Here is a 64,767-nt window from a genome sequence, read left to right on the forward strand (position 1 = left end):
CACGTCTTGAACCAGGTGATATAAGCTATAGTAGCGGACAACACACCGGTCAGTCAGTCGCGGTTTTTTTATTTTTATATTTTTTATTTCCTTTTTTATAAAAATATATTTTCGATTTGGAAATTTACAGAAATATACCCCGGCTGCTGGACGGCAGTGGCTTACCTGCAAAAAAAAGACGAAAAAAATTTGCAGACCGGTCTCTAGGGACCGGTCGCCCTGCAGCCGGGCGGCCGGCCTCCCAGGCGGCGGCGGGGCGGCCAGCCCCCCGCCCCTATATAAGGGTGTTGGCTGCCCCTCCCCCCTCATTTGCCTTACTAAAAATCCAGAAAAAAAAAGAGAGGGAGGGAGGGAGAGGAGGGGTGAGGAAGCGGCGAAGCCCTGTCGGATTTTCAAGCCAGCGACTTTAGGTAACTAAAATTTTCCACATTTTATAAATAGATTATATTGTAATTATTTTTTTGAAACAGTAGATTAGCAATCAGTTCAATTATTGTTAGGAGTGATTAGTGGTACATTTAGGTGCATTTACTTATAGTAATTAGCGTTGATATAGTACATTAAGTGTTAGATTTAGTATTAGAAAATACTAGAAAATTGTTAGAGAAGTATTAGAAAATAAAAAAATGCAAGATAATATTAGAAAATTGTAGAAAATGTTAGAAAATTGTAGAGAATGTTAGAAAAATTTTTAGAAAATGTTAGAAAATTGTAGAGAATATTAGAAAATTGTAGAAAATGTTAGAAAATTATAAAAAATTATAGAAACTATTTTGTTGAAACAGTAGATTAGCAATCATTTTAATTATTATTAGGACTGATTAGTGGTACATTTAGGTGTAGTTACTCGTAGTGATTAGCGTTGATATAGTACATTAGCAATCTAATTAATAAATCTTAGAAATTGCAAGATAATATTAGAAAATTTCTAAAATGTTACAAAAAAATTAGAAATTATTATTAATGGTTAGAAAATCTTATAAATATTTTAGGAAATATTAGAAATATTTAGATGTGTGTGATTGTATTGTATTGTTTTGATCTTACGTGGTAGGTATGGCCGGGGTTACTCCTGCGTTGCTGGACCCAACAATAGACTCGGGTCACCGGTCCTTCCTTGCGAAGGTTCAGCACCAAGAACTAAACGTGCTGCGTCCACGTCCACCTGCAGAGTTGGTTGCTGTAGAGCCACGATGGGTGCCCAGGTGATATGTCGTATATTTTCTGTTTTTATATGTTATACATTTCGTTATATAATGTATTAACATTTGAGCATTGTATGATGCAGGCTGAGCGAGGCAGGTCTTCTCACTGTGGCTCGTCTTGCTGAGAGTGCTTTGGTGAAGCAAGACAGGTCTCTACTTTCAGCTCTCGTTGACAGATGGAGACCTGAGACACACACGTTCCACCTCCCTTGTGGGGAGATGGCACCGACCCTGCAGGACGTTGTGATGCTGCTTGGTCTTCCTATCACCGGAGACGCTGTCGGGCTCCGCGTGGTACCTTCTACGTGGCTGGAGGATCTTGAGGAACGTTTTGCAGGTGTTGCCACCACGATTGATCCTGAAGATTTCAATGAGCACCCACAGTCGAAAGGCCCTTCAAAGTCATGGCTCCTACAGTTTAAGGTACAATTTCGTACAAAACAATGTGTTGATGTATTTTATGGCTTTGAAATAACTCATGTGTTTCTTATTCTCAATGTTCGTACTTTATTGCAGCCGGATCTGTTGGCAGCCCATGCTAATGACTACAGCATGACTAGATCACTCGAGGCATACCTGCTGTGGTTATTTGGGTACATCCTGTTCAACAACTCACAAGGGCACTGTGTGGATAGGGTGCTTCTGCCCTACACACAGGAGATCGCCGATGCAGATGAGGATGCCATACCCTTATATAGTTGGGGTTCAGCGGCTCTTGCATGCACATATCGTGGACTCTGCAAGGCATCACGGCAGAATGGTAGGAATGCTGTCCTAACGGGGTGCCCAATTCTGCTACAGCTTTGGTCTTACGAGAGGATTGCTATCGGTCGTCCCATGATTGACCAGTCACCGTACACGCCGGATATGTACGGTGACATGGAGGACGACAGACCCACCATGGGGACTCTCTGGTACTCTCGACAGGTATGGACCCGATAAAAATTTACATTCTATGCGTACTATGGTCATACATTGTTCCCTCAATATCTTTCTTATGGACACATAATTTTTATTTTTGCAGAAAACATGGGCACATGTACAGACCCGGCGGTCTTACCCTGAGTTTGTTGCCGAATTTGATCGATTGACCCCAGAAGACATTGTGTGGGAGCCATACAGTCCTTCGGCTAGAGCCGCACATGCACCGCTTGGGATATCTTCGGTGTGCACACAGGACCAGGTCCTATGGATGACTACTGCAGCTTTGGTGTACGACGTTGCAGTTGAGGCCCACTGCCCGGATAGAGTCATGAGGCAGTTCGGTCGACGCCAGTCTTTCCCTGTGTCTTCAGCGTTGGATCGTGTTCAGCGCCACGATCATAGGTAACAAAAATGTATGAGCACACATGTACTAATAACGTGAAACTAATTTCTATTTAACGTGTAGTTTATCAAGGGCTGGACATCCTTTCTCGACAATGTGGGTCACTAGATTACAACCATGGGTGGCTACGTGGGATGATGCAGACGAGCAGTTGGCTGAGGATACCGGTCCACACACTGAGCCTTCGTTTCGGGCGTACCTGACCTGGTATGAACCGAAGACTCGTTGCCGTTTGACGTATATTGACATGCAGCCACAGCCGCATGTTGCGACTTCGCAGGATCGCTATGCACGACACAGGGATGAGGCATTAGCTGGGGCGGTGAGTAAATGTTGACGACATTTTCGATCTTTTAATATTTGTATACTAAGTTTTTTTGGTTGCTCTTCGAGGCATGTAGGCTGCTTGAATTAGATTGCTCACTGAATGTGATGAGGATTCATGGCGGGTCTACGATGAGCGTGCCAGCACAACTCGATGCCTGGACCACTCAACGTGATAGAGCCCAAGGTATGCTTCAGGCCTTTGGTACGCGGACGGAGTACGAGGATTCCTACGGATCGTCGCAAGCATCGACATCGGTTCCTTGTGGTCCCGCATGGCAGCAGCCTCCCTTATACAACCGACAGGCAGAAGGTATGGTGTGATATTTACCGATCCGTATGTTTATATGCATTATTTAAATATGACTCCACACAGGGTACGGGTACCCCGGTTCTCAGCCCTATGGAGGGCCAGGTGCCTCGCAAGGGGCTCCATTTCATGGAATCCAGTTTACCTCTATGCCACATGCTGGAGGGACTTTAGGTAAATATGTGGTGCATAATTTTATTTGCTTAAGTTTTATGGTCGAAGGCTCATACGTTATTAATATTACTCAGGATCACAACAGTTCACCGGAGCGGGGCCATCTTCGTATCACCCTATGCCGTCACCAGGAGGATATGAAGGAGCTTCTTCCTATCCACCACCACCACCTCCTCCAACATAGGGTACGTACAATAATTTGTATGGAATTGCATGCACCTTTTGAATGTTGCTTAAAAAAAATTGTGATCTGTAGGGTGGTCTGAAGAAAACGACGCGGCCTCCTTGGACAAGTTTACACGGTTGTTTGCTACGCCTGCCCAGGACGATGATCCCAGCTTGCATACACCTCTGGCTCAGTTACGTCGTCCTGCCAGAAACATGGGGCCACCGGAACGTCATAGCTACCCTACAGATCACGTACACGCACAACGTAAGAGAGGTCGGAATGGTAGGGGTGGTTAGTTGTTTGCACTTGTTTCTCCGGCGGCATTATGGACTGTTTTGACTGTTCGGATTATGGTTGCTTATGATTGTGGTAGTTTACTTGTCATTTGTTTCTATAGATATTATTGATGTGAACTTGTTATGTTTGTGGGTTCCATAATGCTAGTGAAATAAGGGAAGCTCTTGCGAATTTTTTCCGTGATTTAATGAAGGACAAGTTAGTTGCGGGAGGAGTTAGCGGCCGAGATCCCGCCGACAATGATGACGACTACCGCATACAGAGTAAACTTCGTGACACGCTCGTATAGCTCAAAATAGGGACCATAGTGTATCTAGCTGCGAGTACGAGATCACAGGTTGCCACTGCTCAGCACGGCGATCACGGGTTTCGCATATGTCACATTGTTTGCCCACACAAACGTGACAAAAGACGACAGCCCAATAGTAGTGCCCTTTCACCATTTCAAAAAGATGTGACAACACGGCAACCACACCAGCTCACATTCAAAGCAGTCTCTCGGGCGAGGACGATGGAACTGTCATTCTACAGCGGAGCTCTGTGGCGTGTAGTGGGGAAGGCGGCATCTAGGCACGATCGACCGAGCGGCAGCGATGCAGTGCTGTGAGTCTGCATGCACTTAGATGCTCTGCATGCACAGAGATGCATCGAGTAGTCAGTTCGATAATTGAATCTAGCATTTTCAGTGTTCGGTCAGCTAGCCTCTTCACTGTGTTGTCATGTAGGCTTTTCAGGTCCATTTACACTCCACACTCCGGGTATCAGACCTTTGTGCGCCTATAAATACTCCGAAGTTTGTGAACTCCCAGCAGCACTCAAACAACAAATCTCATTGTATACCCAATGTCTGGAGGTGGGTCTAGCGGGAAGAATTACTACGGTTTTGGGAATGGAAAAGGGGAAGAAAGGGAGACCCCATAATATGTGAGGGGCCTCTTGGACCTGATTCCTTTCCGGAACCAGTGTTTGAGTTTCCGCCACAGCACAAGAGTGGATTTACCAATGAAACTCCTCTACGACAATACGATAACCGTAGAGAACTGTGGCTAAAATACAGACATGGTGAGGACTGCTTAGTACAGATGTGCACCGACGGGATGGATGGCGGTCAGCATTTCTTCAAATGCCCACATGCATGGGTAATACTCGGTTGTTTTATTTCTTTATCTTCGTTGAGATACCTTACATGAAATTTATTTTGCAGTCTTCAGATGCTCCAGAAAACTGTGGTTTTACCAGGTGGGTCGATCCTGTAACAATTGATTCAGTTCAGGAGTTCATCGAGTACCTCCAGATAAAGATCTTTGATCTGGAATGCAAGGTAAACCATTACGAGGAAGTGAGCGAGGGTAACAAAGAAGACGAAGATGATGATACCAGCAATGCTGCCGCTTCACAGGATGAACCATGCACTATTCCTTACTGCAACTGCCCTTGTCACAAGAAGAAGGGCCCTGCCCCTCCGGCACCACCGCCTGCACCACCTGCAATGGGTGGATACTGCGGAGAAGGCTCAACGCAGTTTGCTACGTGGGGGTACGGCTACTAGGACTAACTAGTGCTAGTCACATACTGCATCGTTGTGTTTGTTGTGTTTTTCTAAATTACCTAAGACATTTTAGCTTAGTTCAGAATCTGTTTACCGTAGTTGCAACGGGTTCTGCCATGTCACTGCATGTCTGATGTGTGTTTCATTAACGTTGTATTATGATGTAATTCCTATGATTTATATTGTGTAATGCAGTTTTTAGTTCTTAATTCTTACCGTTATATTTGATGTGTGGTTCACAGTATTCTAGTCTCCTGAAAATGTCCGAAAATATTAAAGGCAAGTTCGAAGATTCACTAGATTGCTTGTGCGTGCGTGGCACCTCGGCGCCATGATCTGTGGCGCCAAGACGTGTTATCTCGGCGCCACATATTACAACACCGACTCCAGGGTCTATTTCTGCAAAAAGTTACAAAAAAAACACATATGTGAAATTATTTCGCGAAAAAGACTAAATTGCAAAAAAAAAAGGCCGGCCGCCCAGCTGCCGGGCAACCGGTCCCCAGGGACCGGTCTGCAAATTTTTTTCGTCTTTTTTTCAGGTAAGCCCCTGCCGCCCGGCAGCGGGCGGCCGGAGTATATTTCTGTAAATTTCCAAATTGAAAATATATTTTTATAAAAAACGGAAATAAAAAATAAAAAAACCGCCAGTCAGTCTGGCCGTGTGGGCCGGGCCCCCGTTCGTTTCTGAATCTCTGTCTGAAACGGCCACGCGATTTCGTGCCCTGAAACCCGCGATTACGGCAACGATTAGAAATTAATACAGGTTTTGATATTACAAGCCAACATGGTGCCTGTTTTGCTTCGTCACTCTCCGTCCACTCCATCCCAGCATCAGAAGAGATTCTCGGAGGGCGAGGGCATCCTCATCTGAACATCTGATCTGCTCGCAACGGAGAAGCCAGGAAGGTCAGTGTCCATTCGTCCCCTTTGATTTCACACGCCGCCTGCCCGCAAATTAGGATTAGGGCGCAAATCCAAGGGGCGCGTCGATTAGGGCGCAGGAGCATGTGATTTCTCCATGATCGCTGGATCACGAGTCGCTGATCCAATGAGCTCCCTGAACATGAGTGCTGCAGTCTTTAGGAAACGATTCGCCTCCCTCGGTTTGGGTACTCTTTCAGGTTACAACTGATGGTACCAGGCCGCAACTGGTCATACTCATACCGCAAATAGTTATATACGTCGTCCACAAGTAGCAAGCTTCGAACTTGACAAGATCACCACTGGCGATACATGTCCTGCCAGATTGACAGTACGTTTTGGTTTTCTTTTCTCCACTTGGATGAATCATGTGGATTATCCCTACCCCTGTAGCGCAGTGGAGGTCATGGGCTGTGTTTAGTTCGTGAAAAAGTTTAGTTTTTGGTCATGTAGCATATTTCATTGTTATTTGACAATTAATATCCAATCATAGAGTAATTAGGCTCAAAAAATTCATCTCGTATGAAACAGTTAAACTGTCTAATTAGTTATTTTTCAACTACATTTAATATTTCATACATGTGTTCGAAGATTTAATATGACGGGTACTGTTTGAAATTTTTTGGGAACTAAACCTGTCCTTAGTTGCTTTCCGGGAAAGCTATCGTTATGGCCTTCTCTTCACCTTTTGGCTGCACACTCATTTACAATCACTGGTAATCCATTCTCCATTCGGACTCATAATCATTGTTCCTGCATTGTAAATTTCTCTGCATCAACTTACTGTCAGAACTTGTAGACCGATTTCCGCGTAGCGCAGGACGCATCTCATTTACTATTATTTTTCGCAGACACGCGAACGGCGTCACGTTTGTTGTTTACTCATTTGCCATAAGTGGTAATCATAAACCATACCCAATTGCCGTTAGCAGGATAATCTCTTTGATCCATTCGCATTAGTTTAATTAGTTCTAATTGGTTAGTTTTGGCAAGGTACATTCCAAAACAAGCAATGTGCTTCGGTTCATTATAGCCGTTTACTAGTCTGCTTGGGCAGCACGAGTTCTCAAAGGGGAAAATTCTAGCCTGAAAGTATAATACACATCGAAGAGAGATCTTGTGGGGATGCTAATTATAATACTGAATCCTTCTGACTCCCTCGGTGCATTGTGAATGCCGCATGCTTCTGCTTTTTTCGGTATGTTCTCCCAATATAAAGACTTGGAGCCATGCAGGTGTCACAAGATCAGTGCATCCAGGGCTTCCTACTAAGGTAAGCCCTAGCTCCTCCCCTCCCCTCTCTCTGGAGTGCTAATCTTCAGGGTACCTTCATCAGCCTGCTACTGTACTCTCTCTTTGCCCTTATCTGCTCCTCCACTTTGTTTGTCTTTTGTTTCCTTGTGTCTAGCACCCAAGATATTATCGTTAAATCGTTTGAACAATATATGTTTTGTATTTTATTTATTATAGGCTTGAAAAGTTTCAGTGATCAGTGACGCATAAATGAAGGTACTCGGGGTAGTTCCTTTTAGCTTCCCGCAGTCCATTTTAACATGGGAAAGCAGACTCTTCTCACATGAAACAAACTTCTGAAATCATACTGTGTCTACAGACAATTAGTCAAGCTTTTTTTATTCAATAATTGCCATTGGTGTCTACTCGTTGTTTTCTAGTGGATTGTCCAGACTAACGAATGCGAATCATGAAACAGCGAAGAGTTTATAATGCAGGTAGGACTTTGATATCACATTTAGTAGACGGTAAAGAACCTGCCCCCCCCCCCCCAACCAAATATCAACTATAAATAGACAGTGGCAGGGTGATCTTTTTCTCATCACTACTTTCTCACTGATCCGGTTCTGTTTTATCGCTCAGCGCATTGCCAACCCTGATTTGAGCAGTCCTCATGGAGCATTTCAGGAGAGGGGTGGAGCTTGGGATGGCCTCCTTCCAGAGATGCCATCCGCTGTCATGTCAAATGGTTGGTGATCATGCAAAACCTTTGCTTTACAATTCTCAGTTATAATAGAATCTGGCCATAGAGTGTCGGCTAAGGCTACTATAATCTGACTAGTTCAATGTTTTCAGCACTGTTTACATCTTTGGCGTTGTGACAAATTCAGAGAAAGACTAAACTGTTGTTCCGATCAGTTCCTAGTGCCTGCATATATATGTTTTGCATCATGCTGCTGCATATCTCTCTTTTAGCTAGCTTTGTTTTGGTACCCTTTCATATAGCCGTCGCTGAATGTTCAAACAGGCAGAGAGCGCACCATTCGATGCTCAGAAGGCGGCTATCCGCTGTAAAGAGAAGTCACGGCGTTCTAAGTGCGGCCACCCCGAAGAGATGCCGGTCATCCCTGAGCAGGCCATGGAGTACCTCTCTCGTACATGGAGCCCCTCCTCCTCGGATCTCTTCCAAATACTCTCCCCCAGCGTATGTTTATGTCCATGGACCACAGCTTCAGTTTCTTTTCAGTTTTCACCAACAGATTGTCGACATCTGCTCGCAAGTGGCTCCATTTTTTTTTACAATCCACATACATGCAAAGTAATGCTCGCACAATCTCAGTACGCCTTTTAGATTATGACAAGCTCAGAACACAGTACTGCACTTCATGTTTTTCTATTAGGTGTATACATCTTCCACTGAAAAGTACCCCTTTTCCCCCACTTTCTCATTGTAAAGATGTTCTGATTACCATGCAACTGTATCTTTTGTGCTAATCAAGAGCCTAGGATCGTCACCGGAGGACTCTGAGCGAGATGAAGCAGGAGGAGACAGAGGCGAAGACGAAGAGAAGCATCTTGACACGGTTCATTCCAACGGAGGAACAAGCCAACTGTTCAATCAGACTTGGGTAAGCCAGCCATTGAGGTCACGCCACAGCAAGTAACTACAGGAACTTTGTCTCATTGTGAATGAACACTTACTTCTTTGCCTGACAGAGAGTTGTAACCAGTGGCAAGCCTAGCTCCAGACAGCGCCGGCAGAAGCTAGTCCAGCCTGCCTGGGTAAGCAAGGACAGAGCACAAAATACTCATCAAATTGTGAGGTTTCCTTTGGAACCCAGGAATTTTCCGCATCCGAAACTGATCGACATAGCTCAGAGTAGCAGACTGAAATAGTATAGCTCATTGTAACTTGCAACTGCAGTAACAGAATAGTCTAGCACAGTTAGTTTTTTGTCGGAATTGGTACAGTGATTGCTTTGTTTGGTCCCCCTGGCTCTAAATAATTTGCAGCTCAACGTTGGGAACATGAAGGCGATGCTGCGAGGGTTCCTTCTGGACAGCGTGCCGGTCACCGGAAGCCGGCGGAGGAGGCGGAGGGACGAGCTGCGGCTGCACTCGGCGCAGGCACACGCGGCCGTTTCGGTGGCGCAGCTCGCTGCGGCGGTGGCAGGCATCGTGTCGGTGAGCGACCTGAGGCCGGCCGCGACGGCCAGCGCCGGCGACAGGAGGCTGGGCACGGTGCTCGCGTCCGCGGCGGCGCTGGTGGCCACCGTGTGCGCGGAGGCCGCGGAGACCGCCGGCGCCAACCGCGGCCGCGTCACGTCCGCCGTGAGGAACGGCCTCGAGAGCCGCTCCTCCGCGGAGCTACTCACCCTCACGGCCACCGCTGCCACATGTAGTGATTGCAGACCACTGCCAGAGCAAAACAGCAAGAATTCAACATGAAACTTCAGAACTCACCTGTGCTAATTGCACGCTCTTGTCTTGATGCTTCCGTCAGGTCTGAGGGGAGCTGCAGCGCTGAAGCAGAGGGTAGCCGACCTCAGGGGAATCGGCACCAGCAGCAACGACATGGCCATGAGCATCAGCGCTGGCATCCAGAAGGGCACGACCCTCAGAGTCTGCCTGCCTTGTGGTGAGGGACATCGATCGATCGTGTAGCACCTGCAGAATCCATCGTTGCGCCGTGCAGCTCGACACTGCAACTGATGATTGCTTTGCTTGCATACATGCAGGGAGGGTGCGGGTGAGGACGGTGTCCGTCTTCCCTCAGCGCGGCGGCGGCGTGGTGGCGCTGAGGCTGGGGAAGAAGCGCCTCCACGGCGCGTTCGCCACCTACAAGGACTGTAAGTACCAGCTCATCCTGCGTGCACGCACAGTCACAACGCTATTCCTCCGCTGCGTCGTCGTCGTCGCGCGCGCGCCCTGTTTGTCGCGTCGCCGGCCGGGGAAGACGACGAGGCGCCCGGCCGTACCGCGGCGGCACTGCACCGTAACACCTGAGCCAGTGAGCCCTTTGGCCACCCCCGGCCGACACGCTTGTCTCTGACGACGACCCAATGATCGATCAGGGCATGCCGACCCTGCCGGATCGGAGGGCCGGTCCAGTCCCATCGCATCGTTCTCCACCTTGTACCTTCGTACTGACGTCGCTGCTGCGCTTTGGATCCAAGCTGCTTAGCCGCACGCTGTGTGGAGATCGACCATCTTCATCGACCAGCTGACCGATCTGCCGTCTGTGGTGGCTGATTTTTCAGATGCGGTCTCGGCGGTCGGGGAGGGCGGCGGCGAGGCGGTGGTGGAGGGGCGGCCGGCGTTCCCGGTGGCGCTGGTCACGGAGGCGGAAGGGGCGACGGTGCAGCTGCTGTTCGAGCACCAGACGCCCTGCAAGATCTGGAAGGCCGCCATCGAGGGGATGCTAGCCGAGCAGAAGCTCAAGCGCGGCAGCAACTGAACTGACCGCGGACTGTTTGTGTTTGGGCGCGCGTACAATAATCCAGCACGCATCTGTACTTGCTGTGCCGATCTTCCTACACTTCTACTTGATCGAGTAGATTTTTTTTTTAGAGGAGAATTGCTGTTCTTTCTCTATGTGTAGTCTTGCGTGCCTTGCGTCTTGTATCTGTGTAGTATAATGTATGGGCGTGAGTCCAAGCTGCTGTAGAATTTTGAAGAGGATGATTATCTACTGTTACGGCTTAGCATTTACTTGAGATTTTATCAACTATCAAGCACTTCGTCTCGGGCAAAAAGATCATGTCGTTTACGGAAAGAGAAACTTTTTTTTTTTGAAACGGAGATAGAGAATGAAACTTAGCAAATACTAGGATTGTAAACATTTATTTTTACGAGCAAAGCACAAGTTTTTTTTTCTTTTTGACAATAGCACAAGCAATATTTGAACACACGCACACAGAACGATGTTGGTGGAAGTAGGAAAAAAGAGAAAAAAGTCATATTTATCTCACTGAACTATGAGCCGAGTTTACGTTTCAACTTTGAACTCGAAAATAGGGTATTTTTTTCTTCTTGAACTCGCAAAACCGGATCTATTACCTCTTTGGATTGTTTTTCATAGTGGTTTTTCTTTTTTCTTTTATATTTATTTTGAATGAATCTTTAAAAAATCATAGTAAATCACAAAAAAATCATAAAATAAAAAATTAAACTTTGTTGGACTCCACAAGAATAGATCTATGCATTGAACATATTCTATGATATAATTTAATAAAAATTATATTTTTAGATTTAAATATATAATTTGTTGTAATTAATTCACATATACATCTCCCTTGGTCCAATTATGTTAAAAATTTTAGGGTTAGTTAATAATTATATTCTTAAGTTGCTGTAAAAATTTCATGGTTTTCGGTACCTCTGGACTAGGGTACTCCCTCTTGCTGTGTCTAGGCGAGAGCCTCGTAGTTATCCTTGACTACGCCCTGACGGCCTGAGCAGCAAGACCCCCGCGGTCCGAAGCCCTTCTCACCCGGTCAGCGGCCCCAGACCCATTCCTTGCTAGGGAAGGGTCCGGTGACGCCGCATGTCCCGGAGAAGGAAGCGCTCAGCCAAAACAGCCGGAGGCCCCGGACCTCCCGCCGGGTCCCGGGCCCCCATATACTATCCGGACCCCTCAGCGGGGAGGGAACAGACACCCCGCCTGGGGCAGGTCCGGAGCCGCCACGTGTCCGCAGGCGCAGGCACGCGCGCGGCCGCAAAGCTTCCTCGGGAAGACTCGCCCACCTACCGCATTCAATACGGGAGACGTAAGTGCGCTCTGCCACAGCAGAGCCCGAGCCGACTTTTGTCAGGCTGTACTGTTGATCGCGCGTTACCAAGGCACACAGTGCAGCCACTGGCGCTGCCCACGCTACGCATGTCAGTCTGCTACGCTAGTTGGACACGACGGCTCGCCTTCGCCCATCATGACGCCTACGCGGTAGACCCAACAGTCTACGCTACAACCTACACTACCTCAACGGGCGCCTCGCTGACGGGACAGGTGAATCCACTCCTCGGTCAGAGAGTCCACAGGGCGATGAAGCGTATCCGGGGAGAGATTCTCAACCACTGTAGCACCATTAATATCTTCTGCGCAGTATACTATACATCCGCGTTGGACCCACCTGTCGGGGTCTCAGCGCCTGTGTACGCGTCCCTTAGGCTATAAAAGAGAGACGCCCGTTAGAGAAGGGGAAAAGAAAGAAGTCCCGGCAGGGGCCAGTACCCAACCTGGGCAGGGGATAGATTCATTCATATGCAAGAGCAATACAACTCATAGTGGATGTAGGGTATTACGTTCCGGTGGCCCGAACCACTCTAAATCCTCGAGTATTCTTGTGTTCTTGCTCCTGAAGTAGACCTGCCGAATCGCTTAGCGCTTCCCTGAGTACACACCCTCTGGGATTAGGCGGGTGCACTACGCGCACCCGGCTGTGGGTCTCCACAAACCACAACATTTGGCGCCGTCTGTGGGGATACGCACAGGCATAGGCCAGATCTCCGCTCACCTCTAGGCTTCTGAGGTTGAGCTCATCCTCTTCAACGACGACAAAAAGATGAAGAAAGGCATGGCGTCACCTACGCCGCATGCCCCGGCACCGAGGCGGCAATGCCCTCGGTGCGGCGGCGCACGGCAGCAGCGACTGTTGTGCGTCGCCACTACGACACTTCAGAGCCGGCGCGGTGGCGCGCAGCGGCGACCCCTGCTGTGCGTTACCCTACGACACCCCAGCGTCGGCTCAAGGTTTTCTCTCAAGCAACCACCGGGGTTCCCCTGCGGCGGCACGGCGTCGGCTCAAGGTTTCCTCTCAAGATGGAGCCTGGAGCTGACGGCTGTGACTCGGGAAAGATGACAGTCGCCTTCTCCCTCACCTGGCTCAAGCATCTCTCGGTGCTGCTGCAGACAGGCCTCGACCTCTGCCACGAGGTGTGGGGGCCCTGTGTCAGCGCCGGGGGGAAGCCGACGAACGATCGCCCTTCTCCACGCTCCGTGCTCATCCAAACGAGCACCCGTCCTTCCGCTGCGCCAGGGTGTCATGCCGGCTTCAGCTCACTGTGAGCGGCCACCAGGCTGGCTTCCGACGACAGCCGGCGACGGCTGGGCCACTCCCATTCAAAGCCAAAGAATTTGTTCCCATGCTATCTAAGCATGGGACAGTTCTTGTGCTGGGATGAGCCCTGCAAGCTCCCGAGGTGATGCTGGATGATGCTGTACAGGCACGTCCAGGTCGTCTTTGCCTCCGACGACTGAGAGGAACCCCCAAGGTGGCGATTCCACTCCGGACAGGATCGTACATGCCTTACGGGACGGCGGCTGTAGGTTGCCCCTAGATAAGATTAAGAGTGCTCCTCCTTTGTAATGACGTGGTGCCTACGTGCGGTCCAGAGCGGTAAAGGTCCGCCCTTGTAAACCCGACCTCTGGCTTCGTTGCGCAAACAGGCAACATCAGGGAGTGGTCCAGAGCGGTAGAGGTCCGCCCTCGTAATCCCGACCTCTGATGTACACCACGCTAACCATATGAATCAAGTAATAAAGGAGATTTGCTTTCTCAGTCTTATCTTTACATTAGCTTAATTGCACTCATCCGTTTCGGCTTGACTGTTTCCTTTTCGGCTTGACTGTTTCCTTCTCTCATGCGGAGTCTTTCCTTTGTTGCTAACGATCCACATTGAGTTGCTGGCTTGTGGTCAGGCTGGGATACCCCTTCTAGCTAGAAGGCGGCCCGAACTCCTAGGGACCTGCTCCGGGGAAGTGGTGCTTGTATCCTGGGGTGGAGAAGTTCTGCGTAGCCGCTTAGCCTGGTAATGTACCCTAAGCCTACGCACTTCACTGCCCTGTTACGAGTCCCCTAGTATCCGAGGCTGCCGTGGCTAGAGGTCCGGACTCCTTTCTAGTATAAGGCGTGGTTTCCTATGCCCTACCACAAGGTCCGGTGACGTATCTTGTTGGATCAATGGTGACAGCTCAAGTCCACTCCGGTGGCCCGCTCCGGCGGAGACCGCTCGCCACGGTCGCTCAAGTCCACTCCGGTGGCCCTCTCCGACGGAGACCGCTCGCCACGGTCGCCCAAGTCCACTCCGGTGGCCCGCTCCGGCGGAGACCGCTCGCTACGGTCACCAGGAGCCGTGTCCAGGGAAGTGGTGCTCGCTCCCTGGGCGATCCGACGTCCGTGTAGCTGCTTAGCTTGGTTCCGTACCCTAAGCCTACACCTTCACCGCCCTGTGGAGAGTGCTCTAGTACCTGAACCTGGTAACAGGTGCTCTGGCCTCCAGTGGGTCCGGAGCACCCGCTCTCGACATGAGCACGCCAACACAATCAGGTTGCGTCGGAACACGTCACACAACCAGTTAGGCGGGTGCATTACGCCAACGCAACCAGTGGTCATTGCATCATTTATTATTGACAAACTGAAGAGTCTGGTATAGCTTGGAATTAAACTCCTGAATTTATAACTCAAGCATACGTGATTCAATGAGTATGAAATTTTTTCTACAGTTTGATCATTTAATTATTAGACCATCATAAAAGTTTTACCATAATTGGACCACGAAAAAAGTAGATATGAATTAATTATTGAATATATATATAATTAAGAATACAATTTTTACTAATTATATCATATCATATATTTACTGCATAGATCTACTCATGTGGAGTCTAACAAAATTTGATTTTTCATTTTATGATTTTTTTTGTGATTTACTATAATTTTCAAAATTTATCCAAAATAAATATAAAAGAAAAAAAGGAAACCCACTAAGAAAAACCATCCAAGGAGGTCATATATCCGGTTTCGCGAGTTCGAGGAGGGAAAATATCCGATTTTCCAGTTTAAGGTGGAAACGTAGACTTGATCTATAGTTTAGAGTTTAGGGAGGTAAATAGGATTTTTTTCAAAAAGAAAAAGCTACATTGGGCCGGGCATTTATCGAAAAGCGGCGTGTTTCCTTTAGGCCCAAAATTTGGCCTACTTGTCAGCTGAGGGTGGCCCACCGTCCACTAACAAAAGGTTTGAAATCCGGGCGATAAGTTTTGAAACACATTTCGAAGCGACCGTTCTGTCTCTGTCCATCCGCTGTGCAAGGCCCACCGGCCACCGCCCTTCCTTATCCGCCCGCCCGCTGCTCACTCTCAACTTCCGATTCCTAAACTATCCTTGCGACTTCTAGCGCCGCTGAGACCTCCCAACTCGTTTAAACGCAAACGCAACTCCGATTGCATCTACCTCTATTCAGCGGATCTGCTATCAGTTTATTGTCTCTAACAGAATAATCAGCCGATATCAGATGATTTTTTGCCAACCGAAATCTCATGTGTATACGCTCATTTTCTTTATTTTCTTATCAGGTAGGTAAACTGATACGAGACTAACTACCCACATCTCTCAAAAATCACCTTGCTTAATGATAGAATATTAGGGGGCGCCCACCAAACGTACAAAATAAATTTAATCTAAAAAAGAGCACAAAATAAATTTAGAAATTGTAATACTAAAATCATCTTATGACACAACATTTTATTGATTATTCCATACTATATTAAGCCAGTATGGAGGATACAAAAAGCCAAAACACAGTGTTGATATTTCAGCATATCAGTAGAATAAATAGTACAAGCCCATGTTTACGGCTTTCTTTTAGGGAAATACGTTGATCATGTTTCATTATAAAGTTTGATAAAAGAAAAAAAATTATAACTTTTATGGAGCAGAAAAACTCTAAATTACATAACTAGGATGGGGAGTGTCTATTGGTCACTTGAGTGAAATATAGTCTCTCCTCACTCAAATTTATGAGCCACTAGATATAAAATGAATGGTTAAGATTCACTCATCTCTTTCCCACCTTATCTCTCCCAACTTCTTTTTCATCCTTCCCTTCCCCACCTTCTTCCTCTTCCCTGCACCCAGCCCTGCCGCCACTCCTCCTTCGCAGCCCGAGCCTACTTGCACCGATCCAACCCGCCACCACCTCTCGCCACCTTCGTCCCAGCCCCAACCCCTCCCGACTGCCTTCCTCCACCGCGCCACCGGCCTCGCCGCCCCCATGCCTACCACCACCGTCAGATCGGCCTGCCGCCGCCGGCCCTCCTTCTAAGGTTGGCGGTGAGTAGTAGTCCCCTTACAGCAATTTCGAACCCTAACTTGAACCCTACCTTCACCGGAGCTGCTCGCCGACTCGCCGAAGTTGGAGAAGAAAATTTGAGTGTGAAAAAATTTCTAAATCACTCGGAAGAGGCATAGCTTCTTTTTTTTAAAAAAAACAAACAGCTACTCCTATAATTCTATACTGCTATTAGGTGGCATAAAAATGAGTTATATTTTTCAATGGCATTTGAAAAATTTACTCCATACTTTCGGTAAAGTTCCCGCCCGAGAACTCAAAAGAAAAGGAGGGGGCAAAATCGGAAGACAAATCGAAAAAAGGGTGGCAGACTGGCAGTTACCACCAGTCCGCCACAGCAGTGACGCCTCTATCTCCTCGCACACCACAGCAGAGACAGGAGCGCTCTTCCCCCTCGATCCTTCCCTTTCTTCTAGAACCTTCCGCGGCCCTCCGTCGCAGCACAGCGCTTCCTCCTGCTCATCCCACCCCGAGATGGCGACCATGGAGAACGTGATCGTGCTCGTCAACCGCATTCAGCGCGCCTGCACCGTCCTCGGTGACCACGGCGGCGGGGACGGCGCCGCCTCCCTCCCCACCCTGTGGGAAGCGCTCCCGTCCGTCGCTGTCGTTGGTGGCCAGGTCTGCCTCTTCCTATCACTTCTAGGCTCCAGGTTCTAGGCAGTTGCGCACCAGATTTTGGTTCCACCGCTTAATTACGAGGACGCTTAATTTCGCGGTGACGCACAGAGTTCGGGGAAATCATCGGTGCTGGAGAGCATCGTGGGGCGAGACTTCCTGCCCCGAGGATCAGGTAGGCACTGAATTCTGGGTTTGTCGCTGAATTTTTAGTTTCTGTTGCTGGATTGTTTTATAATTTTGTGTTTTGGGCGAAAGGGATCGTGACGCGGAGGCCGCTGGTGCTGCAGCTTCACAAGACACAGGATGGGGCGCAAGAGTACGCCGAGTTCCTGCACCTGCCCAAACGCCGGTTCACTGATTTCTGTGAGCACCCTTTGTCGTCTTCAGTGATATGCAGTTATTGGGGGGTTATTCTGGGCCACTAGAATGCTATAATAGAATGCATGGTTGCCCATTTTTACTGGCATTAGCTGCGCCGGTTCGAGGAACAGTGAAATGATTGTCCATTTTTTCCTGCCTGCAGAAGCTGTGCCTGTGCGTACTGATTAAGTTCCGTTTCACTTAAGTTCTGTTAGCGATGTGCGCAGTTGAATTGCTTACTGATTAAGTTCTCATCTAATTTCTACTCCACGAGGATAACGCTTGATTGCCTTACTCGATGCGTTCCCTACTTGCTATCTTGCATTTGCCATTGCCACCATCTATAGGGGTCTTAATGGATTGAAATGTTTTTTATTTAACAGCAGTAGAAATGGCATGATCAACTTTCGGTTCCCCAGATGCTATGTGCTTTTAATCAGACTTTACAACATGTATCCAAGAGTAGCATAGAAGAAGTTAACAATTACTACAAAACCTTTTAATCCGAATCACCTTCACCTTGGTCAAACCCAACAAGAGTCAAGAACGAAGAGGGCAAAATAACAGCATACACAACATTATTGGATTTGTCACAAGTGATTGAAAACAGATCTTGTATTTTTTTTTCAGCACATGGAATTGATTGAAAGTGAACATATATACTTATAACAAATGCCAACAATGATTATTTCCTGCAGCTCTTGTGCGGAAGGAAATTGAAGATGAGACTGACAGGTTGACAGGAAAGACAAAGCAGATATCTCCTGTTCCAATTCACCTCAGCATATATTCTCCACATGGTATTTAGGCCCTGGGCACATCCTACTGTTGTTTTCCTTCTTTTAATTTTATTGTTCAAGGGGAATAATGCTGTTACTTTTAATTGATATTAATCTAGATGTCAGTTCCGTGCTATGTTTATGGCACTATACCATTTCTGTTCAACAAAAGTAGCGTTGCATTTTATATATTCTTTTATTTTCATAGCCATGTTTTGATAATTGATATCGATATTGATGCTAGCAGACGCTTCTTGTTGACCACTAGTTTATAGGGCAGTTGATCTTTGTACAAAAAACATATTTGTAGCACCTGAATCTTTGTACCAAATATTTACTCAGTTGAGTTGATTATTGCAGTGGTCAACTTGACATTGATTGATCTGCCGGGTCTAACAAAAGTTGCTATAGGTATGTAAATGCCTATATCGGTTCATGTTCTAAAGTTCAGGTAATTTTTGTCCAGAATGTTTCACTGACCATGTTGTCTTTTCAGAGGGGCAGCCTGAAAGCATTGTCCAGGATATAGAAAATATGGTGCGCTCATATGTTGACAAGGTATGGTTGATGCAGACATCTATAGAAGTAACTATGACTTTGACATATTGTGCATGATGTAAATGAGGCAATACTTACAGCATTGGTAACAGCACCTAGGTCCTAGGGTCATCTTTACAATAATGTTCAAATGCTTCTGCTATAACACCTAAGTTCTATGGTTTTCAATTAATTAGATATCTAGTCTCTATAACTTAGTAGCACTTAGTGCTGATAGAGCTATGAACAGATTTAAAAGCACGTCTGTTTACCTTGTATTTAGTTGATAATATTCACCAATTGCCTCTGTCTATTCTACAACATCTAGTTACAGCACTTGAGCTCACGGGAAAATCTACTCAGACTTAGTGTAACGCGGGGGTCTTGCTACTTCTTTAATCCCATGTCGTTGCATGTTTAGGGAATACTTTATGTTTTTCATCTCCTTCGATTTTTCCCTTCAAATCCTCTAGTTTTAAACAAAAATCCTCTAGCATTACGTACTCTAAGCTACAGAAACAAGGTATCCAAATTGACTTTTACTTTATGTGGTTTTATTTCTGTAATTTCTACTATAGCCGAATTGTATTATACTGGCTATATCTCCTGCCAACCAAGATATAGCAACATCGGATGCCATCAAGCTTGCTCGGGATGTTGATCCAACTGGTACGAATCAAGATTTTACACTTAGTTTCCTCCGATATATTATTGCTGTTAGGTGTTCATACCTGCAGTTTTCCCTGATATATTATTGCTGTTAGCTGTTCATACCTGCTTCAATTGCAAGGTTGAATACTTCTTTTTAGCATATGCCTAGCAAAAATCATTTGCTTCAAACTTCTCTACATCATCTATGGCAACTGTGATTGCATGCACCTTTTCGCGGAGAGACCACATTTGCATTTCTGTGTGTTGGGTGGAACCTGAAGTGCATTTGTTCTGAGCATTTCCCTAGGAGACTTTTGTACCTTACTAACTGATTTTAGACTTACCTTCCTCCTAGCAGTTTCTAAGTGAATATTATCCTGCTCCCTACCATTTGTACAATAGAAAAAATGGGAGAGCTTGCCAACCCCATTTGCTGCATAATTGTTGTCTTCTTGTCTACAAATCCAGAACATTCAGTGTTTTGTTCAGGCCACCTGATAGTTCGTTTATAATTGATAAATATGGCATGCTCGGCAAGAAACATAAAAAAAAACAAAAGTACCATTAGAATAAGAGAATGGCAACTCAAATTTCAGCTACCAGATCAGCTTTGGATGGTGTGATGAATATCAGTGTATAATGCTAAGTTGGGACTTTGGTAGATGGTAGGACATCAGAGTAGAGAAGAATAATTCAGGAGCTCCTTCGGAATGTCAGTGACCTTGTAGTTGATCTCACTATGCCAGCCATCAGCCTTGTTGATTGGTATTTTCGATTAAATCTATTTTTTATTTGACATGTTCCCCATACTGACACAATTCCACTTCTATTAACCTATTCCTTACCTGAGGGATCATCTTAAATTTATTCAGGTGAAAGGACATTTGGCGTGTTGACTAAGCTTGATTTGATGGACAAGGGAACAAATGCACTTGATGTATGTGTCTGTTGGTCTCTTGTTATCTGTGGATTTTGGAGGAAGCCAGAAACTTTAGCCTTTGGACTCTGTAACCATCAGTGCTTCTTTCTTCTCATTTAGGTTCTTGAAGGAAGAGCTTACAGACTGCAGCATCCCTGGGTTGGAATTGTTAACCGTTCACAAGCAGATATTAACAGGAATGTTGACATGATTATTGCTAGGAGAAAAGAGCAAGAGTTTTTTGCTTCTAGCCCTGACTATGCACATCTAGCCAGCAGGATGGGTTCAGAATATCTTGCTAAACTTCTTTCACAGGTTCAATACATTCTTCAATTGTTTTCATTCCTATTGTTTGTGTGCCAAAAATGATGGAGTGATGCAGTGCTGTATCCAACTTTCAGCAATTAGAGGCTGTGATCAGAGCACGCATTCCAAGCATAACATCTTTGATAAACAAAACAATTGACGAGCTTGAATCCGAGATGGATCATCTTGGTAGACCTATTGCCTCTGATGCTGGGGTAATCTTATGAACGTTTCAGAAGATTGCATTAAATTCGATTGAACAAAATGAACACCATGTCTTTACTTTTGCAGGCTCAATTGTACCTCATCTTGGAGCTTTGCCGTGCATTTGACAAAATATTTAAGGAACATCTTGATGGAGGGTAATTGCGTATAAGTCATCTCTACACCATACTCTATTGGTTGTTCAAGACTGTCTTGACATCTGAGATGTGAATGTAAAATTTGCAGACGACCTGGTGGTGATCGAATTTATGGGGTTTTCGATAATCAACTCCCTTCTGCTCTGCAAAAGCTTCCATTTGACCGTCACCTCTCTGTGCAAAATGTTAAACGGGTTGTATCACAAGCAGACGGTTATCAGCCTCATTTAATTGCTCCTGAGCAAGGGTACCGTCGGCTGATTGAATCTGCTCTCAATTATTTTAGAGGACCAGCTGAAGCTTCTGTAGATGCTGTACGAAATCTTCCTCCTGTGCTGATTGCATTAGTACTTTCTTTCATCAACTGAAGAGTCGCTTACCATCGCTGCAGGTGCATTTTGTTTTGAAAGAGTTGGTGAGGATATCCATTGGGGAGACTCAGGTTGGTCCTTTGTTTCTTAGATACCAAAGTATCAGTTACACCCTTTCCCCCCTGTACTTTAGCTACAAAAGTTACTGCATCTTTAGGAATTGAAAAGATTTCCAACTCTTCAAGCGGAGCTTGCTGCTGCATGCTATGAGGCCCTTGAGAGATTCCGTGAAGATGGCCGGAAAACTACTCTACGGTTGGTTGATATGGAGTCAGCATATTTGACGGTGGAGTTCTTCCGCAAGCTTCCACAGGAAATTGAAAAGACTGGAACTGGAAATCCTAGAGCTGCAAACCCTCCCCCTCCTTCAGATGATCGTTACACTGATGCACACTTCAGGAGGATTGCTTCTAATGTGTCCTCATACATTGGCATGGTATCTGAAACGCTGAAGACTACTATCCCCAAGTCTGTTGTTCACTGTCAAGTCCGTGAAGCCAAGCGGTCCCTGCTTAACCATTTCTATACTCAAGTGGGCAGTAAAGATGTGAGTAACCTTATTCTTACTTTGTTCATTGCTCATCTTATCAAACATTCCGATGATAAATTTTGTTTTTTCAGGCTAAGCAGCTTGCAGTACTCCTTGATGAGGATCCGGCCCTCATGGAGCGCAGGCTGCAGTGCTTCAAAAGGCTTGAGCTGTACAAGTCTGCACGTGATGAGATTGATGCCGTGGCATGGACACGATGAAAGGTAACATTTGACATGCTCGTTAGTCACCTTCCTAATTATTAGATGTGTTGTGATACGAAAAATGCAGAATTAACTGCCAGCTATTCTGCACTTTGTTGTGAAATCTTAGTAAACTTATAACTTGTCTTGTATATTAATTAGCCTGTTAATATCAGTTGTGTGCTTGTGTCATATCTAGTATGTCTCAGCTCTCAACCATGCTTAGGAAGTTAGAACACAAATCTGATAGTCTTTGGTAACCCATGTGCAGACTTGTATGCACGAATGGGAATGAAGTTTGTCTGTAAAATCTTGATTCTGTAGGATGCACATGTTGATTCTTACCCCCCTAGTCTTTCCATTAAGTGGTAGGTGTAGACTGCAGAATTTGGACTTTCAGAATAACTGCACTTTGGTGCGGGTTCAATATTGTTTTGTGCAACTCGCCGCCAGTCAAACTTAAACAACAGATCTGCACTGTTGGCTGCGAGCACTACCATGCAACTGAATCAGGGTCGGTCCACCGGAACCGGAACATATACTAGTAAGGAATTCGGTAAAGAACCGTCCGATAAACAACAGCGCACTTGCGTCTGAACATCCTTGGCTTGCTCGACCTGCCAGACCCGTCTGCCGTCTATTTGTTAGTATTGCTGACGTCTTCCACTTCCGGGATGCATGACGCGTCAGGAGCAGAACCATCCGAAACAGGGATCACAGGTCAGTCAGCTCCCGCGCAAGCCTTCGTAGATTTCTCGATGGTTCCCCGCCTCGTCCCTTTCTGCAAATTCGACTATTTCACCCGCACTCTTTCAGTTTCAGCAGCATACAAATCAGTCGCGTGTTCTTTTCTGGTCAGTTTGTGCAGCTCCCTTGACCTGACCTGAATTTCCCGCCTGTTGGCGATGGATCCACGCTTTCTAGACGGCGTTTTTTCGTGCCGTGTGGTCTCCCATAAGTTCCCCGCATATGCAGTCATGCAGATCAACAGAACAGGTCATCTGGAACAGAAACGCAGAATGCGTGACGTGTCGTCCGGGTTTTGACAAGTTCACGCACCTTGGGCTGACCGGAAATAGTCATGCCCGCTAAGAACAGCAAACTGTGAGCCATACACGTCATATGCTAGAATTTCCAGTCGAGTTTTCGCCTTGCTAGTCAGAAGAAATGTGCTCCTTTCGATCAACCCTTGAGCGTTACTGATCAGCTCCTCCACGTAGCTAGGCTTTTAGCCCATCATCATCAAGAGCAGGTCGCCATAGCTGTCCGCATTTTGTACAGGTACCCAATCAACCGGCATCGCTGCCGATCCGTAGTACCCGTGCGTCGCAGTAGCAGCACAAGTTTTTTTCCGACCAATATTGACTGATGGCGTAACTATAACCAATTGCTTAGTATGCTATCTGTCTGTCACAGTCGTAATGGTAATGCCTGAACAAAATCCAAGGCCGCACCTTGGACTTTATTTATCAGAACCGTAAATAAGAACAGCAGCAGGTGCAGGCCGGTAGGTTTCTTTTCCTTCTCTTCCTTCTGTTTAAGGTGAATCACAGGCCGGTTGTTGTTGGCCATTACTCCTCAGCAATGGATGGTCATGCCGCCGTGGTCGCTACGAGTGGGATACACAATGGCAGCAGCGCCTGTTATTATTCTCGTGCAGGCCTTCCTCTCTCGGGCTGTGTCTTGTGCCGCCGCTGCACTTGCCCTGCCCGGACGTGGGCGACGAGAGCGCCTTAAACTAGAGTTGATTGCACATGTAATCGCGTGGGGCTCCTGCCCTGCCCGCCACATGCCGGGCACGGGCGGCGCCCACGCACGCGCCGCGCTCCTCCCCACCCCGGCGGGGTGGCGATCGCGGCATGATTGCGACGGCGATGCCCCCGATGGGCAGCAATGATATGACCTGCCCCCGCCGCGGGCGTCGTTGTTCGCATGTCGTGTCCGCGGCGGGGTGGTGATGTGTCGGCGTCCCACGGTCATCTGCCGGCTGCCGCTGCTCCTCGATCGGAATACTATTGGAATGCTCCTCCCCGTCGTCAGCTCCTGTTGTTGTCTGCCGACTACCGTCAGGCTTGGACAAGTGTTTTGTTCCTGTAGACACGCAGACCCTGAGGCAGTATAGTATAGGAGGACGCTTCTGTGTGTCACGTCCGTCGGCCCAGCTCCTAAGTTGTCTATCGTACCTGTACTCGTATTCTCCTACTATATCCATCCATCCATCCCATGGAGACTGGATAAAATGCGAAGCGGAAATTCACTGATAAAGACTCTGCTTGGTTTAGTAGCATAAGCTATTGTAGACAACTTTGACCATTAATTAAAGGTATTAAATAAATTCAGTTTATGAAACTAACTCCACAAGTCTTGCTCTATATCGCGAGACGAATCTAATGAGGTCTTTGACCGCATGATTAGAGAATGGTTACTATAACATTACTTAGCCAATTAAGGTGGAATTTGGCTCATTAGATTCGTCTCAAAAAGTTATACTCATCTGTGAAAAGTTTTACAAATAAACTTCATTTAGTACTTTATGCATGCAAGATTTCTTTTGTAGCGCAAGTTGCATTAGCGAAACATACGGGGCCAAAATGGCATTTGCTCTCCACTTCCCCAGCTGCCCGTCCAGCAAACCTTTCTGTACCTATAGTTTAGACCTGGGCATCCTCCGGGCCGGGTCGGGTTCGGGTCGGGCCAAAAAAAGCCCGGTGTTTTTTCTAGCGGCCCGTGCCCGACCCGACCCGGTGGCCGGGCCGTAAAATTGAGCCCGCACCCGACCCGACAGCCAGTCGGGTCGGGTTCGGGTCGGGTCGGGCCGGGCCTATGTAAAATGTCGGGTTTCTTCGGGTTTTTCGGGTTTCGGGTCAAAAATTTTAGCCCGTGCCCGGCCCGTCAATCATACCGGGTCAAAAATTTTGACCCGAGCCCGCCCATCAAACTCTTCGGGTCGGGTCGGGTCGGGCTATTTTCGGGCGGGTTGGGTCGGGTCCGTCGGGTCGGGCAGCCCATGCCCAGGTCTACTATAGTTATAGTTGGCCGTTTGGCCCGATACCCATGGGGGCCTGAGACCCGGCCCACAATAGCCCGGCACAAGCACGGTCCGGGCCCCATTATTATTGGGCTCCGGGCGGCACGGGCCCGATAGCAGGGCCGTGCCTGGGCCTCGATGCCGGCCCATGGACACGTCTTGACATGGCCTGAAAATAGGCGGCCCGATGAGCCCGATAGGTAGCACGAGAGGCCTGTTTAAATACCAGCCCATCCAATTATCAAACTCTATTTAAACATTTTCGGGCCGCCGGGATGTCGGGCCAAACGGGCCGACCCGACACGATTAAATCACTTTCGGGCCGTGCCTGGGCCGGCAGTGAGGCCCATGGGTAGGCACGACACGACCCGTAAATAATTTCGTGCCTAAGCGGGCCGGGCCTAAACGGGCCCGTACCGGGCCCGGCCGGGCTGCCCGTTTGGCCACCTATACCTACAGTATGTGTTAATGGCGTGTACGGCCGTTTTGTGTACCATTTTTTTTGACGTTTGACTTGAGCCCGATGGACCTAGGACTCTAAAGCATAGCAGAGGAGACGGGGATGCCACCACTCTACTCCTATTGCTGTATCTGTGGAGGACATGAATTCGACCCCCAAAACAAACCCGCCAAAAGGACCGTCCTGCCGTTGCCACGGGACAGCGAGAGGAGAGGAGAGATGATAAAAATAAAAGAGACCGTTGCTCCAATGCTCCGTTGTCCTTTGGTTCCTCCTCGCCGAGCATGTGTGCGAGCATTGAATCTGTCCTTCGGCGGCAACGGGGGCGATAAATTAAATCCCGTCCATATCCACGTCCTGGAAGGCGTAATAACTCCGTTTTGAAGGCTTTCCTGTTTAGCCAATGTTCGAATCGGCATGCTCTTCACTGTTTTGTTTCGTTCTGGACGTGCTGGTAATTTCACGCAGACACAGCGTAATTTCACATTGGGGTAATTTTGCTCTAGGACATCCTAAAAATAGGATATTTGTCGACGGACATCCTTCGAAACTGAATTTGCTGCTGGACACTACTTTTTTGAATCTATTTGCCACCAGACATTGAGAAGATTAAAATATTCATTTTTTAGTTTGGGGAGAGATAAAGAGAGTGAAAAGTCCATTTTGCCCTTATTGAAGTGGATCCCATCGGTCAGCCTGTGGGGCGAGCTAGCTGAAGCAGAGACCGCTAGAGGCCGAGCGTGAGGTCGACCTCGATGTCGTCATTGCTGGTGCTGCCGTCAGCGGCGCCGGCGCCGGAGCAGCAGCCGTCTTTGACTAGCCGTGCGTCGACGCCGACGACGGCGACGCGATGTACGGGTCCGACTGGACCAGTCCGTTGAGGAAATCGGGGAGCCGGTGCTCGCTCCTCCTTGTGGCGCCCTCCAGCGCCTCCGCCTTGGGACTGGCCGCGCTGTCCTCCGCCAGCTCCCGCACGGTCTCCTCGGCGCCGCTGACCGCGAGCACCTCGGCCACCACCAGCTCGCCCCCGGCCATGACGAGGTTGAGTAGCATGGCGGCCCCGCTCTCCCTGGCCCTCGCCGTCTCGAATCTGGAACCCGAACACCCTCCTAAAGGCCTCGAGGCTCTCGGTGCACCCGGCCACCTGCGCAGGAGCTGGTGGCGCGCGGAGGAGCGCGACGAGCGCGGCCGCCTCGCGCTGATGGTGGTGCAGTGAGCCTCAGCGCAGAGGAGGTTGTGCACGGTGGCGATGGCGTGGTGCACGGCGCCGGTGCGGAGCGCGGCGGTGAGGGCGTCGAGAAGGCCCGGCGCGGACACCAGCTGCTCCCGCGCGGAGATGGAGATGTTGAGGAGCGCAGCCGTGGAGAGCTGTGCGGCGAGCAAGGGCACTACGCCGTCCTCCGCCAGCGGCACACGAATCTCCGGATCGTCCTTGGAGGCGAAGGCGGCGTAGTGGTGCACGTCCGGGACCAGCAGATGCGCTTCTCCCAGGACTCCATGTCCTTCGACACGAATCAGAGCAGCATCCACGGCGCGGCAGCGGCGGCGGCGGCGCTCTGTCGCGCGTCCATGGACCACCGCGAGCCTGTGAAGACGCTGGAGATCGACACGGCGCGGCCCTTCTCCTACTCGACGCCACGGCGCAGGCGCCGTTGTCCTCGCCGATGAAACGCGCGCACCACGGCCACGGGCACTCGCCAGTGATGCCGTTGCCAGGGAAGGCCAGCCCTGATCCAGGTCCAGTCCGCGAGCCTGCGCGTGGACCGCGGAGCGGGCGGCGGGAGCTACACGCCGAGCCTGCACTCGCAGCAGCACCACGCGGGGCGGTGCCCAACTACATGGCGGCGACGGAGTTGGCCAAGGCCCGCGTGCGGTCCCAGAGCGCGCCGCGGCAGCAGCCCTCCATGCTTGAGCACGACCGGCTCTCCGAAGGCAGCAGCTTCGGCGCGGGGGGTGGCATCGGGCCATGGCGGCGGGGAACGGCCACCGACCCAGGAATTGGAAGCGAATCGCAATGGCGGTGCGCTGTAACGACCCGGCCCGGGATAACGGCTAAGATCTACTCTTCAAGTTGAGTAAACCACACCTACTAATTAATCCTCTTGCGCTTTCGTCCTCGCTTCGCGCAAAAAGGATCGATCCGGAATTAATTAGCTTCCCGTGACTCGGTATTTAAATTGGTCTGGCTCTCAACCAACTTTCAGTATGGGACAATTCCCGCGGATGAACAGTGCCGCGACGCTACAGTACCCGACGTTCTACAGTGCTCGAGCTACAGTAACCGCCATCAGGCCCGGCCCAATTCGGCTACAGTACTCTAGCTACAGTAACCCGTCTTGCTACAGTACCCGGCCCGACACTGTTCCCCTGGGCTGTTACAATCATCCCCCCTTAGGACTCGACGTCCTCGTCGAGTACCAGACCAACCTAAATACCAGGATCTCCTCTCTTAGCCACGTCCCATACGTCTAGTACTAACGGTCCCATGTGCCACGTCCGTGCGTCCAGTGCCAACGGTCCCTGTGCGACGTCCGTGCGTCCAGTGCCGGCGCATCCTCGATGCCCGCGCATCTGCGCCCACACGCGCCCGTCCACATGCCGGTGGCATCTGCGACCACGCGCCCGTGCTCATGCCCGCGCACTTCTGCCCGTATGTGGCGTGAAACCGCGAGATTCGGCTCTGATACCAGCTGTGGCAGCCCCGCCCGACATAAACCGGCTTAAGTGCGCTAACCACCAACAAACCGACAGTCAGGGTTAACACGCACTTAAAACGGAGCAATCCGGCAGTGCTGTCGGGTAAAATCCCGATAAAACCACTTAAACCTGGATCGAACAAAGCAGCATAACTCACACGAAGGCGAGTCCAGAGATTACAACAGCTCACAATATATTACAACACATAGAGTTTAACATGACTTCAGGATTACAAACCAAGTTCCAATTTAACGAAGTACTTTTCAAAGCTAACACATAAGAAGTTCGACAGAGTCCTTTACTTTAGCGGGAAGTACACACGAGAACTAACGACGAAAGGGGTGTCACGATGAAGCCCGGTTCGTGACATCACTCGCTCTTGTCATCGTTGGCCGGGGACGGATCCCACTCCACGGACCAACCAGGCGGAAGGGTGCAAGGCCAGGTTAAACTGGCAAACATGTCCTCCAAAGTATTTCCTGAAACAAAATGAGCCACAAGCAAGGCTGAGTATTCTAATACTCAGCAAGGCTTACCCGACTGAGGGTATACTTAGCCCTTTAACTAGACATGCAAGGCTTTTGGCTTGAGGGGTTTGTTTTGCCGAAAAGCAGTACAGAGTAGATCCTTAATCTTAGGTTTTAGCTTTCTGGTTCTAGTTCAATTAACCACTCTAGGTGAGCATCTATCCAATAGCATACATGGTGGAAACAATTATTTTTCATCAATCAACCATATTCATCATCAACATCTTTCACTTCTTACTCTATGTAGCAGAAGGGTTAAGCAGTCCCAAACCGTGAGAAGCGGACGATTCGAATCGAATTTGTTAACCTGGCCAGGCAGACCTAAACACACGTCACGTGGTTACTCACAGAGTCACACGTGCAACTCTTCCCTTCAATTCCCGCTTCACGGAACAGGCCCACCGCCCTCAAGTACAGCAGTACGACGACTCTGTACTCGCCATTAGCTAGATGTGAACGAGTTCAAGACGGTGGGGAGTATATTCCGGCTGCGGTTCAATCCAGTACTTAAGCTTACCGATTACCATATTCTCGGCATGTGATTAGTACGTTCAAACGCTTAACCACCACTACCACACACTGCGGCCTTATCACTTTTCACTAAACAGACGGGGCATCCAGAGTATCACGACCCCGCCCGTAGACCTTATAGTGGTAGCAAGTAGTAAACAACCAATTCCTATAATTTCTCGCGAGTGACCGGAAATCACTCGACTTCTACCGAACCATTAGCATAGCTAACTAGCGACCTACACATACTAGTGTTCAAGCATCGGTACCTAGGATCATGCAACTAAGGTTTCAGTCAAATCCTGTAACTTAAATGCACAAGTAGATAGGAACAATAATAAGTTACATAATTTAAAATAGAAGGACATGCTCCGGGGCTTGCCTTCCTGGGCGTAACTAGTTCTGGGCTCTTCCGAAATCGGGTTCGGGTCTTCAGTAGCTTCAGTTAGGTTCACTTGAGCTTCACGCTGCTCACTCTCGGACTCGGGCACCAGCTCGTATGTTCCGTCAGCAAGAGTAGTCGAATCTATATGAAATGCACATGTATGAGTTGTGTGACGATAACAACTTATAACTTGCTTCACTAAAAAGTTGTAATTCGAGTAAAACCTGAAGTTTAAGAGTGAAACACTTCCACTCATATTTTACTGGGCAATCGTTTATAGAGTAGTAACTCAACATTTCTAACTACGCAAGACAACATGATCAACCTCACAAAAGAACTATACTAACCTCACCAAGCATGTTGAAGTGGTTTCCTATAACACGTAAATCACGGTTTGCTAATAAATCAACAACTCAACACATAATTAGCAACAAATTCAACAAAAATTTACATCAAACATAAGATAAACAAAACTAACTATCCTGCAAAAAAAAAATCATCCCAACACTTGTAGCCAAATAACCAGAACAATTCATGTAATCAGACAACTCCTAGAACAAGATTGAATTACACAGGTTAGACTAGGGTATAAAAGAAAGTCAAACTTTAACAGTAGGTCTAAAAAGGAATGAATTAGCTACTGTGAATTTTTCAGGATTTATTATGCACATAACTAAATAGGAGAAAATAAACAAAACATACATTAGTTTAACAAGATTAATTTTTAGACCCTGTTCTGGTCATGAACTAGGGCTCAAACTCCATGGACAAGCTAAACTATTCAAAAAGAAAACTCAGAAATATTTTCATGATTTATTATCAACATAAACTATTTATCATAATTACTAGCTACTAAACAAGCATTAAATCAAATAAATAGCTACACAAATCTAAAAATATTGAAACTTAGATAGAGGTTCTAATTTAGTATTGGAAGTACACAAAAAAAGTTTCATACATATATCTAAGTCATAACATCCAGAAATAAAAAGCAAAACATTTTATTAGATCTAGCCAAGACTAGGGTTTCATCTAGTTACAAAGGTCAAATGGTGCTCAAATTTTTACACAACACTAATCATGGACTGCGCTACCTACCAGCCAAAAATCACCTATAGATTCTAAGTAGAACTCCTAGAACAATTATAGTCTATGAAATCTAATCTTTTTCCTAGATTAAAATACCGACATAAATTAAATATGTGCATGTAAAGAAAGTTGTAGATATTGTTGCAAGGATTCCAAAACAATTGGATTTGCATTTTTCCGATTTTTCTACGAATTTCTAGGAATTTTCAAAGTTTGCTGTTTTGAGTTCAAGGCGTTTTTGCACTTGGCCCCCTGGACTTTGGCTTCTTCTCAGGGAAAGTCCCTGGCCGCGAAACAGGGGAGCAAGGGCGGCGCCATTTCCGGCGTACAGGGTCTCCGGCGGTAGGGGATTCGAAGGGGAAAAGAGAGAGGGGCACAAGAGCTACCTTTGGAGGGGCTTGGAGCTCGCGGATGTGGACCGTGGTGGGCTCGCCGCGAAGAGGGCGGCCGGAGGCGGACTGAACCGGCGGCGGCGGCGCTCCAGAGGGAAAAGGAGGGGGTGGCCGGGTGCAGGAGGTTCAGGGCGGCGAGGTGGAGCTGGCTGAGGGGTCTGTGGGGTGCGAGGAAGAGCGGAAGGATGGGCTCCGCGGAAGCCTAGGAGCGGCGGCGCTAATGGCGGCCCTGGACACCGTAGGCAGCTCGGCCGGGAGCCTGGAGCAGGGAGTGAAGTAGAGGGGGAGGAAGGAGGCTCATTTGCGAAGCAAAGGGAGGGAGGAAAGCCAGGTGAGGGCGCGAGCGGCTGGGGAATTGGTTCACGGCACTGCATCGGCCCGTTCGTCGCCGTGGCGCACCGACGGTCGTCCTCGGCGTGCGCGCTAGGAAAGAGTGCCGCGTGGAGAATCCGAGAAGCTACGGGAGCAGCCGAGGTGGAGCGGACTGGGGGCGCGGTGAGGAAGCGGCGCGTGGCCGGGAAACGGCACACGGCCATCGGCTCTGCTCGGTCGGCAGGAACAGGGGAGGAAAGAGGGAAAAAGAGAGAGAAGTGAATTGATTGATTCAAAAATCAAATTTTTCTCAAGAATTCCTTTTGAAACAAAGAAAACTCTGAATACGAAAGTTGCAGAGAATTTAAAAACCTACAACTTTTATTTCAGGAAAAAGTTTATTCGAGCAAAGGTTTAAAAGTTATTTTAAATTTCCGAAAACTATAATTCAAATAACTTATCATTTCATGTGATTTTTATCATTTGTACCCCTAGCGTTCAACTAGACATTTACAAAGCTTTTCATGGTGAACATGTCTATTCATTTTCATAAACCTACTTGCTTTGGTTTGAAAGTTAATTGAGTTTCCTGACCTAGGCACACATACACATACACACATGCATTTGTTTTGACATTTCTTGGTTAAGGTACAAGATTTGGTGCTAAAGACCCTGGTTTAGCTAATGAAACACCTGGGGTGTTACATGCGCGCGCTCCAAGACCACCGGCAGCCACCAGGAGCTCGTGGGAGCAGGGGCAACATTAGATTGATGGGCATTTTTGTCCATTACTATATTTCTCTCCCCCGCTTATAAAAAATTGATATTTTATTGATTCCGGTGTTCATTAGCAAATAGTTACGGTTGAAAAATATCCATCAACAAAGATGAATTTTAGCGATGTCTTCAAACTAAAATCAAGATTGAAAGATGTCCGGCAGCAAAATTACCCTTCACATTGGGACCTTCCCGCCAGGCTGTGAGCTCACTGTGTCTCGTCTGTCTGTCATGAGCTGAAATTGTTGTTGATAACTTTTAACACGTGCTGTTTTCTTTCTAAAATTTACTCAATGTCAATTGATTTGACTATCCTTTTTTGCGTGCAGCTCATGAAAAATAAGCACCACATGGACCTGAGTGCCCGACATTTGAAAATCCGTGGCTCAAGTGCCTCACCAGATAACCACGTAGATATACTTGAGCCGAGACTTTCCGAGAGGAAGACTCTTGATTTTTATTCTCCTTCTCTTTTTCCTGGAAAAAAAAAGAAAAATAAAATGTAACAAGACTATCCTGCGCCGGACCCGCCCCCCACGGCACACCGTTTCCGAGTGTCACCCGCACGGCCGCACCCCGCGTCCTCTCCTCCCCCTCCCCTCCACCGAATAAATCCCAGCCATTACGGCGCCATTGCCGAGCCCAACCACTCTCCTCGCCCCCAGCGGAGCAGAGCAGAGAGGAGCGAACGGGAAAGCCAAGAAAATCCAAGCTGCACAGCGCGGTACAACGCTGGTAGCCTGCTCGTGGTATACAAAGCCGAGCACGCCAAAATCCAAACCCAACCAACCAACCAACCAACCGCGCCGCTCCTGTCTTCCGGTGTGCGCAGTGCCGGGCACCTCGCGATCTGCCTGCTTGCTCCTCCTCGGCGCGCGGCGGCGGTCGGCCGGCGTGATGAGCGCGGGGAGATGAGGTGCAAGCTCCACCCCTACGCCAACGCCGTGGGCGTCTGCGCGCCCTGCCTCCGGGACCGCCTCCTCGCGCTCGCCGCCGAGCGCGCGCAGGCCGCCGAGGCCAGCAGCGGCTGCGGGAGCAGCAGCTGCGGCAGCTCGCCCCCGCCCCTGCCCGCGCGGCGGCGCCGCCAGGGCGGACACGCCGCGGAAGGCGTGTTCCCGCGCTCCGTCTCGCCGTACGCCGCGCGCCGGCGCTCCGACGCCTGCGCGTACGCGACCTCCTCCTCGTCGTTGTCGCAGCAGCTGCAGCCCAACCTGCTCTTCTTCCGAACGCCGCAGGTCGGCCCCGCCGCGGCCGCCTTCCGCGCCGACGAGCCCGCGGAGGAGGGCGGCGGCAGGAAGAAGGCCGCGCAGAGGCGGTCCTTCTTGTCAGCGATCTTCGGCGGCGGCAGACGGCACCACGGCCGGGAAGAGCCGGCCAAGAAGGAGCCTCCCCGGCGGTCCACCTCGTGGCTCTCCGCGATCATCCGCCGAAAGCGGAGGCCGGTCGACCTGTCCGCCGCGGCGTCCTTCCCCGCGCCGCCCGCGCAGGTGGACGAGGAGCCCGAGTCCCCCAGCGGCAGCAGCAGCAGCTGGTGGTTCCCCTCGCCGTCGCCGGCCAGGCAGCCGCACCGCCGGCGGCACGGCGGCGGCGCGGGCGCCAGCGGGGACGGGATCTCGGGGTTCGCGGTGTGCCTGAGCCCGCTGGTCCGGCCCAGCTCCACCGGCGGCCGGCGCCGGTGCCAGCCGCCGGACCCGTCCGCCCTGGGGGACAGCCACCGGCGCCACGCGTCCGCCGGGGGCGCCGCGTCGTTCGGGCGCAACGCCTCCCGGAAGCTCGCCGACATGGGCAGGTTCCGATGACGCGCGCGGCTGCCTCCTCGCCGGCCGGTCAAATTCCTTTTTTTTCTTTGTGCTTTCTTGATCTCTTCTCCCCGGCTACAAATTTAAACCTCGACATTTTGTTAATCTCGAAGATGATGTGATGATGTATGCTATTGCTAGCGCTAGCTGCTAGGCGGCATGAGAGCGAAACCAAATTGGGAAAAAAAAGAAAATTTCAAATGGTAACTTGGAAGGATTTGGTTTGGATTGTAGCTATGCTTGTCAGTACTATCACATTAGCTCATTGCATCGGATCGGATTAGCTTGCACGGTTTTAAAATATTTCGTGCGAACTTTGACATCTGTTCGTGAGGAAGGCGTCAATGGCGACTTGGAAGGTATCACCACCGGTCACCTCTGACCTCCGACCCGCGACTTTGTCCGCTGCTGCTGTGCTGCGCTGGTGCAGAGTTGTTAGCCGCTGAGCTCGGCGCGGCGCCTGCTCGCGCATTCACTCGCCGGTGGTTGTCTGTTGGATTGGATCCTTCGTCTCCCGTCAGCAGCGTACTTCTGCTCCGCCTTCAATGGTTCTTCTTCTTCAGACAGTTTGTTCTTTTGGGGGAAAAAAAGTTCTTCAGACAATCGGACAGTCCGATCTGGCCCGGATTTGGAACACTAGCACCTGCTGCTGTAGCTGCAGCCTGCAGAAGCATGTGTGGGTGCACAGGCGAGTTCATGGGGATTGAGGATCCATAGGTGTTTAGGCCTTGTTTGGCTCCAGGACTTTTTTCAGAAGTCCCTATCACATCAAAAGGAATCTTACTATTTTATAGTATTAAATAAAATCTGTTTATAAATGTTTTTTGACAGCTGAGTGCTTTTTCGCGAGACGAATCTAATGAGCCTAATTAATTCACTGTAGCAAATTATGAATTAATTAGGCTTATTAGATTCGTCTCGCGAAAAAGCACTCAGCTGTCAAAAAACATTTATAAACATATTTTATTTAATACTATAAAATAGTAAGATTCCTTTTGATGTGATAGGAACTTCTGAAAAAAAGTTCTGGAGCCAAACAAGGCCTGTAGCTATCCGTGCACTGTGGATGGCCGATGCAAAACCTGCTGCAAGGAAAGGTGGCGATACTTCGGGCTTGTTTGGTTCCGGGACTTTTTTCAAAAGTCCCTATCACATCAAAAGGAATCTTACTATTTTATAGTATTAAATAAAATCTGTTTATAAATGTTTTTTGACAGCTGAGTGCTTTTTCGCGAGACGAATCTAATGAGCCTAATTAATCGATGATTGGCTACAGTGATGCTACAGTAACCATTCGCTAATCATAGATTAAGATACCTCATTAGATTCGTCTCGCAGTTTAGCCCCAGGGTTCTGCAGTTAGTTTTATAATTAATATTTATTTAATACTTCTAAATACTAAAAAGTCCCTAGGACTTTTTTGAAGTCCCTGTTTCTAAACACCCCCTTCATTCCGTACTGTGCGGTGCTTGGGGGGCCTTGAATAAACTGCATTAAAATAGTATTTCACGTAAATAACTATTGCTCCTTCCAAATTATAAGTTATTCCAAAAATTTTGGAGAGTCAAACTTTTTTTAAATTTGATCAAATTTATACAACAAGATAATAATATTTACGATACCAATTAAGTATCATTAGATTCTTTGTTAGTTATATTTTCATAGTATACCTATTTGATGTCATAAATCTTTGTGTTTTTTATAATTTTGGTTAAACATTGAGATAGTTTGACTCTCTAAAATATTTGAAATGACTTATAATTTAGAACTGATGGAGTATTCTTTAACAAAAGAATGATCAGCTGCCGAATTGCCACCTCTCGACGTGTCGCGAGAAGGCCTAACTCGTTTAGCTAGAGCGCGCGCGTTCACGGCGAGTCGCGCGACACAGCGCAAGACACGTCTCGAGCCGCGTCGGTCCGGTCGTCGCCTGTTGCCCTGGCATGGTTGACACTCGGGCACCGTACGCGGAGCGCGGGGGGCCGCAGGAGCCAGGAGCCAACTTAACTATTGGCAGGTCCGCGCCTTTGTTTCGGCCACTGGTGATGGAGCAGGTGGCGCTGTTGTGAGGAACTCGCAGGGAGAGATTATGATGGCAGCAGCAAGATTTTACAAACACCTACCGGATGTGTTAACAAGTGAAGCACTGGCGGCGCGGGATGGTGTGATGCTGGCTCAAGAGCTTGGAGTGGAGTAACTAATTCTGGAGCTTGATAATTCTACTCTAGTTGCATTGCTTTGTGCTATTGCAGGTCTTTGGCAAGAAATCCGGGAGCGTAGCAGGGTTTTCGTTCTTTTGATATTTCTTTTGTAAATAGGGAGGGCAATGAGGTAGCTCATCTGTGTGCGAGCAAGGCCTCGGAGTCATTTCCTTTGCTGTCCTGGTCTAGCTGCTTTCCGAACTGGCTAATGGAAGCAGTTAGCAAGTATTGTAATAACCCTGCGATTCAGTAATGAAGCTCCTTTCCTCTCAAAAAAAAAAAACTATTGGCAGGTCCGCGCGGCAACGCGTTGCGATGGAGCGTGGAGTCGGAGACCAATTCATCTTAAAAATTCATCATCAAATATCATGCATGCACAGGCCAACGGGACAGTGATCGGAGTGTCGAGCAGAATAAAATTCCCGTATCCAGCTCCAGCCTCGCGCCAAGACAGAGAGGCAAATCTGGTGATGCGATGCACACCTGCGTGAGGTCGAGGCGCGCGTGCCGCATCAAAAGGGAGCGAGAGCGGCTGCGCGCTCGATGCCGTTGCCCGTGGCGGCGGGAGCAGCAGCAGCGATGAGCCGAGGGCCGTTTAGTTCCCAAAAATTTTCACCCAAAAAATTTCACCTCCCCTTTAAACACATGTATAAAGCACTAAATGTAATTAAATAACAAAACTAATTACACAGTTTGGATGTACACGACGTGACAAATCTTTTGAGCCTAATTAGGGCATGATTAGCCATAAGTGCTACAGTAACCCACATGTGCTAATGATGCGGTCAAAGGCCTCAAAACATTCGTCTCGCGGTTTCCAAGTGACTTCTGAAATTAGTTTTTTAATTAGTGTTAGGAAAACCCTCCCGATATCCGGTCAAAGATCGGGGTGACACCCAAAAATTTTTGGGTTTAGGAACTAAACGGGCTCTGATTGCTCTTGGTGTAGGGAGGGTAGCATAGCATTTAGCAGCGCCATGGGAATGCGAGCGAGACCCAGACCGGGGGGATGACGATGATGGAAAGGGCCGCACGCCTGGGCGCCCGCGTATCATGACGCGGGCGCCGTCGCGCATGGCACGCCGTCATCATCCGCCCATCAGCGGGAGGGCCGGCCGGCCAGCCGCCAGGGGAAAAAGGAGCGGGGCTGGGCGCACCTGAGCAACAGCTCGCTCGCTCGCTCCTCCGCCCCGGCGTCTCCGTCGGAGCAGCCGGTCAGTGTCGAGGGCACAGCATCAGCTTCCCAGCCTGCACAATGTTCGGTGCCAGTCGATTCCTTTCCTCTCTACGGATGATGCCAACGCACCGCCCCCGTCGGCTCCGCAGCCACATGCCAGCCCGACGGATCACGCGGCAGGAACACGAGCACGAGCTCGCTTTTTTTTCTTCCAGTCACGATCAGGCCACACGGCACATGAAGATAGCCCTCTTTCTCACCTGAGACGACCCGACTCGAGCTCGTTGCATGCACGGCGTGGTGGTAGCAGCAAACACAAGGTTAGCGACGCCCCACCGGGTCAATTCAAACTGCCCCGGCCGCTCCGGCGAGCCCGTCGCTTTTCTCCGTCTTTCTTTCTCCGGCTGCCGGGTCGCCCAGGCCGAAAAGCTCCGTCTTCGACGTCGGCGAAAGCAACCGCCTGCGCGCACATAGAGATTAGAGACAGGCCATGTAATGCAAACAATTTTTTAGAGCGGAACCGGCACCAGACTTTCTGCAAAGTTTCTCGGGACGGAGGCACACATAACAAAACCCGTCGAGCACGCGGGTCGTCGTCTCGTCGATGGCGGTCGAAGCCGCCGTAGGTCCAGTAAAAGAGGCGTACAATGGGTTGGAGGTGCAGTCCCGGAACTGCCTCGTCAGCTTGCCTTGCCTTGCAGATAGTCGACAGCAGCAGTTAGTCCCGTCTGTTTGAACACTAGGAGTATTAATGTAGACTAACTATGAAACCAATTGCATAAATAGAGGCTAATTCACGAGATTAATTCATTAAACCTGATTAGACCATGATTTGACAATATTGTGCTGCAGTAAACATGTGCTAATGATGGGCTAATCAGATTTAATGGGTTCGTCTCGACAATTAGCCATAACTTATGCAATTAGTTTTGCAATTAGTCCTTAGTCCATCTAATTGGTGTTAAAAGCGAGGACTAAAGTTTAGGGCCCTGTTTAGATGCATAAAGCCAAAATGCAAAATTTTTATAAATCACTTGCATGGTGTATTAAATGTAGTCAAAAAATAAATCGCATTACACAAATAGACTGTAAATCACGAGACAAATCTAATGAACCTAATTAGGGCGCGATTAGATACTAAATTGCTACATTAATACTACAGTGAACATGCTCTAATGATGGATTAATTAGGCTCATTAGATTCATCTCGTAGTTTACAGACGAGATCTGTAATTAGTTTTGTGATTAGTCTACATTTAATAATTCAAATGTTGAAGATTTCCTTCCAAAAATGCAAAGTGATCTAAACAAGGGCATCCTTGTTGCAGTTCAAATTCCGTCCCCCAGTCGAGCTTGTGCTTTATTTAACAGGAAGTCTTGCACTCACTGCATCAGCACCGCCCTTCCAATCTTCTCTTCTCCAGCAATTTGGCATCTGAAAACATTTCATATAAATGCTTCTCATTGGTGAAATGCAAGATTGCAATCTTTTGTACCATGCATGTGCCCATGGAAAAAAAAAACTGAAGAGAGAGAGAGAGAGAGAGAGAGAGAGAGGAATGTGAAAGGTTCTACAGATTAGTGCTGTACGGTACAAGTCAACTGTGCATTGTGCTGTGGGGCAACAGCCAAGAAGCTCAGCTTTTAGGCGTTGAAAGAAACTTCGATATAGCAGAATGAAGCATGTTTGTGAACAACGGGTAGTGGTTGGTGCTCGATGGCATGTTGGAACAAGAATAAATAAAGCTGAGAGGGGCAGCTCGGTCATCCAACAACGTCTACTTGCTCCCCTCTACCAACCGTGAAAATATGAAACCAAAATATTATAACCAATGAGTAGGAGCGTCTTGTCAAAGGGAATATTAGTGGTAGATTGCCGTCTTTCCACATAAGTAACCACCCTTCCTCCTCACGCGAAAGTGCCAGGCAAAAAGCCTGATTTCCTTGCTAGCTGGTGCTGGTCAGATACCATACTTGCAGGGGAGCAATCTATCAGTGGCAGCCTGAGATTCTGAGAGTGATGGCAATAGATCGATCAAGCAATCAGATGGCCCAACTGTTGAAAGCTCTATTGAGAATCATAGTATAGATAGTCAAGGTGATACAGAACCTTGACGTTGGCACTTAAACCCCATTGTTAGGTTGCAAATGTGATTCCAGCTGATCTATAGAGAACCAATCTGTGGGGCCTCTATTTGTCTAAACTCATAAATCTTCTGGAAATTGTAAAATACTAAGGACATAAGCTTCTGCATGTTTTTAACACCCAGGGGCAGATGCTATACTGCATGTACTGTTTGTTGAAAGAATTTATTAAACATGATCAGCACACTATGTGTTATATCTAGGGGTGGTAATGGGCCATGGCCCTAATGCTCTCTTCACAATCCTATTGTCCCTTAATTTTTTTAGCTCAAAATTATATAAGATTAGAGCCCGGTCCTTTTAGAGTCCAGCCCTTAGATTATCTAGGCAAAAAATTAAGGCCCTTTACCAACCCTAGTAATATCAGGAAACTTCAGACCTATAACAGGTTTTTAGGAAGTGAATAAAAACAGTCACAAAAAAGGTACATTGGACCTCTCTAAAGACTCTGGATCAGAAGTGCCTCACATCAGTCTATAGTGGGAAACAATATCATGGCAACTGTTGAGAGCCTTCATGTCGACCACCATATCTATTGGCACAACAGAAAAATAGTAAAGTGAGACAATTGTCATACCTCAATGTGCTCCATGGGACCCAAGTTTCGCGTCAAAATCCATACTGCCATTTAGATCTGAAAATGGATGTTGGCATCAATGTTATGCAGATTGGTACAGCAGTAAGATAGCATGGAACAATAAAATCCAGAATAAACTGCAAACTGGAACAGGAACTCAGGAAGCACAAACTACAGCATGCGGGCACCAGTCACCTGTAGTGTATAGAAAGATGAAGACAAAAAGGGAAATTTTAAACTATAAACTTTTGATGACCCAAAAGGATTTTTTGAACACTTAAGATTGGTTTAACTTGGAGCTCAGATACCTATCTTGGCCACCAGATATAAATTATCAGAATAATACCGCGAGCTACTTTTACACACAATCAAGACAGATAATAAAACCCTGAAGATGAATAAAGTACAACTCCAAGGATTTACTAAAATTCATCAAAGGAAGAGAACATTATTTTGTCCTTTGCGGTCACTGAAACAATGACAATGTGATCCACATATATCACTATATCAAATAAACATTAACTAACATCTGATAATGAGATACATATCCTTCACTATTACTGTAAGCCACATTGTCCCAGTTATAATATTACACTGGTATCATCATGCAATATGATGCAATCCTCAACAATGCTCTTACAAGACAGTATACATTGCAAAGTCAAATTTACCATTAGCTGTACAATGTCCTGAGCGTTTGCTTCTACCTCTTGAGTTCTTTTGCTCTTCCTAGCAACTTTTCAGAATACAGTAGAAACAACGGTCAGTTCACTGCTGATTGCAAGATGTACTACAATAACACAAACTTTTTCCTGAAAACTGATCTGATTTTCTTTTTGCAAAAACTGATGGAAATTATGGTTAAAGCAGAAGGAACAAAATTGCAAGATTATGCAAGAAATGATTGCTCCAAAGAGTAAAATTTGCAGTTACAACCAGCACAACCTGATCATGGGCCACCTGATCCGATAAACCCGACCCGACCCAACCCGACAAAGTGACGGGTTGGGTACGGGCCGAAATATTTGACCCGAAACTCAAAAAAACCCTATCCAACCCGAAAATTACACACAAAAATGCGGTCCAACCCGAACCCGACCCGACCCTACCATGTTATGGGTTGGGCGCGGGCTAACATTTTTTAACTCGAAACCCGAAGTGACCCGACCCGACGGATGATCAGGTCGGTCAGAACGGAAGAAATTCTTCTTACTGAGACATAACAACCACAAGCAATGTCAAGTAATTGATGAAAATGAATTAGAACAAAGAATATACAAAGCATTAATTATGACCTAATGAAGGTGATATTGTTCCTTGCACTATTCAGGAAGCACTAGAAAAATAGAATATTGTGTGTACCAACAAATTTTGTTGGTCGTAAAACATTTTCAGCAATTTGAAATATGGCTGCCAGCAGGCATATGCTTGGAACACTAGTATTTAGTGAACCATTCAGGAAGCAGTAGACTTGAGTAAAGAAAATGAATAGTTAAACTACAAACAGCTACTGTTGACAAAAGCATTTCAGTTTCAGCTAAACACAAACAAGTGATAAAAATGCTGAACAACCAAATGCGATCCAAGTAGATATGAGCAATCAGGGGTTCTGAACACATCTTAAGGCTGATAAATGCTATGAACATCAGGCTTTGTTTCCTCTTCATTGCAAGGTCTGCTTCTTGATAAAAGATTAGAGTCAACATTTTGCACAAGCAGGACATTTGGATAGAATGTGTACACAGTTTTTTTTTTCTATGTAACTTTTAAAATGCATAAATAGGCTTAGTAAAATCTTAATAAACATCATGATTGATATATGAGACCCTGCATGTGGCACGCGATTTGGCACCAAAATGTAATCTCCACTAGTTCCATGAATATTATACTGGGTCGAAGACTCAGTCATGTTTGAGCACAACAGAAAGAATTCACCATAGCCCTTAGCAAGTCAGCATTAAGAAATGGGCTTGACTGATGCAGCTGCACAACTATCGTGTCCCTGAGCAGGAAGCAAACATCTGCCTAGGTCACCATGACCCCAGTCAGGAAAGAGATCATCGATGGACTTGCTGATGCAGCTGTCATCTCCTTGAGCGTGAAGCAATTGGTTTCGTGTAATCCAATGTCACCAACCAACCATCTAGTCAAATTTTTTTGGGAAGTTTACAGAGATCACCAATACTCATGACATCTCAGCAAACTTTGGGAAACGCTGACAGCCCTCATTTCCTAGTTCTTTTTCAGCCAATTCATCAGTATCTGAACCAAGGTCTTCCGTCGATTCATGGGCATCACTATCTTTTGAAGAAGGAAGTAACACTGCATTTTTCTTGTAGCCCCATACAAACATTGAAATATAATCTTGTGGTGTTATAAGCCCCTCCTCTCTAATGCAAGCTCGCTGCTCCTCCAACGTTTGTTGATCTGTGAGCTTTATATACTCCAGCAAAATCTTCTCATGGTCTGGCCGCCATCCACTAGGTAACGGCGTGTAATCAGGATCAGGAACCATCGACATCCTTGTATACTGAAGACCATCAATTGAGTCCACAAGGCCCATTCTCAGAAGATTGTGATACTCTGGTGACTGTCCTTTCTTATCCTTCAATGGCCGACTAAGGTTCCTTGATGCAATCTTATAGACCTTTGCCCTTGACCGCAGCTTGTACTTGGCAGCATATAACTTTGCCAAAGAACCCCTTATAATATAAGAACAGAAGTTAACAACCTTTTTGCGATTATCAGCATAGCGGTACCACTCTGCCATTGTCAATAAAAGCTTATTCATCTGAGAATTTGTATGAGCTTGTGTGGCATGGAACATACGGAAGCATGGTTGTGGGTCTGGTTCCCGGTCTCCTTTCAAAAACTCAAGCTTTCTGAACTGTTTGATGCACTGCTTCAAACTAGCTGTCACCGATAGCAGTGTACCAACCCCCTTCTCACTTATGATCTTTCCACCTGTGGCTGTGTAACGCAGTGTTGGATACACAACTCGACGGCACAGCACATGATCTAGGAACATGATCCCTTTAGTGATGTGCTCAATAGGGAGGTTTTCGTTATCAAGTTTGATCCGGAACCGCTGATCACAAAATTCAACAAGCTGCTTCCGGAGCACCGCTGCATCGGCTCTTGGCCCCCTCACACCAATCAAGAAATGGCCACCATATCGAATGTAGTCCACCTTCCTTGTCTTGTCAGGACCACTCGTGGGAACAAACTCCGGCCATGATGTATTACCTTGCTCAATACCATCATCCCCTCCCACAACATCCGACTTGGACGGCTTGTAAAACTCCTTAATCTTCTCTTCCATCCACTTATCAAGCTCATCCAGGCAAACATTGGCAAGCAATGGGCTCAGCACCCCACAATGTCCCCAATCAGGCTGCATCTGTGCCTCCTCCGGTGCAAACCCGAAGAATGTCTGCAACCAGTAAGGGTCAGGCTTCGGCTCCCCCTCCGGCAGCACCTTCTTCTTCTGGTACTTCCTCTTCGTTTTCTTCTTCTTTACCCCGGCATCATCACTTGCAGTCACCACCGGGGTGAGTAGCGCCGAGCGGATCAAATCCACCACCTTCTTATCACACACATCACGGATAAGAGCACCGACCACAAGTGCAGGATCAGGCGAGTGCAGGAGTGGGGAGAGGTCGCCCTTGATATACCAGAGGTATGGAGCGAAGCTGCGGCGGATGGTGCGGATAGCAGCATGCGGGGATCGACCAGGGCGGAAGGCGAAGGACTTCGGCGAGAACCTGGCCTCGTAGACGGGCTCGAGCAGGAGCAGGAGCAGCTCCTGCACGACGCGGTCCTGGAAAGGCGGCGGACCGGGAGTTGTGAGGAGGGCGCGGAGCTTACGCTTGGAGAGGGTGGCGAGGTCGGGCGCGTTGGCAGCGCGCGGGGACTGGAGGAAGGGGGTGAGGCGGTTGCCGAAGCGGAATCGAGCGTCGAGGACGGCGTTGCGGAGCGAGAGGAGGGAGGCGAGCGTGGAGGCCGGGATGGAGGAGCGCGGCAGGTAGGAGCCGGTCTCGTCGGCGTACGCCTTCTGGTAGGCGAGCACCCACAGCTCGAGGCGCGAGAGGAAGGGGGTGAGTGACTGGGGCGGTGCGGGAGAGGCGGAGGCGGAGGCGGAGGCGGCGGCGGCGCGGAAGGAGGAGACCCAGATTGAGGCGGTGATTGCGACCGGGTCGTCGCGGAGGAGCTGCGTCGGGTCCAAGGGGTTACCGCTCCCGCCACCGATGGCTCCGGCGACGCTTCGGCTTGTGGAGGCGTTGGGGTCGGCGACAAATTGGTGGCGCCGCGGGGGAGCGGGTGGGTGGGGGTGGTGAGAGGCGATGGAGGAGAAACCCCGGAGGCGGAGGAGGGAGGTGAGAAGCGCGCGGCGAGGCGGCGGCATCGGAGGAGGCTAAAACCCTCTCGGTGGCCCGTGGCCGGCGGCGCGGTGGGGTTTTGGCCTTGTTTGATGGGGTGGGGAAGTGCCGAAAGGGTGGCGTGTGCACGGCGACGGCGGCGGAGCGGGCGGGCGGCGGGGGGCCGGGGACGGGGAGGGTGCCGCGGGCTAGTGGGCTTTGATGGTGGCGGTCCAATGGGCTTTCTTTGGCCCTCCAAAATGATGTGTATACGTTAGAGCCAGTGAGCCACAAATATGCAGTACAGATATGAGATATGCTCCTCTCGGCTTCAAACAGAGGGATCATAAAGGAAGCTAAAAATCTAAAAAGAAACTTTAGATAGGCCTCGTTTGGTTTTGTAGCGCGCTAGTGAATAGTGACACTTTGACCGATTATTACGGTGTCAAACAAAGTCAGTTTACAAAACCAACTCCAGAACCCCGCGCTAGTGACCCTGAAGAATCTAACGAGGCCTTTGACCGCGCGATTAGAGGATGGTTATTGTAGCATCACTGTAGCAAATCATCGATTAATTACCGTCATTAGATTCGTCGCGAAAAGTTACACCCATTCCCAAAAAAGTTTTGCAAATAGACTTCATTCAATCCTTCATGCGGGAAAGATTCTCTTCTAGCGCTAGGATTCTAGCGCGCATCCAAACAAGGCCATAGGTGAATCATCAGCTTACGTACATGTATTGGAGCAACTAAGAAAACCTCCAATTTTGACTTTCGAGGCACCAGATAGCAGATGCTACTGTTTGGTTTTGTTTTCTGAAGCAACTACGCTAAATCTGACTAGTATGACAACATATCCTCTCTTTGTACGAAGGCTACCGATTTACAAGTTGTACAGGGTAACAACAGCAACAGGCAATAGATGCTATGGGCTATGGTCTTTGGTGGTCTTTGGATGGCGATGAATTTGGATGCATTAACCCCCTGACCCTCTTTGGATCACGTTCCTGGATCATCTGCGGATGGCGGTTGGGAGGCGATCAACCCTGCGTTTGAATGGAGTTGGAATGAGAACAGCTTTAACCATTTTGCAAGTACTGGACGGAACAGTGCCTTCGACTTGGAGTTTAGAATGCTTTACCTGCCCAATTGGGATAGTTCAGGTTCCTGCAACAGCAAATCTTGCAGGTTCTCAGCCGTAGCAGCACTGTCCAGTGGAAAAGAGTAAGATTCAGTAACTTCACTGCAAATAGAATCTAGAAGGCAGGGAAACATGTCATTCTGAACACACCTGGAATCAAGAGAGAGTAGTCTATGATGAATTGAGTTGTCAGAGCCAATGTAGGTGACAACCAGGTTTCCAGCATCTGGATGTGGCCAGCTTCTGGTGGTAGGAAATCTGAGAACAAATGTCCCTGGCTCCTTCAACAGTTCCTTGGAACTTCTTAGTGCATTCTCCGCTTCCTGTATTGTAATAAATCCCTCTATCCATTTAGGTGATCTGCAATCCCACAGCTTTTTAATTTTGTCTCTTGACAACGTAGCAGCCACTGGGTATAACCAGCACCATAGGCGATCAAATTCGTCTCTTCCAATATCCTCGCCACAACCAGCAATTCCTCTCAAGACCTCGAGGTCCTGAAGCAGTAAACGGTAGGCAATTAAACATTTATTTCCTGCACTAATTACAAAACTAGAGAGTTGAGGTACAGAGGCCATGTGTAGAAGTTAAGTTTTACCTGCTCTGACAAACCCCTACTCGCAGAATGGGCAATGTCCATAAATTTTGTTATGATTCCAGGAATGGCAGATGACCAAAGAGCACGTTCATTGTTCTTTGAGATCATGCTCCAAGTATCGGCACCCTCTCTGAGAAATCGCTTAGACATCAATATTTGGTTTCTGGAAGGGCAGGAGAAAATAAAAATTAATTTAGACATCAATATTTGGTTTCTGGAAGGGCAGGAGAAAATAAAAATTAATTTCAACGACATGAGAGGAAACATTTAACAAAAATATAGCGCTCAAGAATTTAGTTACCTGTGGTGGGAGCATCCACTGTACAATGAGATCTGATCCGCAAGTTTTACCAGGTCTTCTTTGTTAAAAGTAGGAGCTGCACCTCTAAGAAACTTTGACCGGTCATATGTGCTATCTAGACAGTATCTGAAAACAACAGCATCTGAAAAGGTTTCAACATCATCTGCATCTGACCCACTCCAAGAACTTCCTGAACCAAAGCTGTCAAAGTTGGATGTTGAAGTGTCTGTCCCCATGGCATTCTGTGCTTCTTTGCTTAGCACCATCTTCCTGGCGTGCTTATTCTGTAAACCGATAATAATAATAATCAAAACAAGAAATCACAAACTAGAACAACTGGGAAAGCACTTCAATCTAGCTCATCCATTACCTGTGATAGTATTTTGTTTGTCTCTACTACCTTCGCCATTCCATCACCTTCTATCTTGGGAAACTTGGGTGTATGGGAATGCGCTACTGAACTTTGGCCATGAGAATGTGAGTGACCATTTACTCTGTCAGCATTAACTAAACCTTGGAGGAAGTCAGTTTCATCTGCCGTTGCAGAACTCACCCGCTTTCCAGAACCCAATGGGCGGATGGTGCGGTTTCGAGATATACAGCAAATTGTTTTGGAATATGCCTCCAGAAAAGGATATCTCCGCATGTGAAGTGTAGAAAATCGAATACGGAAGAGCTTATTGTCGCATTTGGAGGAGAGCTGGAACAATCAGACATAATGTCATGGACAAAAATCAAGTGACTAATACAACAAATTTAAAAACAATTGTATGGATACACATGTGCTTTAGATAGCGAGCTATCAGCTCAACTTCTTTGGATATGAGCATCACTTGTAGCTTGTGGATGCTGTCAGTATGTGCAACTGCTGGGCTGCGTGCAGGAACTGCTATTGTACGGACATTTAAGTTTCTTTAGCAGTGAGATTTGATATTAGAAAAAAAAATGACCACGTGGGGAGACTCCCCCCCCCCCCCCCCCCAAGGCTTTGTTCTAAGTAGGTGTCGTGCTTTGAACCCAGGTCAGGACAGGAGTTCAACGCTCTAACCGGTGCACTGCGAGAAGCTTGGCGGATTTGAGATGTAAGATTCAAAAGGTTATCCATAGCACCCCAAAGTGAACTTTACATGAATAGTGAATATGTAGTGTTAGTGTGACATACTAACATATCAGTCTTTTTTAGCTCTGTCGCCTGCCACCGACTTTGTCTACCTGCTCATCACCAATGATCCAACAGCTGCACCTGTGCTGTAATGATCTAAACCGTTCCAATGATCACACATATAGAACTAGCTGAGTTGTTTTATTTCATTTCTGTAAACTTAGCACCCCTTGCCGACTATATTGGATCTTTTGAGGCCACTGGAGAGAAGAAAAGAGCAATAGAGAGGGGAGAACCTCATTTGGAATTAGGTAATATTTATCGACCACAGACAGGAATGGGATCCATATTGTGGCTCCAAGCCTGGTTTCACAAACAGTTTGGGTGTCCATTTAACACAGACATGAAACACGGGAAACAGATAACTGCCGGAGAGCAGTTGGTAGAGGCTCGAAGTGAGAGCCCACCCACCCAGGCTCGAACCCGGCTGCTCGCAAATTTTAGGAAGGAGCAAATCCTCCCTTTATACCTCCAAAATAAACAATAGAAACAATTCACCTACATGGTATAAAAGGTATAGGAATTTATTTGCGTGCAAGTGCCATTCCGTAGTTATTTCTAGCAATTGCAGTCTCATCCTAAATAGCCAGTTTATACATTACAGATATTTTTTTTTCAAAATGCAAAAGAAATCAATGCGAATATATAAAAAGCATGAGAGACACCAACCGATAACTATAATACACTAAAATCTTCTTTATCACTTACATCCACCCACATGACCCCCAAAAGGAAAGCTATGAAAGTCATTTATTCAACAACCTAAAACTGGGCCAAAAATCTAATAGGAAAAAAAGATCAATCCAAAGAGGCCTTCAAAATGCCTTTGTACAGAACAAGACATTATTGCCACATGCCATAAGCAATTACAATGGTCTGTTTTGCATGTACAGGCCACCATAGAAAAAAACATACCAGTTGCAGCCTCTACTAGGCTATCGCACTGTTGAAGAGAACCATTCAAAACTCTGCTTCCAACAGTGAGATATGAAAGACAAATAATTGTATGCTCCATCCAGTGGCAGCCAGACAATCAAATGTCAACACAAACCGAAGTCAGATGTATATATGTACTAAAGAATTTTTACATCTGGAGAAACCCACCTGTGATATTTTGAGTTTAAAAAGTGCACGTCCATGAATAATTGGAAGAGGCCTGCTTATAGCTGGGTATTCAAGTCCTTCACAGGTAATAAGTAAGGGAGGCTCTGAATCATCCCTTGATTTTTCAACTACCATTCCATTGTCAGCATAGACAAGCGAAGCAACAACCTAGAATATGTATAAATTCATAAGAACACTAAATAACCAATTAAAGCAGTTGGCCCAATAGATTAAAATTATTAAGCAAACAAAGAACCTCTTTATCCTTCACAGGTTCACCAAAAGCATTGATTAATACTACTTCCAATATGAAGTTTCTCCTGCAAGATGCCTGCATCAATAGATATGCCCATAATTAGGGAATATTGGGTTATTATATTTGACTTAATATGTAAATTTGATATATGGAAACAAATATATTTTAGTATTTTTCTCAAATTCAAGTATGATTTCTCGAGTTAGGGTGTGTTTAGATCACTTTGCATTTTTGCGTTTTTAGAAGGGAATCTTCAATATTTGAAGTATTAAATGTAGACTAATCACAAAACTAATTACAGATCTCGTCTGTAAACTACGAGACGAATCCAATGAGCCTAATTAATCCAACATTAGAGCATGTTACTGTAGCAATTTAGTGTCTAATCACGTCATAATTAGGCTCATTAGATTCGTCTCGCGATTTACAGTCCATTTGTGTAATGTGATTTATTTTTTGACTACATTTAGTACACCATGCAAGCGATTTACAAAAAATTTGCGTTTTGGGATCTAAACAAGGCCTTAGTTTTTACCTGTCATATTTTACTGAAACACAGAGAATTTTCTCCATCTGGGTAAAAATAATTAAAACCAACAGAGAACAAGCAGTTCCCATCAGAAAACAGCATGACGGGCATCATCCTTACCTTCCCGCCCACAACGTTCCAAATGCCATCATCACACTCTTCAATTCCATCAGAGGATGAGTAGTCAATATATAACTTAAATGGTGGGTTCTGCAATTCAATGAGAATATCACAAAATCAACACCTTCACAAGCAAAATATTGTCCATGCTATTAGCTTAGATGAATCACCTTTGCATATTGTTCTTGTATAGTTCCTAGTACTGATGACACCTCAATATTATACATATAGCCTTCAAGCTTGCTGTCATTTCCGACTAAGCTAATTTTGTTTGCATCCTCCTGATGGTCTGGCTCATCAGATAGGGAACAAAGATGAATCTCAGCAGTTAGGTCGCCGTTGACGTGAAGACGTATGACATTGTCAGTAACCTGGCACAGGTAGATACAAAGTGATGTTAAATAAAACCACCATTCTGAAAAGGCGGAGGGAAATTAACATTTGGACATAGCAGGAAACAAAGCTCTTGATACATGCTGCATGTAACAATGTTTCAATAAATACAGATATACACAAGAAACAAAAGTGAGGGAAAATATAGCCTATGTTGTCATGCGTATTTTCATCTGGGGATACAAATGCAAAGGTATTAATTAGATAAGGGGCAGCGTCTATGGTTGTTAGATCATACCTCACACCCAATGTGGAACCATTTCTCAAGAGGACATTCGCTTGTAGATGATAGATTGGTCGTGTCGGTCCATGGATAGGAACTAGCAGTAGCAGGAGCTTCTTTGTGTAGCCTCATCAATGGGAAGAGAAGCAGTTTATTTCCTTCACCTAAAGCAAGAAATGGTAACTTATTGTCATCTCCCGTGGTGACCTGCACGATCAAGAAATCCAACCAATTTAGCACCTATTCTGATACTGAAACTTCACAAGGAAACCCAGGGATACTCTTCACTTTTCTCGACGACAAAATTTCCCCTGAAACTGTAAGCACGAAATTTCCTCAAACTACATATTGGAAAAAGATCAGTAGAGGTTCCTGAGTCCTGACCAAGATTTTGCTATGCAGTGTGCTGCAGAAAGGACAGCCCAGATCCAATATTAACCGAGTAATTTTGAGGATATAAAACACTCAACACAAAAATACAGACCACAAAAGCAGCACCAATTCCTCTCTCCATGTAGCCATCGGAAAAGAAAACAATTCCTGCAGAAGCCATCGCCAAGAAACCTCCCAAACCCCGTGGAGAGAGAATAATCCATCCAACCTGGTGGAGGATCACAGAGGACGGCCTCGCGGAGTTGGACAGGTAGAGCCAGAAGCAGACGGCGAAGCCTCCTCCCCCGCCGCCTCGGGCCGTTCCCGGGTCCAGCTCGACGCGCACATCGCGCAGGTCGCGGTAGCCACCGTCGCTCCCGCCGCATTCCGATCCCGGCGCCGCCATCGCGCCCAGGGGTCGCGGGTGAGGGTTTGCCTGCCCCCTTTCGGCGCGTCGGCTCGGGCGATGAACTGAAGGATGGTCCGTTAACGGTTTGTGCTCCGGTGATGACTGATGGGGGTTGGAGGAGTGGGTGGAGAGAAAGAAATCTGGAGCCGCCGATTTGGGGTTGGGCTGCTCCTATCCGTCGGATCAGGGGCGGGCCCAAGATGTAAGATTAGAGTATTCAATATTTTCAAAGAATAAAAAATCATTTTTTTAGCTGCTTCTGTAGCCGCAGGCCGCTCGTATGTCGTAGGCAGTCGGCGCCCACCATTCCGTTAGAGTTTGTTGCCACCGGCCGAAAACGGAAAGAACGCGGCTATGCGGGATTGGGGAAGTGGAATTGGAATGGATAGAGCGGAGATCAAGTCAGTGCTGGTTGGGAGTCACTGGTGGTCCGTCGTGGTTTAGATTAGAGGAGGGGAGTGGAATCGGTGTTGGTTGGGAGTCACAGCTGTTCCGTCACGCATTAGACTAGAAGAGGGGAGTATGTCATTTCAGCCTAAAAGAGGATATAAGATTGGAAAATCTGTTTTGTGATGATGGATCATCTTGAAGATACCTGTAAAAACTATTCTAATTACGAATTTAGAATTTTTTAGTGAAAAACCTCTTTCCAAAAGTTCTCTAAAGCCAATCCTAAATCATCTATCTCCCCTCTAGATATGTAAAATAAAAACCCACACTCTATCGTCCCAAATACTTGCTATTTTAAAACCGGATCTTAGATCTACATCCTTCAAATTTGCGGGCCACGTTTCCTAATATGTCAAAGGTTCAAACAATAGAATATCCAGTTTAAGGGAACTGTTATGGGACACAACAATATAGGATATCCGGTATAAGGAAATTGCCGTAGAGACACGATAATACAGAGAGAAGTAATACTTATTAGGATGACCCTCTACGCGAGAATATATAGAGTTAGAGACTACAGGATTTAAAAAATTTTTAGAGATGCTCTTATTTTCTAATTTTTTATACACATAATTTTTTTGGCTAAAATTTTTGGCATGAATCTACAGTAGGCCCGCCCCTGCGTCTGATCGGATGAACAGTAATGCCTCGGGGTTTTCTTTTTTACACAGAGAAATGTTCATTTGCCCTTAGCCCCAAAGCTGAAATGGGACCGTGGAAAGTAGCCTAAGTACAGTTTTTTTCTTTTGAAATAAAAGCCTAAGTAGAGTAGGAGTTTGAATGAATTTAGTAATCTGATAAAAAAAATAGAACCTAATCTCACACCTGCAATGTATATTTTTTTTTTGGAATATTCCATCCTTTTTGTCGATTTTGTATCCCTATACCATTGTCCCTCGTGATGTGCATGCTAGAGCAGTAGAGTGTTACCAAAGGCCAGTCTCAGTGGGAGTGTCATTGACACAGTTACCAAGACTGAAAACTTGAAAACTGTGCTAGTGGAGTGTCATGGTGATGACACTCCTCTCACATTTCATGACACTCCTCTCTCATCTCTCCTCATACTATTAGTACATGTTAGCAAATTTAATATCCATGACACTTCCACTGAGATTGACCTAACTCCACTTTTTTTTCTGGTTGATCCGGAGAGAAATTAAGTATTTCAGCTTTTTACATTATTGATACTACGAATTAAGTATTTCAGCTTTCTGTGTTATTGATTGATATCACGGTGTAAATTTCCTCTCTGAACTATTCATACAAATATATAAAATCCTAGTTTTAGTAAGAGAAATATTTCACTTTGTGATTCTTGTTTTGTACTATGTTTGTAACTGATGTTTTGGTTCTAGGTGACATAAGTCGAAATTCTGTAAGAAAATCCTACACGAGTAGTATTGGTATTTGCTATTGATAAAAGGAAAGGGTGCTTATGCTAAAAAAAAAGAGAGGAAAGGGTGCTGGTTTTTGGAGTTTTTATTATATGTTCCAAAGTTGCACGTCATATTTGTCATATCCGTCAGCATGAGGAAACACACAGATAAATGCTCGGAAGGATTTGGAAATATAATGACCAAACTGAAAGACCCACATGGAAAATGTTTCCCACGAATGACCAAACTGAAAGACCCACATGGAAAATGTTTCCCACGAATAAAAAGCAACAAAAGATTGCTGGAGATGCGGGGTATCGATCCCCGTGCCTCTCACATGCTAAGCGAGCGCTCTACCATCTGAGCTACATCCCCTTGCGTATTGAATTTCTAATACAATCTTTTAATATTCTTAATTAAGTTTACGGCGCCAACGATCGAGGCCTAAATGTGACCCGAACTTATGATGACGGCCCTATTAAGTCATTTTATGCCGACGCAGGCCCATTGAACATTGTTGGTCGATTCGCGAGGCCCACGCACCTCCTGACCCCGTGTCCGCACCTACCATCACGACAGACAGCAGCTAACCGACAGTGGCTGTGTTTAGATACCCAGAATTTGACTTGAAATTCTAAAATTCTCATCGCATCGAATCATTAAATATACTAAAAGATATACGTATGGAGTATAAAATGTAGGTAAACAAAATAATTAATATGTACATTTCGAAATGAATTTTTTAAGCCTAGTTACCTCATGGTAGAATAATATTTATCACAAACAAACAAAAAATGCTACATTGCTTTTTAGTTCGGAACCGTGCCAATTGCTTTTCAGTTCGAAACCGTGCCAATTTTCAGGATCTAAACACAGCCAGTGCTTTGCGTGCCGGCGGATCCACCGACTAAATCCTTGCCTTAAACATGCTTATCAGCTTACGATTAAACTAACTATCTGCATGGGTAGGTGTAATGAATGGGGTCCTGCAGCTTATGAGTTCAATCCAGCCTCGGCCAGGCTAGGTGTAATAATGAAAATCGTTTTCTTTTTCGTTCCGACCAAAAGTATTCGTCCAGCTTTATTAGAAAGCGTAACAGAGTGTTTACAAAACAATGACACTAACGTCCGATTGAAGTAAAAAACAGCGTGAAGTAGCTATTAAAAAGATTTTTTTTCGAGTCAAAAAAAAAGATTTTTTTTGCTCCTAACCTCTTTCAGCAAATAGAACTCCGTTTGCAACATCCACAATTTAATGGCCCAAAGCACCAAATCGGTGAGCCTGGAATGTAGATTGCGGCGCGCATGAGGCAACCCATTTCGCGTTTGCTTCCCGCCTTCCCGGCGTGCGAGCCGCGTGACGGCGTGAGTGGCCAGCAGCGCTGAGAACGGCAGCCTGCGCGCGAGCGAGCAGCGCAAGTGGCGAGCGGTACCGCGGAGGGCGGCCAGGGAGCGAGCCGTGCGAGAACGACGGCCTGCGCTGCGAGCAAGCGCGACTTGCTGGACCAGCGCCCCGCATCGCCGATACCAGCGGCCCACATATTTTTTTTGCATCAATCTCTTCTCTATCTTTATGACTCTATATCTCTATTATTATATCTCTACGGCTAAACAACGATTGCAAGAAAAAAATTTGATGGTACTCTAACCCCTCCATGTGGCTCCCCAAGGGCCAAGGGGCCCCTCCCCTCCCCCGTCGGACCCCATCCCCGCGATCCCACCCCCTTCTTTCCCTATTGCACGCAATCCCTACGCGCGACGCTCGCTTCGCTGCTCCCCCAGGATCCCATCCCGTCGTGCTGCCCTTCCCCCGCGATCCCACCGTGCTGCCCGCCGGCGTCCTCATCGACGCCGCCGCCACCGATCTTTCCCCGCAATCCCGCCCTCTCTCACGCGATTCCGCCCCTAGGCCCATCGCACGCCATCCCCGCACGTGACGCTCGCTCCCCGGCGATCCCGGCGTCCTCGTCGATGCGGGTACTCATTTCCTTTTTTTTCTTTGATTGACTATGGCCATCATTTCATTTGGTTGCCAGAGCACCAAACCGAACATAAACAAAACAACTCAGACTTGTCCACCTACTGTCATTACAAGTATGCCCAGGTACATCTTAAGAAGAAAGAAAAATCAGCCGCAGTATAAAACGCTGCCCGACCTGACTAGTGACAACCTGCCCCAGCCCTGTCCTGAGCGTGGGCGAGGCTTCAACGCAATACGAGAGGCGAGGAGGCACAGGAAAGCAACCAACTCCTCTTTCGCGGTTTCGCCTCACCGGCCGCGCCGCCCACCGTCGCCTCGACTCGTTCGGGTGGAGTCCTCCCTCCTCTCCGACGAATCCCTAACCAAGGTAATTTCTCCCCAAGTCCCCAATCATCTTTCCTGCTCTCTCCTCTTCCCCATCCTTCCAGCCACTCCGAAGATGTCAGATCTCTTCTCCCTCTGCCCCTATCTCTCGCTCTCCATGCATGAGCGAACAGAGAGGAAAGAGAGAGACAGAGATGCATGCATCGAAGCTGGTAGTCTCGTTTCCGTCCGTCCCGCTGATCTTCCTCCCACCTTTCTTGACCACGGAGCCTTTGCAGCCAAAAGACGCCGAAGATTGTTTAACTTTAGACTAGGCTACTTGTTAATTAACAATTGGTGTCGAGATTAGACTAAAGTGATTTGTAACCATCAGTATCGACATGTTAAAGGCCGGCACCTTTCACGGGGTTGATACCTTTATTATAGTTTATTCAGTAGCAGCCTAATCAGCAGATGCCACTTGTTTCCCTCGTCCCACCGGCGCTGTCACTATTCCAGACATGTTCATATTTCCTTTCTTTTCCCCTTTTACTTTTAATTCAACTAATTACTAATTGGCTGTTTCTGGTCTTAGTTTACGTTTGTTCTTTCTCACTGATAGATGTTTTCTATCTGCTTGTGCCATATGTGTCCCGGGAAAAGTTTCCCCTAGCTTTCCGGAACCCTGAACGGGTTCCCATTTTTATTTCTTTCCTTCATAAATGTTCCATTTTGGTGGCTGGAGAGAACAACACTATTATTTCTGCTTGTGTCATATGTGTCCCGGGACCGTAGCTTTCAGAAACCATGAAGCGTCCCCATTTTCTTTCTTTCTTTCTTTCATAAATGCTCCATTTTGATGGCCAGAGTACTATTATTTTTAGAAGTATTCAGTTTTAATATGTGGAGGAGATCAGGAGAGTAGTGATGTATTGTAGACAATTGATGTTGACTGGAGGAAAAAATTGTTTTCTCTAAATTTTAAACACGACTTTCCAGTCTCCTCAGCCTTGTATTGAGCTCAGCTGTGATGTGATTTGTACAGATACAGACTACAAAAACACACCAAATCTTATCTATTTGTCCTACTCATTGTTTGGTTCCCATGCTTCCTGATTTTATATGAACTTTTTATATGGAGAGAAGGGAATTTATTATTCATGGAGTCATACTTACTGTTGTCAGAAATAAGACTTTCTGTTATTGATGGGTTGTTACCAGGCTTTTTAGCTGAAGAAACAATCCTGCAACAGAATGGAGAGCTCCTCAGCTAGGAACAATGGTTCTGTGGAGAATAACTTGGGTTATACAAGAAGTGCATCCATGGATTCAGCGGGTCCTCCTTTAGCTGCTAGGTCCGGCTCAATGTTAAGTAGGAGAAGTAGCAGACAGGCCTCAAGGGGATCCATCAGCCTCTCCCGGGAGATGGGGGACTCCATATTGAACTCAATGAGGCATTCTCTTCAGTCAGCAGATCAATTGCTTGGGGATGTCGATAGCTCTATTCTGGCTCAGCTCATCGAAAGTGGCAGAGTTTCAGCACCTGAAGGTGATGTTGATGAGGATACAGCTAATACCTCGGAGCATCATAAGGTTGGACCTCTTCCAGATGATGTGGAGGTGCAAAACAATGGCAAAAGTGTGGCAGCACCTATATCTTTAGTAGAAACAAAAGTTGCTACTTCTAACATTCCGGCAGATTCATGTACCAAGGTAAAGATAATAGTTGGGTCGAGCAGTTGCTTATCATTCACAAACAAATGTCTGCTCTGTTGATGCAATGTTTAAAGGTTGTATTTCTTTTGCTAGAGGAGCTGACATGAAAGTGCCTTGGTTTTCCTGTAGGTTGAACCGTATAAGCTTTCTCTGAGGCTCGACTATGCTGCTTACATGATCCATTTAGCTGTCTTTGGATTTTTGGGGGTAATTTCCTAAGATCTTTCATGAAGTTTCATGCTATTACTTGTGGAGGACCTGGACCAATGATGTTCAGTGAAATTTACTTTGAGATTTGTTATCTCGACCTGTTCCAACTTAGTTGTCTGCCAGCACCAAGTGTTGATGTGTGGTTGCTTAGATTGAAGGGTCTGGCAAGAGTTCTATTACAGCATGACTATCCATAATGCATTATTCTCAATTCCCCTGGAGTAATTATGCTTTTGATAACTGATCAGGTATTCACAAGGTATGGACTCCAAAAGCTGTTTGGCCCAGACTGCTTGGCACTCACCTCAGACCAAAGCCCGCTATATCCTGATCTTCCATCTAATATGGTATGTGCTATCCTTGTAGTGCTCAAGTCGCAACACTATATCGAGTCAAGGAATTCTTGTAGAGAAAGAGAAAGCACAGGAGATTTGATCTGTATATACTAACTCTTGTTGATTGCTAAATTGGACGGGCCAGCTTGGATCTTTCCTGATGGGCTGGTTTGGGATCATCTTCAAGGCTGATATAAGGAATATATCTGATCATCTTATCATTGGAATCACTACTGGCTACATGGGAAGCCTTACCACTTTCAGTGGGTGGAACCAAAAAATGGTTGGCTTGTCTTCCAAAGGCCACTGGGTATATGCTATAGCAGGCATAGTACTAGGTATCTCATCATCTTTTTTATGATAAAGTGCAAAATGTCATAAACTAGATGTTATCTAACAAAAAACCAGAAGAAACATCATCCTTCTGATGGTTAACAATACTGATTCAGGAATGTTCATTGTCAATGAGTCCATCACGGTTGGTGTGGAGACGGGCGAGCGCCTACGAAGTTTGATCCTGAAATACATCAAGGGGAGGTGTTCAATAAGTCACACATATGACTGGGAGCACTGGAGGGTAGATACCAGGACTAAGCAGTCTGTGCTTCTGTCAGTGATGATGATTGTGATGTCCTTCTTATGGGTTTTGAGCATTGTATTGGCTGTAGTAAAGCTGCGTAGTCTTGCTGATGGTGCTGTACTCTGGATGGGCTGCTCGGTAGCGCCTCCAGGTGTTTGGCTACGCTGGTACCTGGCAAGGCTGAATGGTCAGGGAATTGGCAAGCACCAATCCTTCAAATGGCTGCCCATTGGGACCCTTGCAGCCAATGTTCTTGCTGCAGGCATCATGGCAGCGCTTGCTGTAACATCCAAAGCGGTATGGCCAAACAATTTTGCCGCTGAAGTTTACACCATGGTAAAAAGCGTGCACATCTGATCCGTTTGATTTTTCTTGCAGGTACATACAAATCGATCGACAACTATTCTTAGTGGCATACAGCTTGGCTTCCTTGGTTGCTTGAGCACAGTGTCTACTTTTGCTGCTGAAGTTTACACCATGAGAAGAAGTGGGCAGATTACAAGGGCCTTTGTTTATGCTGCATCCACCTTCCTGCTCTCTTTTGTGCTGGGAACTCTGATATACTCTGTGCCAGTTTGGGAAAAGCATTACGGATGACTTTGGCAACTTCAGGATCCAACATATTAGCAGCTGGCTCAAATACGTAATGAAACTTTTCAGAACATATAAGTTTGTGTGTCAATGTACTTAGAAAGAATCTCAAAACCTAAACGGAAGTACAAGGCACGGAGCCAAGAGCTCGAAGGCTCATGGCTACGGGAGAGAAACTGGATCAAATATGCAATTTTGCTGCACAAATGTGTGCACAATAGACTCAAAACGACAATACATACCTGGCTAGGAAAAAGACTCCAGCTTTACCTGTAGAACTCATGTAGAGTGGCCTGGTACAATTTTTGACTTCGTGAATGTGAATCGAGCATATGCATGTTCAAAATGTCATCTGGTATTTGTGAACCAAATTGTATCCCTAACGTGTGGTATCTGGTACAATGTTTGATGCATCCATTAGTGTGGGATTAACTTCAATTGTATTCTCATGCTGTCTCATGTAAATGCATTTGTAAGGATCGATGGACAAGAGAGGGGGTGAATTGGGCTTTTTTCAAATTTCTAAAACAAATTAAAGCAACCTTAACCTATGCAATACTAGTAAGACTTAATTCACCAACCGGCTAACTAAGCAAACTACACAAGCTATCAAAGATACAACAAGATGTGGAACTAAGCAAGGTAGAGCTAAGTTATGATCTCTAAGGTCAAGCACATGAATAATTGTATGAAAGTAAGTGCTTGAAAGTAAAGAGAGGGCAAGAGACAACCGAATTTTTTTCTCGTGGTGTCGATGTGTTGGCACACACCCCTAATCCACGTTGTGACACTCATAAGAGTCTTGTCACCTCCCATGTCACCGAGACGTGGGCGCTCACTAAGAGTCTCCGTTCACCATCCCGGCGTGGTGGAGCTCAAGCCACGTACAAACTTCTTCGGGCTCCCACAATCCTTGGCAAGCTCCGGAAGAAACACCTTCAATCACCAAGATCGCTTAGGTGCTGCCAATCACCAAGAGTAATAACCTAGGGCTATCACTTGAGCAAGAACCGATCACCAAGAACGGATGCACACAAGCTTCTCTCTACTCAAGTCCTTAGTCTTGACTCTTGAATGATTGAATGAACAAATGTGTGGAAGATGAAGCTCAAGGTGGCTCTCAACAATAGTATAAGTGTATGAATGTTGCCTGGTGTCAAGAGAGCTCAAAATGACACATTGGAGGGGTATATATAGGCAACTCACACGAATAGAGCCGTTGGAGAAAAACTGCCAGAAAAGTACTTAATGTCGGTTAATCCGACGATCCTCCAATAGCCAGCGTCGGTTTAACCGATGAATGTAAACTGTCCATTTGGAAAACTAGCCGTTACAACTTGGACAGATTAACCGACGTATCATCGGTTTAACCGGTGAGTGTAGTTGTCCACTGATCAACTGAAAACCCAACTCTCTGGACAACTGCACCGATGTTAACTCAAATCCATCGTCGGTTTAACCGGTGAGTATAACTTCTGAAATTCCTGGGAAAACCAACTCTCTGGACTAATGCACCGACATTAATTTCAAACATCGTCGGTATAACCGGTGTATAGACCTTGCCTCAGCTTCTGAGTCCATTACACCGACGTATTCAATTTCAATAACGTCGGTTCAACCGGTGAATATACTTGTCCAGGCTCTAATAACTGCGTTTAACCGACGTATAGAAAATTGGAGGCGTCGGTTAAACCAGTGTATAGACTTTTTCTGATTTTGCCTTTTCTGATTTGAGTCTTGAATGAAATCCAAATATTCTTGAGATATAAGTTGAAAACCACTTATTTGAACTTCTAGGAACCTGAGTGACCATAGTGTGCATCCATTTTTGATTGACCATGTCCATGCTCAAGTTACTTGGCTTTAACCCCTCTTAATAGTGCGACTTCTACAAAACTATAAAACCTATACTAATCTAAGTGTCCTTCTCAACCTTGCGACACTTAGGACTAGAAAGATCCTTAGTCTTGTTATATATTAGAGTTGAATACCGAGATCGCCTTTTTGAATAATGAAATTGAGGGGCCTCTTTAACATATGACCAAATGAACGATAATGATTCATTAAGCTGCACAAACTCATTAGTCACAATAAAGGTTATCATTAATCACCGAAACATACCTAGGGCCTAGATGCTTACAATCTCCCCCTTTTTGGTGATTGATGACAACACAAACATAAATAATAACGAGAGAGCGAGAAAGATAATACAGGAGAAACTCAAGCAAACTCGAAAGAGAACCAAGGACCTCAACAGCTCAAACGGAATCCATAGATATGTCTCAAAGCACAGCATACTCAAGAGTCAAATGTACATATCCATGAACTAACATCAAATGAGATATAAAACATCAAAGACCTGTAACTACGAGCTCTCTCTATCTCTACCCTCCCCCTGACTCCAACTCCCCCTAACTCTCTCCCCCTTTGGCATCAAAGCACCAAAAAGGCGAGCTACTGATCCGGCTATCGTGGTATGGCGAGGAAGCGGTCCGGGTCGTCGTCGTCGTCATCGTTGGACGGAGAGCCCTCGGTGGCGGACGGGAGCTGCTGGTCTGAGCTGACTGGGGGTGTAGCTGTCGTGGAGGCTCTCGTGCTAGCACTGTCTGGGAGAGGGTCCGTAGAAGTGGTAACCGGGTCAGCAGAAGAAGTATCAATATCTGAAGTCGTGACTGCTGAACCTGCCGGTTGTGTCGACTGCTGAAGTATAGACACCTCTCCTCCTCCCCATGAAGGTAGTGTCTGTGGTACGACGGGGAGGGCGACTGACTGAACTGCCGACGGTGAGTCCTGGAAGAGTGTAGTCGTTGGCAGTGGTGAGAAGAGCGGACGACCGGCAGACCCAAGGAGTGCGGACATCGAGAACGTGGTCTCCGGTGTAGCCGAAGTTGCTAGGGCTGCAGTAGGGGCTGGAGCTGGAGTGACTGCAAGCTGAGGTGCTCCAACACCCTGAAGTCCAGGCTGCTGCGGGGCGAGTCCGGTGTGAGTGTAAAGCTGTGTGATCATCCCGAACATCGCCATCATGCCCTGCTGCATCTGCTGGAACTAAGTGTCTGTCCTCTGTGAAACTCGGTCAAGGAGCCCGACAAAACGCTCCTCGGCTGCAGCACGCTCTCGGGCAGCCTCTCTCTGAATGGCTGCAAGCTGAGCCTCATGGGCTCTCCTGGCCTCCTCCTGTGCTATCCGATCCTCTCTCTGCTGAGTGACAAGCTACTGAAGGAGAGAGGTAAGCTCGGACGGCTGAGTCACCTGGGACTCTGTGACTGTAGCAGCTGCGGGTAACGAGGGAGCTGGCTCTCTGGACCCTCCTGCCTCGTGGTCGTGACTAGTTGGTGCTGCAGGAAAGTACTCGTCATCCTCGGAGGAGTCTGACTCAAGCTCAGACCAGTGAATCTCATCATCTCCTCCGGGAAGCTGTGCCTCGGCAGTTAGCAGTGCCTCGTCCTCCTGTGCCACTCGGGCCTGCACCTCAGGTGACAGTCGTGCCATAGCAGTCTGTCTGCCTGTCTGCCCCTCCTCTTGTCCTGTGGTGCAGTGGGACAATAGACCGGGAACCTGGGAGCCTCATCCTGACGGTATGCACTGACGGGTGACTCAGCTGGCACGATCATAGAGCATATATAACTGATCCAGTGAGCATAAGGAAACTGACATACAACACCCATCCCATCAGTGATCACATCCTCGATCTCAGCCAAAATGAAGTCAACAATGTCAAAAGGCTCGTGAGTGAGTATGTGTAGAAGTAGCAGCTGCTGCAGACCTGTAAACCCCTCTGGGTAGCCACTCCTCGGCAACAAAGTCCTCCGGAGGGCCATGTGAACTGTGTACGCCTCTGGGGTCAGCAGGCTGGGAACTTTGGCATATGAGGCTGGAAATGGCTGGTGGAAGCACTGAGAGATCGCCTCGTGAGAAGGTGCAATCCCGCTAATCATCGCTCTGCGCGGTGGATCTTTGTCTCCGTATACTCTCTCGTGCAGGGAGACATCGACCAAGTCGACTCCAAGGATCCCTGCAATCGTCGCCCTGGACAAACCAAAGACCTGGCCTCCAAACACGAAGTGCACGGCTCTGCGCTCGGGAGCTATCCAGGCTGTGGCATAGAACACTCTGACCCAGTCCTCAATATATCTGTTCTGCTCCATCTGAAGTAGCCTGGGCAGACCTCTGAAGTGTGCAAAGTGCTCTCTGACGTCTGCTCCCCCAGTGGCTGTCCTCAGAGAGACCCAGTCTAGCACTCTGTGTGGGAAGATCCTATGCCCTCGCCTCTGGTAGGTCTCGTAGAAGCTGGCCTGAAGAAGTGTCCAGAACCTACGGTCGACCCTGCTGTCACGGGTCACGGGGAACCAGTCCTCCTCTGCTACACTCCACCTGAGCCTCTTGACCTTCGCCGCATTGGCCTTGGTCAAGTTCTGGAGCAGTACACCTGGCCTTGGTCAACGTCCTTCCCCTTCCTCTTCTCGTGACCCATCTCGATTAGGCAAAAGATCGAACACCTCGCGAGCACTGAGCGAGAGTGTGCTGTGGCTGCGACGTGTCGGGTGCTGCTGCGTGGGTGGCGCGTGGTGCAGAAGCGACGGCTCTGATCGTGGCGGTGGCGTGGAGTAGCAGTGGCGGTGGCGCGGAGTGGCAGTGGCGGCGGCGAGCAGCAAACGCGGGCGGAGCGCGAGCGGCAGCAGCAAACGCGGGCGGCGCGCGAGCGGCGGTGGCACAGGCTGCGCATGGCGGCGGCTTTGGCCGGCGGCGTGCAGGCGGCGCGTGGAGCGGGCGGCGGCGTGAGTGTGGGCGAGCGGCGGCGGCTCGAGTCGGGAGGAAACGGGAGAAACAGAGGAGGAAGAGAACCCGGCGGCGCGCGCAAGAGACATATATGACAAGTGGGCCCCGCGTTTTTCCTTAACGCCGGTTAAACCGATGCTTAGGTTTAGAACGCCGGTTGATTGCATCGGTTCAGTTCACCCGAGACTCCAGCAGAAACCCATCTGAACGCCGGTTAAACCGACGATATGCATTTTGAACTCGCTGGTTGAACACTGCCATCACCGGTTGATTGCTAGGTCCGAACTTCATTACGTTCACCGGTTGATCCGATGATGTGATAATTGTATACGCCGGTTGAACGCCTGGTTTTGACTGAGCTGAGACAGAAACTAGTAACGCCGGTTAAACCGATGATGTTGATCCTTTAAGCGTCGGTTTAACCGGTGAACCCGAAAAACCTTCACTCAGCTCACTCTTCTATGCTAAGTCCAATAAATTTATAAAAAACAACTAAACTCAAGTTAATGGACTTGCATAGGCGACTTTACCCCTCAAAATACTTAGGATAGCACACTAGCTTAGTAGTTTTTCTTTTCAAACAAGAGGAAAAGCCGCAAAGCGAGACAAAGCGTCAAATAAAATGTATGAGCCTTGTCATAGGAATATTGAAGATAGAGAGCTTCAAACTCATCATGACATGACTCACTAGGCAATAACGTACCTAACACTTTGCTCTTTTCACTTTTCATGAATTAAGATCTTGCATATGAAACAAGTCTCATTTTCATCAAGTGATCTCCTTTGTGACCCTTACGCATGCAATGATGGTGCAAGCTAAAACCACATGCGAAAGAATAGTAAACATGAGGTGCACATCTATATGACAAGAAATGCATAACAAGAATTTAAGTTCTACTTGTCAAGTTTGAACCCACATGAAGCTTCTTCATGATGAGCCTTTCTACAAGCCTAGAGGAAAACAAGTGGACCACCACCTCTAGTTGAACCCTTGCTCATCACTATCTTACCATGGTTAGACAAGTGTCCTATATGTATGCATTTTTCTATATGACATGGCAACTTACATGACGTTTGCCGCATCTAATACATTAAGCTCATTCCTTAGCCTAACAAAAGTACTCTCGTC

At 47.2% G+C, this 64,767-nt stretch overlaps 6 protein-coding genes, 1 non-coding gene and 1 pseudogene across 10 annotated transcripts; 4 read left to right on the forward strand and 4 right to left on the reverse strand.

Moving 5' to 3' along the window:
* The first annotated feature begins 6,055 nt into the window (after window positions 1-6,055).
* LOC120688121 (VAN3-binding protein-like) lies at window positions 6,056-11,223 on the forward strand. Of its 2 annotated transcripts, none has more exons than XM_039970295.1 (10): window positions 6,056-6,264; window positions 7,515-8,039; window positions 8,155-8,260; window positions 8,540-8,716; window positions 9,012-9,140; window positions 9,229-9,294; window positions 9,526-9,910; window positions 10,016-10,150; window positions 10,251-10,361; window positions 10,773-11,223. In XM_039970295.1, exons 3-10 carry the CDS (start codon window positions 8,186-8,188, stop codon window positions 10,967-10,969), a joined length of 1,275 nt encoding a protein of 424 aa, XP_039826229.1. In that variant the 5' UTR covers window positions 6,056-6,264; window positions 7,515-8,039; window positions 8,155-8,185; the 3' UTR covers window positions 10,970-11,223. The 2 variants fall into 2 exon arrangements, with proteins under 2 accessions (XP_039826229.1, XP_039826230.1); XM_039970296.1 differs by having other exon boundaries at window positions 7,515-7,552.
* A 5,740-nt stretch (window positions 11,224-16,963) lies between these two features.
* Window positions 16,964-22,644, forward strand: LOC120688123 (dynamin-related protein 1E-like). The gene is made up of 15 exons (XM_039970297.1): window positions 16,964-17,262; window positions 17,371-17,434; window positions 17,518-17,625; window positions 18,321-18,422; window positions 18,762-18,812; window positions 18,898-18,959; window positions 19,517-19,607; window positions 20,462-20,526; window positions 20,629-20,823; window positions 20,910-21,029; window positions 21,106-21,176; window positions 21,265-21,490; window positions 21,568-21,618; window positions 21,705-22,094; window positions 22,169-22,644. The coding sequence occupies exons 1-15, from the start codon at window positions 17,116-17,118 to the stop codon at window positions 22,295-22,297; spliced, it is 1,872 nt and encodes a 623-aa protein (XP_039826231.1). The 5' UTR covers window positions 16,964-17,115; the 3' UTR covers window positions 22,298-22,644.
* A 3,939-nt stretch (window positions 22,645-26,583) lies between these two features.
* On the reverse strand, window positions 26,584-27,727 carry LOC120689096 (annotated as a pseudogene).
* Window positions 27,728-32,471: 4,744 nt separating this feature from the next.
* Window positions 32,472-34,488, forward strand: LOC120688124. Its single transcript, XM_039970298.1, has one exon. The coding sequence runs from the start codon at window positions 33,368-33,370 to the stop codon at window positions 34,253-34,255; it is 888 nt and encodes a 295-aa protein (XP_039826232.1). The 5' UTR covers window positions 32,472-33,367; the 3' UTR covers window positions 34,256-34,488.
* A 7,428-nt stretch (window positions 34,489-41,916) lies between these two features.
* On the reverse strand, window positions 41,917-44,864 carry LOC120688125 (nuclear intron maturase 2, mitochondrial-like). The gene has a single exon (XM_039970299.1). The coding sequence runs from the start codon at window positions 44,758-44,760 to the stop codon at window positions 42,541-42,543; it is 2,220 nt and encodes a 739-aa protein (XP_039826233.1). The 5' UTR covers window positions 44,761-44,864; the 3' UTR covers window positions 41,917-42,540.
* Window positions 44,865-45,351: 487 nt separating this feature from the next.
* LOC120688126 (SH2 domain-containing protein B-like) lies at window positions 45,352-51,407 on the reverse strand. Of its 2 annotated transcripts, none has more exons than XM_039970300.1 (12): window positions 51,141-51,407; window positions 50,555-50,746; window positions 50,094-50,294; window positions 49,924-50,013; window positions 49,275-49,349; window positions 49,019-49,186; window positions 47,123-47,452; window positions 46,753-47,036; window positions 46,452-46,614; window positions 46,004-46,350; window positions 45,854-45,919; window positions 45,352-45,758 (listed from the first exon to the last, which is right to left on the reverse strand). In XM_039970300.1, the coding sequence occupies exons 1-12, from the start codon at window positions 51,315-51,317 to the stop codon at window positions 45,725-45,727; spliced, it is 2,127 nt and encodes a 708-aa protein (XP_039826234.1). In that variant the 5' UTR covers window positions 51,318-51,407; the 3' UTR covers window positions 45,352-45,724. The 2 variants fall into 2 exon arrangements, with proteins under 2 accessions (XP_039826234.1, XP_039826235.1); XM_039970301.1 differs by having other exon boundaries at window positions 45,368-45,758; window positions 50,555-50,703; window positions 50,780-51,320.
* A 2,041-nt stretch (window positions 51,408-53,448) lies between these two features.
* Window positions 53,449-53,521, reverse strand: TRNAA-AGC. The gene has a single exon. It is a non-coding gene; the product is annotated as a tRNA-Ala (tRNA).
* Window positions 53,522-54,925: 1,404 nt separating this feature from the next.
* On the forward strand, window positions 54,926-59,305 carry LOC120688127 (fluoride export protein 1-like). Of its 2 annotated transcripts, XM_039970302.1 has the most exons (8): window positions 55,262-55,452; window positions 55,483-55,494; window positions 56,652-57,143; window positions 57,276-57,353; window positions 57,605-57,703; window positions 57,837-58,029; window positions 58,141-58,568; window positions 58,650-59,305. In XM_039970302.1, exons 3-8 carry the CDS (start codon window positions 56,685-56,687, stop codon window positions 58,866-58,868), a joined length of 1,476 nt encoding a protein of 491 aa, XP_039826236.1. In that variant the 5' UTR covers window positions 55,262-55,452; window positions 55,483-55,494; window positions 56,652-56,684; the 3' UTR covers window positions 58,869-59,305. The 2 variants fall into 2 exon arrangements, 1 of the variants encoding a protein (XP_039826236.1); XR_005680980.1 differs by adding an exon at window positions 54,926-55,123 and having other exon boundaries at window positions 55,242-55,494; window positions 57,605-58,029.
* The last annotated feature ends 5,462 nt before the right edge of the window (window positions 59,306-64,767 follow it).

The sequence above is a fragment of the Panicum virgatum genome, chromosome 9N, assembly GCF_016808335.1.
Source record: "Panicum virgatum strain AP13 chromosome 9N, P.virgatum_v5, whole genome shotgun sequence".
In the NCBI taxonomy this organism is placed as follows: domain Eukaryota; kingdom Viridiplantae; phylum Streptophyta; class Magnoliopsida; order Poales; family Poaceae; genus Panicum; species Panicum virgatum.

Bases quoted from the DNA above. Each gene is read 5' to 3' on its own strand.
- LOC120688121 (XM_039970295.1), top strand. From the start codon at position 8,186: ATGGAGCATTTCAGGAGAGGGGTGGAGCTTGGGATGGCCTCCTTCCAG. The intron at 8,717-9,011 runs GTATGTTTATGT...GTGCTAATCAAG, and splicing joins TCCAAATACTCTCCCCCAGC to AGCCTAGGATCGTCACCGGA. The intron at 9,911-10,015 runs GTAGTGATTGCA...TGCTTCCGTCAG, and splicing joins CACGGCCACCGCTGCCACAT to GTCTGAGGGGAGCTGCAGCG.
- LOC120688123 (XM_039970297.1), top strand. From the start codon at position 17,116: ATGGCGACCATGGAGAACGTGATCGTGCTCGTCAACCGCATTCAGCGC. The intron at 17,435-17,517 runs GTAGGCACTGAA...TTTGGGCGAAAG, and splicing joins CTTCCTGCCCCGAGGATCAG to GGATCGTGACGCGGAGGCCG. The intron at 18,960-19,516 runs GTATGGTTGATG...TTTCTACTATAG, and splicing joins TGCGCTCATATGTTGACAAG to CCGAATTGTATTATACTGGC.
- LOC120688124 (XM_039970298.1), top strand. From the start codon at position 33,368: ATGAGGTGCAAGCTCCACCCCTACGCCAACGCCGTGGGCGTCTGCGCG.
- LOC120688125 (XM_039970299.1), bottom strand. From the start codon at position 44,760: ATGCCGCCGCCTCGCCGCGCGCTTCTCACCTCCCTCCTCCGCCTCCGG.
- LOC120688126 (XM_039970300.1), bottom strand. From the start codon at position 51,317: ATGGCGGCGCCGGGATCGGAATGCGGCGGGAGCGACGGTGGCTACCGC. The intron at 50,295-50,554 runs GTATGATCTAAC...TACCTGTGCCAG, and splicing joins GGTTCCACATTGGGTGTGAG to GTTACTGACAATGTCATACG. The intron at 50,014-50,093 runs GTGATTCATCTA...ATTGAATTGCAG, and splicing joins TACAAGAACAATATGCAAAG to AACCCACCATTTAAGTTATA.
- LOC120688127 (XM_039970302.1), top strand. From the start codon at position 56,685: ATGGAGAGCTCCTCAGCTAGGAACAATGGTTCTGTGGAGAATAACTTG. The intron at 57,144-57,275 runs GTAAAGATAATA...GTTTTCCTGTAG, and splicing joins CGGCAGATTCATGTACCAAG to GTTGAACCGTATAAGCTTTC. The intron at 57,704-57,836 runs GTATGTGCTATC...TGGACGGGCCAG, and splicing joins CTGATCTTCCATCTAATATG to CTTGGATCTTTCCTGATGGG.